General features: G+C 54.8%; 3 protein-coding genes across 6 annotated transcripts; 2 read left to right on the top strand and 1 right to left on the bottom strand.

Moving 5' to 3' along the window:
* The first annotated feature begins 11,039 nt into the window (after positions 1–11,039).
* UCKL1 (uridine-cytidine kinase 1 like 1) lies at positions 11,040–30,296 on the top strand. 4 transcript variants are annotated; one of them, XM_059827029.1, is made up of 15 exons: positions 11,040–11,130; positions 15,012–15,199; positions 15,836–15,942; positions 16,159–16,329; positions 16,581–16,652; positions 17,870–18,059; positions 19,454–19,515; positions 24,434–24,453; positions 26,893–26,991; positions 27,366–27,459; positions 27,786–27,848; positions 28,214–28,336; positions 28,699–28,806; positions 29,184–29,340; positions 29,917–30,296. In XM_059827029.1, the coding sequence occupies exons 1-15, from the start codon at positions 11,063–11,065 to the stop codon at positions 29,991–29,993; spliced, it is 1,599 nt and encodes a 532-aa protein (XP_059683012.1). In that variant the 5' UTR covers positions 11,040–11,062; the 3' UTR covers positions 29,994–30,296. The 4 variants fall into 4 exon arrangements, with proteins under 4 accessions (XP_059683012.1, XP_059683013.1, XP_059683010.1 ...); XM_059827030.1 differs by lacking the exon at positions 24,434–24,453 and adding an exon at positions 20,923–20,939; XM_059827027.1 differs by having other exon boundaries at positions 15,006–15,199.
* A 13,219-nt stretch (positions 30,297–43,515) lies between these two features.
* LOC132318803 (corticoliberin-like) lies at positions 43,516–45,408 on the top strand. Its single transcript, XM_059827403.1, is given in 3 exon segments — positions 43,516–43,649; positions 44,414–44,528; positions 44,992–45,408. Coding segments are annotated over 3 exon segments (666 nt in total).
* A 10,477-nt stretch (positions 45,409–55,885) lies between these two features.
* On the bottom strand, positions 55,886–67,866 carry DNAJC5 (DnaJ heat shock protein family (Hsp40) member C5). Its single transcript, XM_009810758.2, has 5 exons — positions 67,815–67,866; positions 62,545–62,680; positions 59,905–60,118; positions 58,039–58,210; positions 55,886–57,276 (listed from the first exon to the last, which is right to left on the bottom strand). Exons 2-5 carry the CDS (start codon positions 62,649–62,651, stop codon positions 57,173–57,175), a joined length of 597 nt encoding a protein of 198 aa, XP_009809060.1. The 5' UTR covers positions 62,652–62,680; positions 67,815–67,866; the 3' UTR covers positions 55,886–57,172.
* Between the last annotated feature and the right edge of the window lie 297 nt (positions 67,867–68,163).

Here is a 68,163-nt window from a genome sequence, read left to right as displayed (position 1 = left end):
CCGGCGGGACCCCGCTGCCTTCCCCCCCGCCCTGCCCGTGACTTCCCTTCTTACTCCCTGCGCCAAACTGGTGACGCTTGAGCGAAAGAAAAGTGCAATAGCAGCGAGGTCCCCTTGGACGGGGTCTCTCTGCAGCTGCGTGCCGGGGCAGGGGGCTGCCCGCGGCAGTGCTGCCTGCCTGTCTGGGCAGCCTCAAGCGGGCTTCAGCCTCCCGGTGCAGGCAGCGCCTGCATCCCTGCTCCCAGGACGATGTTTCCAAAGATGTTTGACCCGTGCAGGCGGCCGGGCAGGGGCCGAGGGATGGCAGGGTCCGGCAGGGGACGTGGACAGTGTGGGGGTCCTGGTCACGCTTTCCCTGCAGCCTCGGGCCAAGAGCGGACATGCTTTGGCAGGGACCAGCTCTGTGGTGTGTCGGCTTTGTGGTCAGCTCGGTGCAGGGGTTTGTCTCTGCGACACAAGGCACGGGCAGAGGAATGAGCAGGGAGCGTGGCACGGGGTCAGCAAAGCATCGTCCCGAGATGGCGGGGCTGCGAGAGGGGGTGCGGGAGGTGTGAGCACCCCTGGACGTTGATGGGAGAGGGGTTGCTGTAGGATGAATCAGGTCGGAGAGTTTAACCGAAAGTTGCGGGAATGCTGTGAGCACCGTGGAGTATCGCGGTGAGACTGTGGCGGCGTTGCGATGCGGGGAGCTGCACCCTGGTGCTCAAGTTGTCATTGCAAACGTAGCCGGACACGGAGCGCTGCAGCGGCAATGGCAACACCGCGATGGCAGCGCGGGGATCAGGGTGAGACGGCAGCCGTTGAGCTGCCTGACCGGTGCAGGCTGGTCCAGCTGGCGGAAAGGGCGACTCAGGGTCCCCATCGCGCCCCATCCCAAAGGTGCTGACTGCCCAGGAAGGAGGAATGGGGTTTCAGTCACCCAGCTGCGGCCGCGGGAGGTGTGTAACAGGGACAGGGGGGCAGCATCAAGTGACAATCATGGGTCCTGCTTTCAGGCATGTTGCACTTGCCTTGTCCCTCGGGGCTGGGACCCACCGTGGGGTGAGTCTCGGCTCCCCCAGGTTGCATCCAAGCTCCTGACCATCTTCCTCGGGGACAGGGAGTCCCTGTGCGGCGCGCCGTCCCTCGCTTGTTCTCTTTCCCAGGCTTTTCTTTGGGTCTGTACTAATACCGTCCTAACACCTCGCTCCGGCCTGGAGGGAACCATCCCTGGACCAGGATGCGTCTGTCTCCAGACAAAAACCAGGCTACCTCGGTCCTTGGGAAACGGGCACGTTTTCTCTCGGTAACAGAACAGAAAACCTTAATTCCATTTTTTTCCCCCATGCAGGAGCCGGGAAGGTGGCATCAGGGGGGAGGAGAGCTTCTGCTTTTACTTTAATCAATTAAAACCTCAACCTTCGGTTTCCTTCACTGCTCTTCACCGCCCGTCCTCCGCCCGCCGGAGGCTCAGTATCGTTTCCCTGCCCCGAGGAGCCGCTTCGTAATAATTAACGTCCTTCTCCACTGGCAGGTTATTACAGCCGTGGAGGGAGGGAGGGGATGGCGGTGTCTGAACCTGGGGTGGCTTCTCGGGGGAGCCGATGCTCCTGCTCCGGCTGTGGCTCCCGGCAGCTGGATGCCACCATCCGCATCGCCTGGCATGCTCAGCCACGAGCTGGGCACGTGCCTGCGGGCAACGGAACCCGCCTGAGCGCTGCTGGTTGCTCCGGGCTTCGAAGCAATTAGTGAGAAAGCTTAATTAGTCACTGCGGCTCAGCCTGTTTGCCGCTTGCGTTTCATCCGATCTTTGTTTTGATGGTGTCGCCGGTACAAGTCCTGCCTCCCTGGGGAAGGGAGGAGAGCTTCGGGAACTGCAGGACCCGCGCTCTCAGAGCCGCCTCGGTCTTTGTCATGACAGGGATGTGGGGACACGGTCCTGGGCGATGGCATTTTGCTGTGCTGAGCCCGAGGCATGGCACCGGCTGCCCGCAGAGCCCCGTGCCCACTCGCCAAAGCAATAGCCGCTGGAAGGGCCGGCGAGGAGGGACCCCCCCACCCGGGGAGGGTGCTCAGGCGGTGCTCGGGGGGCACGCTGTGGCTGTCGGGGGGTGTAGGCAGCGGAAGGAAGGGGAGAGCGGGCAGAGCTGGGGACCCGGCACGGGGTTTGGCACTGAAATCTCCACGAAGGGGCAGAGGGAGCTGCTGGATCCCGAAATCATGTCCTGCCATGGGGCAAAGCCCCCGGCAAAGCTCCGTGCCCTGGCCTGGGGAGGGGGGACCTGGGTGGCCCGGGCTGCTGGTTTGGATGTTCACCTTATAATCCCCACCACCCCCCCTTGGGGACAGCACGGGGCTCGATTCTCATTAACATGCAATTAATTGGCTTCTCATTGATTAAATTAACAGGCAGCACTGTGCTCCGTGCTGGGGGTGAGCCCCGGTGCGGGAGCTCGGCCGGGAGCTGCTTGGGGTGGGGGAGACCTGGGGAAGGGCCGGCTTGGGGGGTCGTTGTGGGGTCCAGCTCGAAACCCGTCCCGCTGCTTCAGTAACGAGAGTGTCTGCAAACGAGCGTCCAGGGAGGAGCGAGCGGCAGGAGTGGGGACAGCCACGGTGGCCTCGTGGGGGTGACACCGTTCCGGAGGGGATCCCAGGGACGGTCTGGGGTCTCAGGGCATGCGATGGGCTCAGGGCAGTGGGGACAGCGGTCCCGGTGCTGCGGCTGTCCCCTGTCACCCTCGGAGGTGGGAGACGCTCCTCACAGCCGCCAGCGAAAGCAGCGCCTTGGTCAAATGGGAATTTTTATGAGAAAGTGACATTTTCAGGGTTGTTTTTTTCCCCTTAAAAGGTATTTTTCCCCCAGTAGTCACCACTCAAGAGGAATCTGTTCTCCCACCACCGCCTTCTCCAGGAGACATCCTTTAGTCTCCTGCTTGTCCATGGAAGGCTCCAGAGCGATACCGGGAATACCGGCAGCTGCCTTGCCCCACGGCACGTGAGCTGGCAGGGACGAGCCGCGGTGGGATCGCGGGAGCCCGGCGGGTTGTGCCCGTTGGGGTGCTCCCGGCGCAGCGGTGGCCGGGGGGAGAAACTCGCCTTAACCCGGAGGGGCAGGCGGAGGCTGCGGGGTGAGACGGGGGACGAGCACATCCTCTCCCCTTCCGTCCCCTCACCCGCGGCGGTTTGGAGTCCCTCCGGTCCAGCAGCGCGGGACCCCCCGTGCCTGGCACCCCCCTGCCCGCTGCGCCCTGGCCAGGGGCCTGCGCCGCAGGCTCGTCCCCTGCGGCAGCGGGGAGTAACCTACAGTTAATGTAAAGCCCCGCGAAGGGGAGAGGGGTGCTGGGGAGCGGTGTCACCCCCGCCCTCCCCACCCGCTGCCCGGGGTGCTCCGGGCGTCGCTCACAGTGGGTGAATGGGAGCGCGGGGGCTCGGAGCACGGCGGGGGCTGCGGGACGGCTCCTCCAGCTGCCCCCGGCTGCAGCCCCACGCATCCCCGGGTGCCACCTGCCTCTGTAGCACCCTGGGGACAGTGACGCCGCAGCTCCACCGCTGCAGAGACCCGCTGTCCCACCGCCCACAGCCCCCAGGAAAGGGCTAAACCTCCGTGGGGTCGGGGACAGGCGGGCTGCGACCCCACGGGAAAACCTCACGGAGCCATCCCTGAAAGCTTCGATCGCGGGGGGCTGCCACGGGCAGGAAACCCTCGCCGTGACCACCGTGCGCCAGTGAGGTCGGCCGTGCCGCGCCGGCATGGTCATCGTCTGGGACAGGGAGCGAGCGCCGAGTCCGGCCACGGTGGAGCTGCCCTGACCCTGAGCATCGCTCGCACCCATGAACGTTGGGAGTGTTTTGTTCTTTTCTTTCTCTCCTGGTGACACCCATCCCACGGCATATCCGAATGTTTCTCGTCGATGCCAGTTATTAGTGCATAAGTGTATTTTGGGGAAAAAAAGAAAATGGAAAAAAAAAAAAAGAATTTTCAATTTATCACTTGTAACCATATATATAAATATATAAATATATATATTAAAAAGTGTTTATTTGCAAAAAATAAAATTGTTTTAACAGTAAACTATCTTCTAATAAACTCCCGATTTGTGACGATCTGTTCTTTTGTTAATCATTGACAAATCCTCAGTTGGAGAGTACTGTAACAGCAGCTCTGAACAGCCGCACCGCCGAGCACCGCGGAGGGGTAACTCGATGTACTGTATGTATTAAAAACAGCTGTATCGAATAAATGTTTATTGATTTTTTATTATCACTATTATCATCATTATTTCGCAGTTGGGTGGGAGGGTTTGATGTGGGACGGGATGGGTTTGTCCTTCCTCCGTGGTCGGCTGGTGGTGGCCGAGGAAACCCCGCAGGACGGCCCAGCCTCGTGCCGGGGACGGAGCTCGCGCCCCTCAGCCCAGTGGTACCCCCAGATCCGGGGTGCGGCAGCTGGGGAGCGCCGGGGCGAGGACCGGTGACGCTTCCCACGCCTGCGCTCGGCGCAGCCGCCAGGCCCCGGTGCCGGGAGGCCGCCGCCGTCCCCCCAGCCCAGTGTCCAGCTGCCCCCGCTCCCTTCCCTGCCCTTCCGTTAGCAGCACCCAGTGCCTCCCGGCCCCAGGGGCCGCATCCAGCACGGGACCTCTCCTCCCCGGGGAGCTCGGTGGGACCCGGGGCACCCCCCGGCCGCCCCAGCGTGGGAATAAATCCTCTTCCGCTTCCTAATGTCTTTTTTTGGCACCGAACCCAAATAAGCGCCGGATTTAGGCCGATCTCCCCGGCGCTGACCGTTAGCCCTGCGTTTCCCGCTGGACGGTCTCGGCTCCCCGAGGGCGTGATGGGGACTGCGGGGAGCGGTCCGTCCCCCGGACCCCCCAAACATGCAGCACCACAGCCCTCAGCCTGGGGGACCCTGAGTGTGAGAAGGGAGCACGATGCTGAGAAAAAACAGGTCCCCCCAAGTGCCGGGCTCCTCCCAGCCCCTCCGCTGCCCAGCACCCAGTTTCTGAGCCCGGGGCCACCCGAGTCCCCGCTGCCCCTGGCTCTGCTGGCAGCTGCAGGGTGGGGGGTGCTGTGTGTTGCACCCCTCAGCTGCTTGGGCATGGGTGCTCCTGTGCAGCTGCCCCAAAGCACCCACCCATGCCCCACAGCACCCACCTGCACCCCCCAGCACCCATCTGCACCCCACAAAACCCGCCCATGCTGACAGCACCCACCTGTGCCCACAGCACCCTCTGCATGCCACAGAACCCACTCATGCCCACAGCCCCCACCCATGTCTAAACCACCCACCCACACACCCCAGCACCCACCCATACCCACAGCACCCACCTGCACCCCACAGCACCCACCTGTACCCACACCACCCACCTATACCCCCAGCACCCACCTGTGCCCACACCACCCACCTGCACCCCACCCCACCCACCTATACCCACAGCACCCACCAGTGCCCACCCCACCCACCTGCACCCCACCCCACCCACCTGCACTCCACAGCACCCACCCAAGCCCCACACCACCCACCTATACCCCCAGCACCCACCCGTGCCCACCCACCCATACCCCCAGCACCCACCCACGCCCCACACCACCCACCTATACCCCCAGCACCCCCCCATGCCCCCCAGCACCCACCCACGCCCCACACCACCCAATTATACCCCCAGCACCCACCCATGCCCTCCAGCACCCCCCGTGCCCACCCACCCATGCCCCCCAGCACCCCCCCGTGCCCCCCAGCACCCACCCACGCCCCACACCACCCAATTATACCCCCAGCACCCACCCATGCCCTCCAGCACCCCCCCGTGCCCACCCACCCATGCCCCCCAGCACCCCCCCGTGCCCCCCAGCACCCACCCACGCCCCACACCACCCACCTATACCCATAGTACCCACCCATGCCCCCCAGCACCCACTGGTGCCCACCCACCCATGCCCCCCACCACCCACCCATGCCCCCCAGCACCCACTCGTGCCCACCCACCCATGCCCCCCACCACCCACCCATGCCCCCCAGCACCCCCCCGTGCCCCCCAGCACCCACCCACGCCCCACACCACCCAATTATACCCCCAGCACCCACCCATGCCCTCCAGCACCCCCCCGTGCCCACCCACCCATGCCCCCCAGCACCCCCCCGTGCCCCCCAGCACCCACCCACGCCCCACACCACCCACCTATACCCATAGTACCCACCCATGCCCCCCAGCACCCACTGGTGCCCACCCACCCATGCCCCCCAGCACCCACTCGTGCCCACCCACCCATGCCCCCCACCACCCACCCATGCCCCCCAGCACCCCCCCGTGCCCCCCAGCACCCACCCACGCCCCACACCACCCAATTATACCCCCAGCACCCACCCATGCCCTCCAGCACCCCCCCGTGCCCACCCACCCATGCCCCCCAGCACCCCCCCGTGCCCCCCAGCACCCACCCACGCCCCACACCACCCACCTATACCCATAGCACCCACCCATGCCCCCCAGCACCCACTGGTGCCCACCCACCCATGCCCCCCACCACCCACCCATGCCCCCCAGCACCCACTCGTGCCCACCCCCCCATGCCCCCCACCACCCCCCCATGCCCCCCAGCACCCCCCCATGCCCACCCCCCCATACCCCCCAGCACCCCCCCGTGTCCCCCAGCCCCCCCCACCCCCCCCAGCCCCCCCCCCCCCCCCGCCCCACGCCCTCCCCGGCCCCGCACTACAAGTCCCGGGGACCCACGCGGCAGCACCGCCCCTCCCCGGTCCCCGCCGCTTCCCCGCCCGCCCGCTCCTGCCTCTCCCCGGCAGCACCATGGCCGCGGCCCCGGTGGCCGAGGGGGCTCCGGCGGAGCCCGACGACAGGTAAGGACCCTCATCCCGCCACCAGCCCTCCCGGGACGGGACCGGGATCGCAACGCCCCGGAGCCGCCGGGAACCGGCGGCTCCGGGGCGTTGCGATCCCGGTCCCGTCCCACGCTGCCACTTCCGCGAGTGGGGCCTCCGCGCTCGCCTCGCTCCTTCCCCAGGAAACCCCCTTAGCCTTTTTCCCAAGCAACGCCAGGGATCCTTCCCATCGCCCAGCACCAGGGAACCATTTATCCCACCTTTTTCATCCAAACTGGGCTTATTTCTTCTTCCCTTTTTTTTTTTTCTTTCCCTCTTTTTTTTTTTCCTCCCTTTTTTTCCTTCTTTTTGCCCTTAAATTCCACAGCGGACAAACTGCAGCGCCCGTTCGCAAGCGAGCCGGCACATGCGGCGGCTGCGACGAACACGAGGCGCCGGCGGAGCGGGGAAAACTACAAGTTTGCTCCCAAAAAACCCACGCGGGGTGGGAATTTTATCCCCCCCTCTCCATGTTTTCCACTCCCTTTTTCACCCCAATCCTCAGGTGCGGAGGAGCGTGACCGCTCCCGAACACCAAATACCCGGGAATTGGCTCCGGAGCATCACCGGAACGTTGCTGATGCGACAAACCTGGTTATAGGGATGCGAGCATCCCTGGTTGTACGGTACCGGCACCCGGGCGTCCCCACGGCACCGATCAACCCCGGCTCTGCCAGAGTCGGTGCCAAACCAGCCGGCGTGTTTTGGCAGCTAAATCCAGAGCCGGCAGCTGGCTGTGATGGCGTTGCCGTTGCCCTTCCTGTGAGTCGGTGGCGGGTAGTGGGGAGGCTGAGGATGAGGCAGGGGAGGAAGGAGCCGGACGGGCGGGAGATGAGTAACCGGGTGTATAACCGAGCCCCTTCCACCGTGGAGCGAGCCGCCGGTTAGGCTGACCGCGCGGTTCCCGCGGCCCCGGCGCCATATGAGTAGCGGTGAGATAATTGGGTTTGGAGAGGGAAATGTTTGTCCTGTCGTCGTTAGGAATCGGAGTCCTTGATGGAGCTGGACGAGAGCGTGTGTGCGTGCGTGGAGCTGCCCGGGGATGCTCCGGCCTGTTCCGGGGAGGCTCTGGCCGGGGCAGGGCGGCGGCAGAGCTTGGTGCGAGGCTGGGGAAAGGCGGGCGCGATGCTCCGTGGGTTTGCAGGAGGAGCACGGCACGGGCATGGCACAGCGGGGCTGCCGGGCAGCATCTCGGCACCCCTGGAGCTGCTGACAGTGGGGTGGCGGGTGGGTCCCTCCATCCCATGGGCAGGTCCCTCGGGCAGGTCCCTCTGTTCTTTGGGCAGGTCCCTCCATCCCTCGGGCGGGTCCCTCCATCCCAACGCTTAGACCTTCCTGAAGCCTTTCCTTGTGCATTCCCTGAATGAAACTCATCCTCCGGCCTGGCTTGCTGGCAGGGTGGTGGGATCCGGCCCCGCCGCACCCTGCTCCCTGGACGGGGGGACCCTGGTGTGGGGCCGCCCCACGTGGCCCCGGGGTTTTGCACCAGGCTGCTGCGGGGAAACCGCTGTCGGCTTAAGTTGAAGATGCCGTAGGACACGGACGGCCCAGCTCAGGGCTGGCCCGCGCAGGTCAGCCCCAACAGAGACCACGCTCAAAGATGGAGGGAAGCAGGTTTGGCCCCCACGCACCCACGGGTGCTGCTCAGGGGTGGGAGCTGGGAGAGGGACCCTCTCCGGCGGGGCCAGGCATCCTTCCGCTTGGTGTGTCCTGAGTTTTTACACGGATCCGGTGACGGTATTTGGTTTACAGCGACCAAACCAGGAAAAGCCACGGGCAATTCGGCTTCCATCCTTAAATCCCAAGGAAAACCCGCCGAGCAGCTTTCCGTGCCTGGAAGGAAAAGGGGACCCCAGCCTTCGCAGGGTCTGCTATTTCTCCCAATTTTAAGTCCAGCTCCTGGAGGCTGCGAGTACAGAGGAGGGATTCGCACTTAAAAATCATCTAGAATTAAAAAAAGTCCAAAACCCAGGAGTTTCGGCCTGTGCAAGAACTTGGAAGCCGGGAAGGGAATTGGGAAGCAGAGGCAATTTGCGGAGGAGCGTGTGCCGGGAGGAAGGCTGGGTCACTGCTGGGGTTCAGAGCCGGTGCAGGCGATTCCCGTCCCACCTGGGAGCCCGGCTGGGATGTTGGGTGAGCCGCCGGGAGAGTTGGTCCCGTCGCTTGGATGTTTTAAACAAAGGCAGGAAAAATGCACCAGGGAGCGTGCGATAAGGAACAATGTCGCCCTGGCGAGGGCGAGGGCTCCTCAGCGCCAAGTTCCTCGTCCCTTTTCTTTTCTGCTCCTTTAATGAGAAAGAATAGAAATTGCTGCGGAAGAGAATTTTATTTTTAAACTTCTGAAAGAGCTTTTACAGAGAAAGGGGAGTCCGTGCTGAAATCACAGGATGGAAAAGGTTCCTTTGATCATCGCTCACTTCACTGCCGTTGTTGGGGCAGCGGCCGTGGCTGGAGCTGGGGACAGGTCACTTCTGAAACGCCCCTGTCCCATCCTGCTCCCCCGCAGCCTCTTCGGGGACCAGCCCCTTGTCCCTGGGCTCTAGCAGCGCTGCAGTCATTGAGGCGTGTTTCGGGGTGATGCTCTCCTCTGCGGGTCCCGTTGCTGGACCTGAGCAGGAGGGGGCTGCTGCGGCCGTGCCCGGTGACCCCCGTATCCAGTGGGGTTTTGCTGAGGACACCGGGACGCAGCGTGTGTCCCCCGCCTCTGGAATAGCCCTTGCTTTGGGGAGGAGGAGGAAGGGGTCTTCTCCCCGTCTCTGGCCCCATCCCCAGACGTTCAGCCCTGCTTGGTGCCAAGTGTGGGGGGAGCATCCTCCCCGTACCCCCTCGGAGGTGGGTGCGCTGAAGCCGAGCTCCTGTCTCGCCGTGCCGGGGTGGGCTGGGGGCTCGCTCGGTGACTGCAGGACCTCGTTGCGCCGCGTCGTGTCCCTGGCAGAGCCTGCCTGCTGCTGCCTGCCTGGCGTTTTGGTGTCACCTCCGCTCCCCCCCGCCTTTCTCAGCACCCAGGGGCTGCGTGGTGGGTGCTGCTCTGCCCCAGTCCCTGTGCTCCGGGGCTGGCCAGGACCCCTTCTCCCGTGGTCCCCAGCTGTCTCCCACCCCTTGCTGGGCGTCCTGCCCTTCAGCCGCTGCCCAGCCTCCCCCAAGGGCTGCTGGGCGCTGGGTGCCCGGGCTCCCTGCCCTCCCCGGCGAGGCTGGCGCTGGGAGAGGAGCCGAAATGGCCGGGGGGGCAGCGGGCAGCTGGCAGGGGGAAGGCTGAGAGAGCAGATTGCAAGGCCCGAGCAGCCAGCGGGACGTTATTCTTAGCCGCCCGCAGCCCCGGGGTGTTGAGTTTCACCCACTTGTTTACTCCGGGCCGAGGGGATGGCGAGGGGCAGCTCTCCCCTGGGGAGCTGAGCACCGGGGGGGTCGCAGCCGGACCTCCCGCCGCAGGGAGCAACGGGAAGGGGATGAGTCCCACACCGACAGCCCCGGCACAGCCAGCAGCACCCCGGCCACGAGCCCCAGCCCGCTCCATCGGCTGGAAGCGGGGTGCTGGCTGGGTACCCCCTCCATCCCTGCCCTGGGGCCGTCCTCTCCTGCCCCCCTGCAGCCCCCTCCCCACCGGTGCCGGGAGCTCGCCGGTGCTCACGGCCGCGCACTTACCGGGCGGGCGGCAGAGCTGCCCTCCCCGTTGCCCTGGCCAGCCCCCAAGGTAGGTCCCAGGCAGCTGAGCGAGCCCCGGTCCCGGGGAGCAGAGGCGCAGGGGGGGCCGATGTTTACTGCCTATGCAGGGGGGCGGTGAGGGGAGGTGTCACTTCGCCCCCCCGACCCCCCCGCTTTTTCTTTAATCAAGCCAGTGCTATTAATATCAGGTAATGAACGTAATCTCTAGGTTAAGCTATCCTCTTATGCGTGCTGACCGCTCCACAGCTCCCGGCAAAAGACGCTCCCCGGCAGCGCTCTTCTCTCCTTCCTCCATCTTCCATCCTGAGCCCCCCGGCTCTGCTGGGGGGTCCGGGTTGCCCCAGCCCCTGGGGAGCCCGCAGTCCCCGTGCCGGGGGAGGACGCTCCCGTGCATGGCTCCTTGCACCGGGGTTTGCCCGGGGAGCCCCGCTGGCACGGCCATCCTCTCGCCACGGTAGCACCGGGAGGTTGGGGGACAGGAGCTGAAGGGACGGGGGGTGAGCACCCTCTGCACGGCATCACCTCCCGCTCCGCGGCAGCGTGGAGATGAGCAGTCCTCCGGCCTTCTCCAGCGTCCGCATATCAGGCTGCTGGGCCCTCGGGCCGGACGGCGGGTGAGTTCCTCCTTTGCTTCGGTTTTGGGTGGGTTTTTACTTTTTTTCACCTCTTTGCTTTCAGTCCTTGCTTGCTGGAGCGAACCCTCGGCAGCCCCGGTTCCCATTCCCCGGTCCCGGTCCCCGGCTCCTGCCCAGCTGAGGGCTGCAAAAGCGCAGGCGGCAGCTGGGGGAAAGATCAGCTTCCCACGGGATGTGGGATGAAGCCAGCCCGGCGCCGTACGGCAAGCTGCGGGGGACTCGGCGGGTGGATTTGGAGGGCCGGGTGCTTGGTTGCTGTGTTGTTTATGGGGCGCGGGGCCAAGGACGAGCTCTCCTGTTTGCTTCCAAGTTCAGGTTTGGGGCTTTGCCATTTTTCCTTGCTGGCTGCGGGGGCCGTTGGGACCTGCTGCCTTTCCCCTCCCAGCCCAGCATGGATCCGGGATGGTCGGGGGGTCTCGGAGGGCAGCGGGATGCAAAGAACCTTAGCATGGAGGGCAGAGGGATGGGAGCGGCCATGGGGGAGGGAGAGGGGTGCCCCTCTCACCCCAGTAAATCCATGCTTTGGGGTAAGTGGGAGCAAAAGGCTTCCTCCGTTTGTGCCGGCACATCTGTGGGGCTGGAGAGCCCTTTTGGGGAGCAGACCCCACAGATGGGCATCCCTGTGGGGTCAAGCATCCTCCTGGCAGAGGGGCGCGGGCAGACTCCAGCGAGGCTGCACCGACTACAGGCAAGGCAAAGCGTCCCCGAAAGCTGGGGACCGTCTGCGGAGAGCTGGTGGCAGCCGAGTCCTCCAGGAAGGCTTTGCAGGAGAGGGGTTACCAAGCCCAGGGCGATGTTGCCTTTCATATTTGCCTTGCTGTGGCATCGTGCCGCTGAAACCCAGGGGGTACGCTGCGCTCGGGAAGGCTGGGGAGGGTCTGCGTGGGTCAAGGACTGTCCTTCACTTAGAGCAATGGCATTAACTTCAGCTATAACTAGAGAGTTCCCTTCCTCTGGGGGCTTTACCTTGCAGGTAGGGGCATCGCACGGGCTTTGTCGCTGCTGCAGGGAATTTTTAAAAAGCGGTAGGAAGAAATGGCCAAGGGAGATGGCAGCGAGATGGCTGGGATCAGCCGTTCCTTTGGAGAGGAGGAGAGTCCCTTCCTGGCAACGGCAGCCACGGAAAACATCTACAAAACTTGAAGTGTAACATTAGGAGAAAATGCATGACCTTTGCAGAACTCCAGGACAGTCCCCCGGCCCTCCCCATGGCTGTGCTTATCGGAGATAAATCACGGGAAACATTGATTTAAGAGGTGTAGAATATCTACCTCTTATATAGATACAGACAGAGAATTCTTTATCTATAGATATCTATAGGTACAGAATTCAGGGGAAAGTCCAAGAGTATTTGGATGAGAGGAGGCAAGGCAGGCCAGCTCTTGGAACAGGATTAGAATGCTGCATCCAAGAGCGGCCCCGGGCGTGCGGGTGGAGGATGGCTCCGCTTCTCGCCAAGGACCGTCCCTGCACCGTCCCGTCCCCACGCGTGTCCCTGCGTCCCGTGGCGGCGACGCCCCAGCGTGGAGCTGCGGGGTGGGTCCCCTCTGTGCCTCGGGGAGCGGAGGGCTGGGAAAGCGGGCTGTCAGCTGTGACCACAGCCTGTGATTCCGGGCACAGTCGGAGCCGTCGGGGTCCGAACCTCCTCATCCCTGCCAGGAGCTGGGTTATGTCGGTGCTAATCAAAGATGCTGGTAGCAGACTTTGCGGAGGTCAGCCTCTCGCTCGGGCTCTGCTCCAGCTCCAAAAATCAGAGTTTTGCTCAACTCGGAGTTGCTTTGGGAATCGTGGCTTCGGTCAGCGTCACAGAGTGCGGATCGTGGTCTCGGCCACAGCATCTGTGGGCTGAGGTTGGCACAGGAGAGCTCGGCGCTGCGTTACACCAAAGAGCAGAGCATCCCGACACGCTCGCCTGTCGCATGGAGACTGGCATGTATCCCTGGAGGAAAACCGGCTGAGCAGCCCTCTGCGGCAGCGCCGGCGGCACGGCTCTCGAGTAACCGCAGTCCCGGGAGAGGGGCTGGGACGCAGATGAAAGGGACCGTTTTATTTTCTGGTAAACAACTGTGTCTTTGTCATCTCTTGCTTTTATCAAGCCAAAATGACTTTGTTTATGCACCGGCATCGTCGGCTGATGTCAGCCCCGTTCTGGGAATAGCGCGCGGTGGCTAATTACTGCTGCAGCATCACTGGTGGGAGAAGAGACCGAAATACCCCATCTGGGTTTGCTTCTCCTGCCTCTCTGGTGGAAGGAGCCATCTTTACATGGAAAGAAGCCCCAGAAGGCTTTCCCGGTGGGTCTCCCCTCCTGACGTTGCTTTTTAAAAGCGATCCTTGGGATGTTCACGGCTCCCGAGCGAGCCGGAGGCTGGTGGTGCTGGGTGCTGGCCATGTGCACCGATGGGCTCGTGCATGGGACGGGGTGTTGGGGGCTTGAGGCTCTCGCGGGGGGACTCTGTAGGTGCACACGTGTAGGGTGGGCGTCAGTGTGAGATGTCCTGGCGCAGGGGCGGGAGCTGCAGCCTGCCTTTTGCTGGCAGGGTTCAGCAAAGCCAGGCAAATCGCTGTCTCTTTGCCCACTCCGCAGGGACGTGCCGGTGCGGGAGGTGGGGATGGCATGGCCGGGGGGCTCGCGCCACGCTCACGGGGTTTGCCAGGTGGCTTTACGCGCAGATGGCCGATCTCAAATTTTGATCTTTGTCTAAAATTGTTCTAAAAAGGGCTGGGGGAGGGAAGGGAATTAATCTTCATACCAAACCAGCTTAAAATCAAACCAAAATCTGTAAAGCCCTGCAGTTTAAGCCCTTTCAAGAGCAAAAAATAACAGAGAGGCAGCAAAGCCCCACCGGCTTGGCTGGGATGTACCAAACGGTGCCATGTTTGGCACATTCGGTGCCCAGGGCTCTCTGACCTTGCAGAGGTTTCGTTTCCAGCCCAGTCACAGCTGGGGAGAGGAGCAAGCGTGAGCAGGGAGAGCCCTTTGCACCTTCTCACAGGGAGGAGAAGGCGAAACTGCAAGTGGGGAGGAGCAGGAGCTGGTATAAATAATCCTCCCCATCCCGGTGCTTGCCGGGTGGCGGGGCTGCAGTTTATCTCCTGGCCAGAGGCCACTTATCGCCTCCCAGCCACTGTTCTCCCGCTGCCAAGCTTGAAAGGGCTGCAGAGGGTGGTTTGTTCCTCTCCCTCCCCAGGCCGCAGTGGGAGGGGAGATAAGAGAGAGGCATTTAGCAGCTCCAGGGCTCTGGCCGTGCTCGGTGCTCGCTCAGCCCGCATGGCAAAGCAGATGCGAACAGCTTGGCAGCCCCACTGCCCGGCTATGGCCAGCTCACAGGCTTGTCCCCAGGGGTTTCAGTCCTAAAGGGTGGGAGATGTAGAGGTTTGGGTGGGAGTGGAGTGCTCAAAGGCGGGAGAGGAAAGCCATTGTGCATGGGGGGACGAGGACGATTGAGCTCTAGCCCGTGCGTTTGGCTTCCATCCCCCAGAAAGCTCCCTTGGCACGTCAGGACAGGTTATTGCCCTCTGTGATAACACCCTTGGTGCTTTTGAGAGCTCACTGGAGTGTTTATTTAATGTAGACATGCCCAAGCCGTAAGGCTCTAGGAGGTGATGCTTGTGCTGCACCTTTTCCAGGTTAAAATGTCATCCTGTGTGAGGATCTCTTGATGTTGGCCATGGCTTGGGGTTGCAGAGGTGCTGGTAGTGCTGCAGTAGGCCTGGGGTTGCTTCTTCCTCTCTTCCATTGCATCCCTCACCCGTACAGCGTGAGATCTCCCAGAGATGCCGCTCCCACTCACCAGGAACGCGGGCCCTTCCCCACCACCCATAACTGAGCTCCTTCCTCTCCCTGTCCCCAGCAACAGCAGTGCCGAATCCTTAGACCGGCTGTACCCTGCGGTGGGCTCCACCAAGCCACCCCGAAAGCGGACCACTAGCCAGTGCAAGTCTGAGCCACCCCTGCTGCGGACCAGCAAGAGAACCATCTACACAGCCGGCCGACCGCCGTGGTACAACGAGCACGGGACGCAGTCCAAAGAGGCCTTCGTGATAGGTAGGCAGACGCAGCACGTGTCCGGGCTCTGTCCCACCTCTGCCTTTCAGCCGGTGCAGGCTAGCACGGGCAGCCTCGGTGCTGCCTGTGCAGTGGCTCTCCAGGAGATCTTAGGAGGATTCCTGCCCCACAGCCTCCTTGGAAACTTGAGGTTGGCTCCAGACTCCAGGCTGTGAGCTGCTCAGCCCGGACAGGAGCAGGGAGAGACCCCATGGTCAGTCCAGTGTTGACTGGGGCAGCTGTAGTATTGGGCAGAAGCTGAAAGCTTGCAGATGGGGGTGATGGATTATAGCAGGCACTGGGCAGACCAGTCTTTGCTTGTTGTTCCCTCAACTCGTGTTGCCTGGGTTGTCACGAGTTCCCAGGGATTTAATCTAGGCTGGTTCTCATGCCAGCTCTCCCCTTGTTCCACAACCATCTAACGAAGGGTTTCCCAGCTTTTCCTGTGCACGTTGCTGACAGTTATTGTCCGTGCCATTTGACATGTTCAAGAATAATCTCTCTCTTGTAGTGCCTATTGATCTCCCTTTTTGGAGGTTCCTCCAACTTAGTGCAACAGAGCAGGACCTGGGCTCTAGTCTGTGGTTGGAAAGGCAGATTGGGGGTTTGGTGGCTTCATCCCCTTTTCCCTGGCAGGCCTGGGAGGAGGCAGCGCCTCTGGGAAGACCACGGTGGCCACCATGATCATTGAGGCTCTTGATGTCCCTTGGGTCGTTCTGCTGTCCATGGACTCCTTCTACAAGGTGAGGCTGCGCGTCGTCCTGGCCAGGCTCCTTGGGCTGCCATGGCCCTTGGCATCACCCCCTGATGGGGAAACGCAATGTGGATTTAGTGACAGCCTGATGGTTTCCCCTTCAGATGGTTCTTGGGGCAGGGGGAGAGGTTGCTGGGCAGGGCGGTGGGGAGGGAAGGCTGCCGGTGGGGACAGCCACGTGCACTAACCTCTCCTCTGTGGGCAGGTGTTGACCAAGCAGCAGCAGGAGCAGGCAGCCAGCAATGACTTCAACTTTGACCATCCCGACGCCTTTGACTTTGACCTCATCATCGCCACCCTGAAGAAGCTGAAGCAAGGCAAGAGCGTGAAGATCCCCATCTACGACTTCACCACCCACAGCCGGAAGAAGGAATGGGTACGGGACACTGAGGGGGGTGGGAAAAGGTGGGGGCACTGCCAAGGCAGGAGAGGGGGGTGCCATTTGGACCCCTCCAGCCCCTGCCTTTTGCAGTCAGACTCATGCAGTCACCCTCTGCTCTGTGGCTGGCTCAGGGCGCATTTTTCGGGTGAGCTGTAGCAGTCAGTAACAACCCAGCGAGATTCCCCGGGATGGGGCGTCTCTGAACACATGTTCTGTGTCTAACCACATCAATTCTGACTCCACAGAAAACCCTATATGGCGCCAATGTGATTATCTTTGAAGGCATCATGGCATTTGCGGACAAGGAGCTCTTGAAGGTGAGGAAGGGTTTAGAATCGGTTCTGGGGAAGCCTGACAAGCGCAAGCGCTGCAGCCCCCTCTTCTGCAGCCTTATGTCGCAGCACAAAGAGAGTCCCAGGTGCCCTGGGGCTCCAGTGCACCGCTGGATGGGACCCTGTCCTCCCACAGTGCTTCAGCATCACCCCTACAAACCAGCCCTCCACCCCATAACCTGCTGGGGGGAGATGGTGGGAGCATGCTTTCTCCTGAGGGTCAGCAGCAGGGAGATGACCTTCTCTTCCAGGTTACACTGGCTGCTGCAGCACTTCACTGTGCAAGAGAAATAGCTTTGACTCTTGCAGCGACAAGGGAAGAGCCCCTGGCAGAGGTCAAGCGTTTCAGCAGAGACCTTGATCTCAGCCATCCGTTCCCAGGAACTGGAAGCCGAGTGGTGACCTGGTTCCTGGCAGTGGTGGTGTATAAATATGACTAGAAATAGCCCACCTCCGCGTGGCATGCAGCTTGCACAGCCAGAAGCAACATCTGCTGTACTTCTACTGCGCAAAGCCTCGTGTTCCTAGAGTGGACTCATCCAGCGCTTCAGACTTCCTTGGGAATTATTTGGATACATGAAAAATGCTGTAAGAGGGAGCGAGCCATGCTCAAACTTAGCCAAGCTCAGTCTAGAAAGTTTCCTTCCTTGCCAAGCGAGCGTTTGGGTTGCGCTTTCCTGGAGCAACGATGACCTCCAGTGGACAGCTGGGTAAATCCCCCAGGAGCTTCCTCTGAGCATCCCTGCTCTTGTCTCTCGCAATTAAGGGCAGTGTCATGAGCTGACCTGCTGCGCTTGGCTCCCCTCCGGCATTAAGGAGCCAGCGCTCCTGGGTTAAGCCTGTTGGTCTGTGTCGTGGGCATTAACTTCTCTTGTCTCCTCCTCGCTCTTAAATAACAGCCAGCCAAAGTGTTGGAGCTCCTGAGAAGTGGAGACAGGGTTTGGAGCAGGACAGGTCTCAGGGAGCATGAGAGTAAGGGGCAGGTGGCAGGAAAGGACTTGCTGCAGCACCTGCACTGCCAGGTTCAAGTTCAGGGGCTGCAGAGGCAAAGCTCCCTCCAGGCCAGAGAAGAGCTGAGCCGAGCTCTGTTAAACTGGCGTTGTGCCGTGCACAGGGCTCAGCCTTCTGGTTGTGGCTGGTGGAGGTCAGTTCGAGTTACACACCTAACCTGGTGGGGTTTGTTCCCTCCCCTCTCATTTCAGCTCCTTGATCTGAAGATATTTGTGGACACGGACTCGGACATCCGCTTGGTGCGTCGCCTGCGCAGGGACATCAGCGAGCGTGGCCGTGACATCGAAGGTGTCATCAAGCAGTACAACAAGTTTGTCAAGCCTGCCTTCGACCAGTACATCCAGCCCACCATGCGGCTGGCCGACATCGTCGTCCCCCGAGGTACCTGCCCAGGGCTGCCCCGAGGTGCCACGTGGCTCAATCCTGAGTGGGACCTGAGAAACCCTGTTCCTCTGCGCTCAGCTCTGCTGGCCCGTCCCACCGCCCTCTGGCTGGCAAGGACGGAAGAGTGGCTGTCCCGTGCCAAAGCAAAGGTCCCTCCAGTTAGAATCATAGGAGAAGACCCATCATCTTGGAAAAGACCTTTAAGATCATGAAGTCCAACTGTAAACCTAACTCTGCTAAGTCCACCACTAAACCATGTCCTTAAGTGCCTCATCCACATGGTTTTTAAATACCTCCAGGGCTGGTGACTCAACCACCTCCCTGGGCAGCCAATTCCAGAGTCTGACAACCGTTTCAGTGAAGAAGTTTTTTCCTAATACCCAGCCTAAACCTGCCCTGGTGCAACTTGAGGCCATTTCCTCTTGTCCTATCACTTGTCACTTGGGAGAAGAGACCAACACCCCCCTCCCCACAACCCCCTTTCAGGCAGTTGTAGAGAGCGATGAGGTCTCCCCTCAGCCTCCTCTTCTCCAGACTGAACACCCCCAGCTCCCTCAGCCGCTCCTCATCAGACTTGTGCTCCAGACCCCTCACCAGCTCCGTCGCCCTTCTCTGGACACGCTCCAGCACCTCAATGTCCTTCTTGTAGTGAGGGGCCCAAAACTAAACACAGCGTTCGAGGTGTGGCCTCACCAGTGCCGAGTACAGGGGCACGATCCCCTCCCTGCTCCTGCTGGCCACACTGTTTCTGACACAGGCCAGGATGCCATTGGCCTTCTTGGCCACCTGGGCACACTGCCGGCTCATCTTCAGCCGGCTGTTGATCAACACCCCCAGGTCCTTTTCTGCCACACAGCTTTCCAGCCACTCTTCCCCAAGCCTGTAGCGTTGCATGGGGTTGTTGTGACCCAAGTGCAGGACCCAGCACTTGGCCTTGTTGAACCTCATACAATTGGCCTCAGCCCATCGATCCAGCCTGTCCAGATCCCTCTGCAGAGCCTTCCCACCCTCCAGCAGATCAACACTCCCGCCCAACTTGGTGTCGTCTGCAAACTTACTGAGTTGAGTGTCTCCAAACACTGGCCGAAAGCAGATTCCTAGGGGCAAGTCTGCACCTTTCCCTCAACCAGTCTCCTGCCCTACCAGCTCCTGCAGCTTAGCGATTTGAAAGCCAGAGGTGACTTCTAAATATTCGATAATAGATTACTAAATAAGAATTTATTAACGGCAGGAATGTCTCCTGCTGGATGATGCTTTGCTAGGGAGGGGATGTTTGGGGTATGGTGTATTTTTGAACATAGTGGGGAGCTTGGGGAAGAAATGTGTTTCAGGCACTGCTAGCACTGCAGTCCTGACCAGGCTGTCTTGCTTTTGCTTTTGGTTCACTCCAGGGAGCGGAAACACAGTGGCTATCGACCTGATCGTTCAGCACGTCCACAGCCAGCTGGAAGAGGTAAGAGCTGCCTGGTCCCCCAGGTATCAGTGGTGGGGTCGACTTTGCCTGTGCAGTGGTGCCATTGCAGGAAGCAGTGCTCTGGGTGCCAAGGTGGGAATGGCCTGGCTTCCTTCCATGCTCCAGGCGTGTAAGCCACGGGGCTGTCCCCGTGAACTCCTCCTAGCCCTGCTCCCTCCAGTTCAGCGAAGGAGACTGCCTTGTCCCTGTGCTCTGGTTAGTGCAAGTCCAGCAGCAGCTTTCTTCCCTCCCTGGGAGAGCAAGTCATCTGAGGACAAACCAACCATCCTCCAGTGATCTGAGTGATGCGCTCTCCCTGCCTGCAGCCCTCCCAGGGCCAGCATTGCCCCAAACCCTGCAATACTTCAGCTCTCTGGCTCTGGCTTCTCCTCTTCACCCCCTTGCAGACACCGCTGCATGGTCTTTCCAGTCAAGAGCCCACTTCTACATTTCTACGTTGGGTGCAGCCCATGGGTTTCCAAACCCAAAGTCTTGTCATGTTTGACCCCCAGCCTGAGCCCCGACGCAGGCAAATGCTTCCATCTCCTTCCCCATCACTGGGTTTAACAAGTCTTCTTCTGTGTGTCCTGGGCCAGTCCTGACCAGTGGTTTGAGCCTGGCACCCTTCGATCAAATGACCCTGTTGTGTGTTGCTGTTCCCTGAGCAGCACAGCCTCCTCCCGCCCCACATCTGTAGCTTTGATGTTTAAGTTGTGGAGATGCTCAGACCGCTTTTCTGGGAGGTGGAAGAAGCGTGACCTGGAGACAGATGCACTTGAAAGTAAAGGGCTCGATTCCTGCAGGCCTTTCTGAGCTCCCAGGCGGCAGGAGCCACTCGTCCCCTGGAAGTGAGCTGGCCCGCGATAGCATCGTGCCTGCTCAGGAGGGACCGCTCTGATGCAAAGGCGTGTTGGCCGGTTCCCCCTCCCGGAGCACCCCCTTTCCACAGGGCTGCAGGCGGCAGTCGGGTTTTCTGACTGCCCGGATTTACAGCACTAAGCTCTGGCAGGTCGGGAAGTTGGTTTCTAAACCCTAGGTCACAGGAGCGAGGAGCAGAGCCCTTGTGTCGTCGCTAGCACCAGGCTGAGGAGGGCACACAGCCATGGGTGCAGGCCAGGAGCAGGGAAATGGCTGTTTCTCCCAACCCCTGGGATCTGGCCAGGAAAGCTCCCGGCTGGACGCTGCAGCGAGCAAACACCGCAGGTCCTCCCCAGAGTGCTGCTGCGAGCCAGGCGAGGGGTTGGCTTGGGGGTGGCTTTCATTTCCTTGGGGAGGGGAAGAAGGGGAAAAGGCTACATGTGAATGCAGGAAAATATTCCTATTTTTCCTTTTCTTTTATCTTGAAACGACCCTGGTGTTGACAATGCTTAATACCGGTTGCATTGTGTCTTTGTGTTGCTGCCGCAGCGTGAACTCAGTGTCAGGTAAGAGCCCCTAACTCTGTCCTGTCTGTGCAGCCCGAGGCATTTCCAATGCCAGGCACTGCTTGGCCTAACCCTGACCTGCAGTCGAGACCGACAGCTCGCATAACGCACGGCCTCGTCACGCTCGAAGCTGACGAAAGGCCGCCTTGTCATTGGCTTTGGGACTAGCGGGGACGGGGCTGCTCCCCAGGGATGTATTCGTCCTGCGAGGGTACCACCAGCTTGAGGGCCAGGTTTGTGAGCTGGGGACCCCCGTCTCTGCAAGAGGGGAAGAGTTGTGTCCTGGGATTCTCTTTTATTTCCCTTCATCCTCTAAGACGAACGGTTGTTCAGAGCCACTCTCCATCCCTGATGATTAAACATCATTAAACATCAATTATTAAATTAAACAAAGCGGCTCGAGGGTGGTGGGAGCCCTGGATCCTTCGCCGCCGCGGAGGCTCTCAGCTGCAAGGCTGATGGCACCCGGGAGGAGCGCAGCAGCTTTGGCGTGGCGAGAGGTACCCGCTTCCCCGCAGTGTCTAAAGACTACACAGCAACTACTTGGGGACTAAGAAAATACTTATGCCCTAATGCAGGAGGATTTCTAATTTCTCAGTGTCTGGAGGTGGATGCTATAAAGTATATGTTGATTTACTTAACCGCTTCAGCATGTGGATCCAGGTGGGACTTTAGCTCTCTCGCTTCCATTAAGCAGCCAGCTAAGTTTCCAGGTATTTTTGTAGGAAGCAGAGGGGATGCGTTACTGCAGATGGGTTTCCATTTAGATCTCCATCATTGTATGGAGGCACTTAACTAAGTAACCCCAAAATTTACATTTAGCATACAAAAAGCTTTTCAAATACCTAAGAGGAACAGGAGAAGACTCTGCTTTACTTATTTCTGCCATTCATTTCCTAGACCAGGCAACTGGATGTTTTATTTTATTTCTGTTTGCTTGTTTAACACCATGAGGCCTGACGTTGCCATACAGACAGCGTAAGCTTCCCTGTGTATCTGGAGATCCAGGCAGGAAGGTGCTCTTTAGCGTGGAGAGAAGTCTGTGCTTTAAAAAATTGCAGGACTAACATTAGAGAGTAGACTGATGTGTGTGTGCATATATGTATATATGCCCATATGTATGTGTGTCGATATACACATATAAAATTTCCTTTCTTTCCAGGGATTCTCCTCTTTAATCAAAGTGGCACTCAGTACAGGTCATCTTTTTGTGCACCTTAAAAATCAAGTATTTAATACCGTGTCAAGAAAGTATGATAGCAGGTTTGGAAAGGTAACTCTGACCTCCAAAAATAACTCTGTGATAACCACAGCTGCAGACATTTTTATGTTCTGTTTAAGGCTCGTGGTTTCCATTTATGCCTTTGCCAGAAAGTCTGGAAAAAATTTCCTGCAAAAAATCTGTTAACACTCCTGGAGTCCCAGTGCTTTCACTGCTGCTGTTGTTTCCCATCAGCTCCTCTGCGGCTCTGCGCTCGCAGGAGGAGCGAGGTGGATGGAGAGACGTGTGTCAAGCGAGGTGTGCTCGGCAAACAGGGGGCTTTTCATCTAAAACAATTCCCCGTCCTCCTGTCTTGAATGGCTTCATCTAAATGTCACGGTTGTTGTTCTGATGTCACTGCCTTTTGGCAGCCGTGGGGACACAGCGAGGCCTTTGTAGCCAGTAGAATAAAACCTGGATGCTTAGATCTGGCCCCAGTCCGAAGTACTTTGCTGGTCCTTGTGTGCCAGGCTGGCCCTGGGCTGCCTCTCCTGACCCGGAGGGTGGCTGGGACGGGCAGGGAGTGCCTCTTCCCGACGCTCAGCTGATCAAATGGGTGAATTCGGAGGAGTTTAAAGAAAGTGGTGCCATTCCCTGGGCCTGCAAGCCTTGTTTTCTTCCTGTAAATGCTGGCTGCTGAGGGGCATCATCGCCTTCCTCTGTGTTCCCTCAGAGCGCCGGTCAGACCTTAGCGTCCTTGCAGTTGGGGTATTTCTTGTCCAGCTTCCCGCATATTTACTGTGCATGTGCTGGAGATGCAATTACATACAGGCGCTCCCTTTCCATCCCTGCCCAGGTGAGTATTTCTCCTCGAGCCCAGCAGCAGGAGCCGGACCAGCGAGCCCATGCCTCGGTGCTCTCAGCCGAGCCTGTTTACCGTCCCTTCCGCCATGCTATTTCAGCAGCCAGCCCCGCTCTCAGAGCCGGTGCTCTTTTCAGCTGAATTCCCCTCGCCAATCAATATTCCCCACCCCCAAGGTCTCGATCAGCTTGGCATGCCCTTTGCCAATTGTGTCTTTAAATATCAACCCGTGGCGCAGTTTAATAGCCCTTGTTTGAAATGTCAGCCATGAAAGCCAGCCGCTGTACGTGTTTGAAATGCCTTGACTGCATTAGCTCCTTTGTAGCTGGATGTCTCTTGTCTGCTTCCTGCTTGATAGCATGCTCAACAAAGAGCTGAGGATGTTCCCTGAAGCCTTCCTGAGAGATGGTCACCCCTTTCTCTCTCTTTTTCTTTCTTTCTTCTTCTTCTTCCTTTTTTTTTTTTTTTCCCTTTAAAGCCTTTGTTCTGGGGGGAAAAAATAAGTTTCCAAAGTGAGACGTTTTCTTGACGTGCTCATGGCTGCCCGTCTGAATTTTCCGCCGCAGTCCTGCCTGGCAGGGGGAGGGACAGGAAGCATTGCTCTTGCAGGCAGGCTGCCTGCAGGTCGTGGTGGCAGAGACCTGCTCCCTCCGTCCCTCCTGCCAGGGCTGGGCAAGGGGCTTCACCGCAGGCGACACGGCTGTATCAGGACAGCTGCCGGAGAGGCTGAGCTCTTCCCTCTGCCTCAGCCTGCAGCCCCTCTCCAAGGGATGGCGATCCCAGGGCAGGTCCAGGTGAACTCGGGGGAAGGAAGGTCTTCCCAGTGGGCGGTGATGTTCAGTTCAGAGCTGGGTTTCTCCCCATGTTCCCAGCGCTCTCGGCTTTCCAGGCTGTCCCAGGCTTGAGCAGCGTGCTGGGAGATGGGCACCCCTGTGAGCCCATAAGCTGTTTGCATGGGGGCAGGGCAGGTTGGATGAAGGGGTTTTTTTTTTGCAAGCTTGGCTTGGAGCACCTGCGCTTGCTCTGGGACTGCAGCAGAGCCCCGGGCGAGGGCTGGGCATTGCCCTCTGGGCTCCGAGAGCTGCAGCTGGTCTTGCAGTGTGGTACCACTTGGGACAGAGATGTGACAGTGTCCCTGCCGTGACTCCAGGGCCGTGAGAGCAGATGGAGCTTTCCCTGCATAGAGACGGTGCTGCGGAGAGCAGCCGTGACATGACATGGTCATCAAGGGAGGAGTGCTGGGGTCTGTACAGCGATGGCCCAGGCACCGGGCAGATCCAAGAGCCATAGATCAGTTAGGGCTTTTTTTCCCCCCCTTTGACTAATGACAGTGCTTTTTCCTTTGTTTCATGTTGTGTTTGTCCCTCTCCCCTTAAACTCTCGTGTTTCCTGTCTCGTGTCCCCTGAACATCCCTCCCACCTGGTGACCAGAGGAAGCTGCGCTGGGATATGTGAGGAGACAAACGCTAATGGCAGTGTTCTGGTTGTGACACTAACGCCGGGGAATGGGGGCGAGGGCTGTGCAGTGTGAGCCGCGTTACTAACCCGGGCAGACAGCTCACAGGGTCCTGCTTTGCTGGGGCTGTGCAGAGCAAACCAGGGTGGGAGGACTTGAGAGACCATTTTTATCCTGACCCCAAAAATGGGACCTGCTGCTGTTCCCCCCAGAAAGCGCTGCGGGGACCCCCACAGCACTGAGTAGCTTCGCTGGGCTGTCAGGGACAGGGGCCCGAGCAGAGTTGCATCCAGACCTCCCCGTCCCCGCACTGAGCACCAGCCCCTGGGCGGGTGTCGCAGGAAGGTGCGGAAAGCTCGGTGACAAAATGCTGACAGCGTTTCCCCAGGGGCTGTTGACAGCTCGGGGTGCAGGGGAGGTGTTCCCAGGCATGTGGGGCTGCTCTCGGGGGTAGGAGCGCTCGCTGGCGCCTGCGGCAGGGAGCAGGAGCTGGGTCACCACACATCTGACCTGCAGCACCACAGAGACCAGGGCAGGAGAGGTGCTGCCCATCCCGCTGGCATGGCAGGATGCTGTGATGTGGACCTGGCAGTGACAGAGGGGAGAGGTCCCCGCAGCAAGCTCCAGCCTGTGTCCCTGGGTGGGCCGTGGTGGGTGAGAGACAGCCTTGTGGGCTACAACCCCTACAGCCCCTCTGGTCTGGGGACAGCAGTTTGTCACCTTAGCAAACCCAGCTGGGGCCATGAGTGGGTGTGTGGCTCTGCTTTGGGGGGCTGATCTCTGCCCCCCCCAGAAGCAGGCAAGCAGGCGGCCCCTGTGCAGGCAGCAGCGTCTGCCATAGGCAGTGGTCAGGTCCTCGCCCACCGTGTGGGACTGCACCCCTGGGGCCAGGAGGGGTTTAGGCAGGGCTGGATGGCAACTGTGCCCCCCTAGAATCTGTCCCCGGGCCAGGTCTGGCAGGAGGAAGGGGGTGGGGGCTGCGGGGGCAGAGCTGCTGGGTGCTGCCGGCAGCACAGCCCTGGCGTGGGAGCATCTCCGAAGGCAGCTAACCCGAGTTGTGGTGACTAACAGAGTGAGCTCGCTTCACTGACGGCAGGTCCGGGGCCTTGAGGGCTGCTTGTCCTAAAAAGGTTGTGGGGTCTGCAGGCAGCGGGAGCGGCCTGGGCTTGGCCCCAACCCAGCCGGGCTCTGCCGGCAGCGGGCAAGCCTGCGATGGGATCACAACCCATCCCACGTGCGCCGCACAGCCATGAGCTGTCTCGGCTCTCGGGAGCATTCCCTGCGTAGGGGCTCTTTGCTGCTACGTAGGACTGGAGCTGGCAAAAGCAAGAAGGAGCCCTTAAGTACCCACAGGCCTTGGGAATGTCTCATTTGGTGTTGGTCAGCCAAGACCAGGAGATGGCTATGTGGATGGAGGCCTCAAGTCATCTAGCCCTGCCCTCCTCCATTCCTACCCAGTCATCTTCTCTGTCTTCTTCTCCGCTTGTGTGCTTCTGTGCGTATGCAATTAATCCAGGTTTCTGCTTGATTTGAAATCTTAATCACCTGGTGCTTTCGTTTGTTTGCTCTCTTCTCCTCCTCCCCAACATCTCTCTGATCGGGATGCAGCCGCTGGCACGTGTGTGATCTGACGTGTGGCTTTCGGACCCCAGCCCTCCTCCCAGACAAAGTCGCTTGTCCATCCTGCCCAGCCTTGTGGAAGCCAAATAGATATGACCTTCATCTCATTACTGCCGCTCTCAAAGAGAGAGGTGACTAATGGGGCTCCATTGTGCGCTTCCCCGTGAATGGTGTTCCCTTGATCCAAGAATAGCTCCCAACCCTATTAGTTATGTGGAGATGAGTCACACAAACCCAGTCCTGTCCAGCCGTAAAGTCTTGAATCTATTCCTAATTTGGTGTCAATCCAACTAGCCTTGAATGGGCCAGGCGCTCTCTGAAATGGTCTTGTTGCAGCCTGGCTCCGCATTGAGCCGTGTGCCAGCACCACGGACCTGGCTGCCTGTCCCCTTTCTGGTGACATCTGGCACTTGTAGGACAGCTCCTCCTCACCCCATGAGTTCAGGATCCACCATCAGATAAGACTCCCGAGCAGGAGAGGGGTTTGATTTTACTTTCCACTTTCTTCCCAACCAGTGGAAACCAAGATGGGCCAACCATGGGTTAGCTGCCCAGCAGGAAGGGCAGCTCCTTGGGCTGCGAGGTCCCCCTGACTCCACCAACCACCCGCTCCCTGCCCCGTTTGTGGGAGCAGGTCCCTTTACCATCAGGGGGGACCGGCCAGGGCTGGCCGCTCGTTCAGCTCGGCTGGATGGCCTTGGTGTGTGTTTGCAGTGTGAAATGACATCTGGGAGGATGGCTCCGGCCGTGTGCTGTGCACCAGCCTTCAGGCAGCCTTGCCTGGAGACCTTCTGACCATGTGTTTGGTTTTCAGGGCCGCCCTGGCCTCTGCCCACCAGTGCCACCCCCTTCCTCAGACCCTCAGTGTGCTGAAGAGCACCCCTCAGGTGAGGGGCATGCACACCATCATCAGGTAAAGCCCCCGCAGCCTCCTGGGGCGGGATGGGGCTTAGGTGCCGGCTGGGGCGGGCTCGGCTTGCTTTGAGCTCCCAAATCCCACTTGTGCGCTGTCCTCACGACTTGGGGACATGGGACAGGATAGAGGGTGGTGCGCCCTGGGTACAGGAGCTGTGCTGTGAGTGCTCCATGGTCTTGCCAACAATTTTTCTGCCTTTTGCCTTAAAACTGTCACTGCAATTCTAGGCTCAGCCGGTGGACCCGGTGCAAACAAAACACTGACAGCCAAACAGGGGCAGGGGCTGCCCTCCACGCAGCCTCTGACCTCTGTCAGCATCTCCTGGGGCACTTTTTGGTCCACAGCTTACGTTGCCTTTCCCTCCCCTCTAGAAACAAGGAGACCAGCAGAGATGAGTTCATTTTCTACTCCAAGAGGCTGATGCGGTTGCTGATTGAGCATGCGCTCTCCTTGCTCCCGTTCCAGGTGGGTTCAAGGGTGTAGCTGGGACAGCGAGCAGCAGGCGCTGTGTTTCCTCTCCAATTCCTAACCTGTAACTGCCAGGGAGCCGGGACAGCCCTGGGGCTGCTCTTCCAGCCTTCCCCGTGTATCCGCCCTTTCCTTCTAGGTTAAAATGGGGCAGGGCTCCCCTAGGCCATGGAGCAATGGCGTGGCCCTGGGTGACAACTCTTTGTCCAGCCTCAGTTTCCAAGGGTCCAGACCAGCCCGCAGCTGGCTGGCTCGCTGGCACCAGGGCTCCTCTGAGAGCCACATCAGAGCCCTTACTAATGCTTCTCACATGGTTTTTGTAGAGTTGCACAGTCCAGACCCCTCAGGGACAGGACTACGAAGGGAGGACATACAGCGGGAAGCAAGTAAGTGGAAGGAAAAGGTACTATTCAACCCTGACCCATGGGGCTACACTGCAGGGGAAGGACACCCCTCCTTTCTCAGGGCTTCCATCAGGCCTGGGTTTGGTGCCTGCTGTGGTAGGTATGATACCCTGTATCATCGGGACAGGCAGCAGTTCGGTGGCTGGGGTGCCATCAGCAATATCACTGCCACTCCTGCCCTCCCTCTGAGGGAGGCAGCCTGAACTGGGAGCAGCACAACCCTCTTGGAAGGGATGTGCTTTGGGGGTGCCCATTAGAGTCTCCCACTGTCGAGGCTCAATGCCATACTGGGGTGCCATGCACCTCCTGCACTGTGCCTTCCCGTGCACCCTCGTTGTGTGCTGCAGATCACCGGGGTGTCTATCCTGCGGGCGGGCGAGACCATGGAGCCAGCGCTGCGAGCGGTGTGCAAGGATGTCCGCATCGGGACCATTCTCATCCAGACCAACTGCAACACGGGCGAGCCGGAGGTAAAGCCCGGGGCCTTGAGCTGCCGAGGGCATCTCCTGTTGTTAGCCTGCGTGCAGGGGGTGACTCAGGTATTTCCTGAGAGTTCTTCAGTGATCCGAGTGTTGATCTTGGCGGGAGGTGAGTGCTCAGAAAGCGAGTGGTTTGAAAGCTTCTGAAGTGGGCTTTGCCAGCGTGTTTGTGCACGCAGGCGCTGGTTTGCTGTCCAAGTGTTTGCACCAGCGCCTGGCTCCAAGCTGACAGCTGGGGTCTCAGAGATAGGGATGCAGGAAAGATCCTTCACCCCTCTAAGAGAAGGGCTCAGGTTGCTCCATTCGCCTTGAGCCTGCAGCCTCTAAGCTGATCTCTCTTCCCCCCTGCCCAGCTCCACTATCTGCGGCTGCCAAAGGACATCAGCGAAGACCACGTCATCCTGATGGACTGCACGGTCTCCACGGGCGCAGCAGCCATGATGGCAGTGCGGGTGCTGCTGGTACGGAGGATGTGGGGCACGCTGCAGAGGGCGGGTGGTTCGCCCCCCCCAAAGAACGTGCAAAACACCAGCCGCAGCCGTGCTGAGGGGCCTTGCACTGAAACTGTCTCCTTGTGAAGGAGGGTGTCATGGGAGCCAGGACAAGATGGAGTGGCTCTGTAACCAGGCGTTGACAAAGTCACTCCTTCCTTGTGTAGTAACAGCCTGGATTTAATTGGTTTCTTGGTCCTGTGCCCAGTAACCCCAGCTGGAGAGGGGAGGAGAGAAAGTGGCTCCAGGAAGGCCCTCGAGCGCTTCAAGTGCCGCTCGCTGGAGGCATGGGCCGTAACATGCCTTAGGTACCCTTACCCCGAGCTGTCTCCGTGCCTTTCCTGTAGGATCATGATGTCCCAGAAGACAAGATCTTCCTCCTCTCCCTGCTTATGGCGGAGATGGGTGTCCATTCAGTTGCCTATGCTTTCCCCCGGGTGAAGATCATCACCACAGCTGTGGACAAGAAGGTGAACGACCTTTTCCGGATAATCCCCGGCATCGGTGAGTATCTGGGTAGGAATGACCTGTTGCAGGGGGATTTTTGGTGCTTCTGGCCCACTCGCCAGAGGAGGTGAAGCCCTGGTTGTCAGCAGCAGCTTAGGTCTGGCCTTATTTAACCCGGGGACCCACTGCCTCTCCTGGGTCCTGCTGCCACGTGGGTGGTGGGATCGACATGCACACTCTGAGAGCTGTCAGGCAGCCATAACCTCGTTGGCAGAAGGAGCCATTCCACGTGCCATGAGCCTCCTCCGGCCCCAGGTGGAGAAGCTGGGGTGGGACAGCTGGAGCAGACCTGTGCCCACCTCATTCCCTAAGCTGCCGCCTTAAACAAGCTCATCCAAAACAAGCTCACTCTGTTCTTCTGTCCTCACCTCTGCTGTGCCAGGAAACACGCCTGCCACGGGGTGCTAAAACAGCCTCCAGGCTGCTCCAGTTTTGCTGCTACGCGAGTTTGAGAGCTGTTCAAGCTGTTGGAGAAACTTGCTTTTGTTTCCTTGCCTGCTGGAGCGAGGGCAGGCTGGAGGACAGGTCCCAGGGCTCCCTGCACCTTGACTGCATCTCTCTTTCTCCCCGCAGGGAACTTTGGGGATCGCTACTTTGGAACGGACGCTCCTCCAGACTGGAGCGATGATGAAGATGCTCTTAGCACTTAGCTGGATGTGGAGAGGCCACTGGCCCCAGACAGCTTCAGCACCGCACCTTAACCCCTTCTGTCCATTGCAGAGATTTCTCCTTCCTCCTCACCAAGCATAGATATTTTTTTCAAATCTTACATTGGAGATCTAGGGCATATTTTTTCAAAGAAACACAAATCCTAGTTTGACTTTGTGGACCGTCGTGTGTCCCAGCATAAAGCGGAGTTAATTTATTTTAATTTAAATAAATATTTGCCTATATAACTTATTGGAGATATTTTATAAAGAAAAGTAATAAATTTTTTCTCTGGTTTTCTTGAATGGAGCCATTCTTTGTCATGCCCCAGCAGTGCCCAGAAGGATTCGCAGCCCTTCGGGACTGCTGCCCTGGGAGGGGAGCTATCTCAAGCGGCGGCAGGAGGTTGAGACCCTGCTGCTGAGGAGCAGGCTGACCCTGCAGAGCGGTTCTTACAGCTCTGTGCTGGTTACAGGCAGCTGTTGTTGCTTCTCTTCGGTGAACACTGAAGCTCTTACACCCCAGGGAGAGCCTCCCCTATGGCATGCGCTCGCTCTGTCTGATGCTACCGAGGCAGGGAGGGAGCCTTCACCTCATGGGACAGAGAGCACCCTGCGGCCTCTCTGCAAGGATAGGATAACCCCCCTCAGACCAAGGTGTCCTGCTTGCAGCAGGGCTGTGAGCAGGAGAAAAAACCCACCGCTCCCATTCCCCAGATCCCTCCTCTTGCTGCCTTGCACCTGGGAGGAAATACCATGCTCTAGATCCAAGTGGTACCCAAGGAGAGGCAGTTCCTCATATCTGCACGAAAGCTGAAGTTCAGCTCGGATCACATCGCACTTCGGCTTAAGAAGCACCAAGCCCCTGTTTCAGTTCAGCAGCCAAAATGAAACACAGCTCACCCAAACACCAGCTTGCTCTTGCTGAATCAGAGCTGCTCACGATGTGGTGAGGAGCAGGTCTCATAACGGTCTCCGGGAAGCTGTTAGCAGGCCAGAGTAACCTCAGCGGAAGGGGAGCCGGCCAGCCCCACGAGTTGGATTTAGTCAGAGGAGGCTATGACCCCTGTGGCTGAACACAGAGTATTTTCCTTTCCTGCATGATTCAAAGTCCCAATGCAACATCCTTGTCCTGGAGATAAACGGGCCAAGAGGAGCAAACCTACCCCTTGGCTGGGCGTCCCTGGCTCCGAGCCGGCTCCTGAGGGGTTAGGCAAGGCAGGCAGGCGGTGCCGGCAGCGAGGAAAGCGAGGCCGGGAGGGGGATGTTCTGCCAGGCTCTTGCCAAAATGGAGAGTCGCCTGGTGATAACTCAGTGTGGGCTCAGGTGTGATGAGCCCAAAATAACTGCCACCGCTCTGCAGCATGTTGTATAAATTCTCAAGTGAATTTAAAAGAAAACACACGCCCGAGTTCCTGCAAGTGCTCGGCGAAAGCATGAGCCCTCAGCTTGAAAGCCACGCTCAGAGCCAGCACTGACACTTGATTAGTGTCTGCTAAAAATAGCTCCTTGCGTAGGTGGAAGGAGAGCTCATAAGCACAAACACAGGAGGATAGGCAGACACAGGGGGTTTTGGCTGGGGCACCAGGTGAGCAGCAGCGGGACAAGGGACAGCAGCATCACCAGGCCCATGGAGGAGCATGTCTGCACCTGGAGTCCTTCCTCTGGGCTGCAGCCGCCAGGGCAGGAGCTCAGTGCTGGAGTAGCCCGGTGTCTTCTTTCTAGACCATGATCAACCCCATGAATGAATGCCGCCATCATCCTTCAGGCATAAAGCTCCAGCAGACCTTGTCTGAGCAGTGCCATTGGCCTCCTTGAGGGAGACAAGGCCATGTGTGGGTGTTGAGCAGATTTGCCCCCAGGGTCCACCATGGGGGTGAAAATTCCACAACACTTCCTTGGGGAGGGGAGGGGTGGCAAAGCACCTCTTCTCCCCAGCATACTTCATCCCAATCCACACACCTAACCTCCTTGAAACATCATGGATGCAGCCTCTCTGTGCCCCTGATAACAGCCCTTGATGAGTAACATGTAGGAAGCGGCCCGGGGAGGTGTGTGGATGGAGAAGAACTGGGCACCATGGGGCTGCGACCCACCATGCAGAGCATCAGAGGGTGTCCTGCACCCATGGTCCATCCATGGCCCCGATGAGCCTGTGATGGGCATAGACAGCAGCTGTAGGATACTCAGCCATGGGAGGGGAAGACAAGAATTGGGGTGTGAAGGATGTGGGGACGAGGAGGCATCACCAGGGCCTCAGACTGCCACATCTTGTTTTGCAGCACTTCCAGGCTGCTGAATGCCACCCACGCACCCAGGCAGTCCCCAGCACCCATGGCCGGTGGCTGGCACACCCGTGATGGCGTGGTGGAGCACGGCATGGCCCCCTTTGCCAGCGCATTAAGGGCCAAGTGACCCACACCCTGTCCCTGGGCATGGCCACAGGGACCACACGGCCCAAAGATCCCAGAAATCTTTGCATGCAGGACCGTTCTTGCTTTTAACCCAGTTCATCCATAATTTTCCTCAGAACATCTGCATTTTTCCTCAGCAGGTCCACGCTTTTCCTCAGATCCACATTTTTCCTCAGCAGATCTGCATCTTTCCCCAGTAGATCCCTATTTTGGTTCAGAAGATCTGCACTTGCCCTCAGTAGATCCATGTTTTTCCTCAGTAGGTCCATGTTTTTCCTCAGATCTGTATTTTTCCCCAGTAGATCCCTATTTTGCACCTAGAAGAGCTGCACTTGCCCTCAGCAGATCCATGTTTTTCCTCAGTAGGTCCACATTTATCCTCAGATCTGTATTTTTCCCCAGTAGATCCCTATTTTGCCTCTAGATCTGCACTTGCCCTCAGTAGAGCCACGTTTTTCCTCAGTAGGTCCATGTTTTTCCTCAGATCTGTATTTTTCCCCAGTAGATCCCTATTTTGCCTCTAGATCTGCACTTGCTCTCAGCAGAGCCACGTTTTTTCCTCGGCAGATTCACGTTTTCCTCAGATCTGCACTTCTCCTCAGAAGATCCCCATTTTCCCTCAGCAGATTCACATTTTCCTCAGCAGATCCACCTTTTCCCTCAGCAGATCTGCATTTTCACTCAGCACATCCACACTGCACCCCGGCAAACCCGGGTTTTGCCGCTACACAGCCACATTTTACTTCAGCAAACCGGCTGTGCACCCACACCAGCGCTTCCCCCAGGGTGGGCTGCTCCTGCCACCCGAAAACATGGTGCCGTCCCCTCCCCTCCTTCTCTGCGCCCTGCTCGAGGTGGCGATGGCGAATTCACCAGCAAACGCTGTAGCTGACGGCCTCGGCCCCAGGTGGCCTCGTCGCTGCCGCCATCGCCCTCGTCCCCAGGCCACGGCGCCATCTTGGATCCCCTCAGCCTCCCATGGCCGTGGTCTGGAGGGCCCTCCAGGCCCCTCTCCCCTACCCCGCCATCACCAGCACTACAAAATTGAATTTCTTTTGTTTGTGACAAACCGCCGGTGGCAAACACGCCACATCGGAAACACTGTGTGGGAGGCAGGCGGCTTCCCTCCCCGCCTCTGCCTCTCTGTCCTCCCGGCCAGGACGCACGCGTGCTCCCCAGCGCCGGCCACGCTGGCCGCTCGCAGGCTGGGGCGGTGAGAGCGAGAACAAAAAAACCCACTCTTTTTTGCCAAGATACTGATCTAAGGCTCTCTTAGACAGCCCTGGCCGTGAGGATGTGTCACAGCCAGGCTACTGCTGCTGCCCGCGCTGCTGCTGCAGCCCTCGGCAGCGCCGCTCTCCTCGCCAGCCCAAAAAGCCCCACAAGGGTCACGCCATTTTTTTAAAGTGGAAAAATGAGCAAATGTAGTGGTTTGTTGAGCCGTAGCGCGGTGCCCGGCTGCCACGGCTGAGCGCAGCGCTCCCCAGACCCCGACCGGGAGAGACGCGCACCGCTCCAGCTCCAGCTTGCTGCCTCCGTTGACCAGCCCGGCCATGGCCATGCAGCACATGGGGATGCCTTGCAGGACAGCCGCCCTCCCCACGGCCTCCTCCCGAAACGTGGGGACACTGGAGAAAGGGGAGGAAACAAAAACCAATCCCTTTTTCTCGTCACGCACCCGGGCAGTGCCACACTTCCAGCTCTCCCATTAAAGCAGCCAAAAAACCTCTGGAAGGCATTTGATTTATTGCCGCCCTCTGCTATCGCAAGATGCCCGCGGGCCCGGCAGCACCCTCGTCGCCGGGGTCCCACCCCACCGCTGCAGGACCCCCGCTCTCGGCAGCGCCTGCAGACCCAGCACAGCGCCAGGACCGGCTTTGCTTGACTTCCTGCCCAGCATCCGGAACAACCCAAACCACAGCTGATCTGACCAGCAGCAGAGGCTCTTGAACACCATTCCCTCATCACTAAAAATAGATAGGAGCGGTTAAAAAAAAAACAACACAAAAAACCGAGAACAATATCTGCTTGACCATCAAAGAGGAAACACACTCATTTCGAGGCAGGAGCACCTGAGAACTTTTGGGTTGTATTTTCTCCTTCTGCAGCAGATGGGCTTGGTGTTCTTTGAAACAGATGAAATATCTCATTGCTGCCAGCCCCAGGTAACTGCCTGAGGCATCTCCAGTGCCGGGGGCTGCCCCGTTCGTGGGCTTGGTGGGGCTGGAAAGCAACCCAGTGATCAATCAGGTCAGAACAAACGACTCATTTTCCTTTCGAGCTTGCTACCCGCTTGTTTCCTATTTGTACAGAAAGAGGCAGAACTTGTGGGCTGAAACCCGCGTGCTTGCCCCACCGCTCATCTGAGCACTTGGCAATTCATTGCAGGAGTGGGCTGCACTGATGAGCACGAGCAGCAGCCTCGCTGCTACCTCCTGGCACCTGGGTCTGGGCAGAGCAGCGTGCCGCGGCTCTCTGGACCTGGCAGCTCCACCCCATAGCTCTCCAGGGTACAATCTTGGCCAACTGCAAAAAAAAAAAAACACCTTAATTTCTGTGTATAATAAACGAGGAAATTTGTTGCCAACAACCGCTGGCGGGGCTTGCATTAAAAACACTGCTCTGCTAACAGAGGCGGTTTTTCAGAAGTCGGTATCAAAACGGCAATGGAAAATGGGGTATTTTTAAGCTGTTGTACGAGGAGTATTTTAGACGGCGATCAGACAATACATCCGACACGTTACGCACTAACGTGTTTACCTGGTGCCACTGGAAACTTTTTCACCACCACCTTAAGTTAAATTCACGCTGTTTCTTGCTGAAAGCAATGCTTGATCAAGCTCACTCACTACAGAGGCATTTATAAAAATCAAAGACATTTAAAAGACTTTATTCAACCTCAACAAATGTACGCTGAAGATTCATTTGACCCCATTGGCTGTAGGCTGAATAATTGCAACAAGAAGAGAAAGGGTTGGGAAAGAGTTCAATAAAAGGATCCAAAGCACAGGAAAAACCTGGGGTCCTCCGCAGTGTCCGTGGCTGAAGCTTCCAGCATTTGGGATTTTACGGTGCGGCGCTTTGGGAAGCTTCTCCTTGTGCTGGGACTCCTTCACAAGCCCCATGGATACTGATGTCTCAGCCATGTCCCGAGCAGGGCTGTGCAATTGCCCTGCTGTGGAAAGCAATATCTGGTGACCGGAATGCTTTGTCCCAAATTTCTGCCGTGGCCAAGCCCGTACTGACCGCCGGCGCGGGGCCGCTCCACGTGTCGCACGTCTGGGGAGTCCGGTCGCGGCAGGCTGGGGGTGCAGGAGCTTGGTTAACGGCGGTCACAGCGTTTTGCACGCACGCGTCCAAGCTCATCTGGCTTTCTTTTCTAAACCTTATCCCTAGTGTTTTATACGGTTCGTTAGCCAGTAAAATTATAACGCGCCTTGAAACTCAGTACAACATCCCTGAAAAGCAGCAGCGAGGGCTTCAGGACTTTTTCAGACGCTGTTTCATTTCCCAGTGCCCAGCAAATAGGTTTGCAAAATTGTGCTATTTCATCCATCTTCCTTGCTGCCACAGTTGTTTTAATATTAACTAATGGGAAATAATACTGTTATGCTAACGACAACTTGCAGAGTCCTAGGTACAAAAGCAGCAGCACGCTTGCACACCGTAGCTGGGAAGACAGATGACTATTGAGAAAGTCACATTATTTAACTGACCAACATTTTTTCTCTGTAGCACCACAAGCTGTGCTGGGGAAGGGTAGGTTTAGCGTGGAGCACCCATGGGCGCAGGCTGCAAACAAGTGCCGAGTTCAGGCACCTCTGAGGGAGGTAGCTGTGCTCTGGGAAAAGCACGGGTGTTAAAACACACGCAGTCAGAGCAGAGGAGGAAATCTTGGATCCCAAGTATTCCTTCTCTGCTTTTAATAAACAGAAAGAAAAAACAAAGACCATGCAAGTGCCCCCCTCCCTTCCTTTCTCCTGCGAACAATAGCTGCAAGAAGAGAAAAGGAGGGTTTGAGCAGCGCAGCCTTTCCAAGCAGCTCTCTGAGCCACGCTAACGAGTTCGTTACAGGTACCGCTTAGTCCCTGAGCCGCCCCAGCTGGGGTAACTCTCTCATCCGACGTGAGCGGGGAGAGAAATGAAAGCCCCGAAAGGTGAGACTGCAAGGGCAGAGTGTGGAGGGAAGGAGATGGGCTCACAGCCTCCCTGCGGTGTCCGTCCCATGAGGACTGCAGACGAGCCCGGGCGGGGGGCGAGATGGAGATCTCCGCTCCCTACGGCAGGACCCTGAGCCTGCTGCACCCGGGAGCCGCTCCGACACCAGGACCTCCGCTCTGAGCTGTGTTTGAGGGAGGTGATGTGACTAAATATACCCTTCAAATGGCCAGCATCGACCACTGGTGCTGGTACTGTGGCGTTTCCTGCGCTCATCTCTGCCTTTGCAGGTGCGGAGGGACACGCGTGCTGTGTGCTGCAGCCGAGGAGGTTTTGTAGATGGTTCCCACCACAGGGGTCCCATGCAGATACGTACACCAAGACCACAGCAAACTCCCGGTGCTGCAGCTTTGCCAAGGGATAACACGGCATTTACACACAGAGCTCGGGAAGAGCTGGGCTGCAGCTCCACAAGCCCTCTGCCATCATGCAGGGTCCCCTGGAAAGGGGGGCGCTGGGGAAGCCATGTCCCATCCAAGGTAGCAAACCAAACACACGTCCTTGAGCCACCAGACTGCCTCCCTCCACCGTTACCACCGCTCACCCGTTCAGCCCCATTTCAGCTCAGAAAGCAGCACATGGGGTGTTTTACACCCTCTAAAGCAGGGCCCGGCACAGAGCCAGGATGAAACAGCGACAGCCTGGGGCACTGGTGGGGCCGAGAGAGAAACACGGGTTGGAGCAGACCAGGAGCTATCGGAGACTCTGCAATGGCCGATGGAAATCACCCTTTGCAGAGGCGGTGAGGAGCACAGCTTGTCCTGCAGCTGTGTGTCCCTGCTCTGTACACACACTGCTCCAGCCCCACAGGAATATGCTGTCCCCTCCGGACCAAGGGACGCTGCTTCACACGTGCCGAGACCCTTTGGTAGCATCCGTATTGTCATGGCAGGCAGTTTTCCACCTTTTCCTTTGTTTTCCTCTGTTCTATAGCCAAAACAGCTTTTCTGGGCCTGCCAAGGATTAACAAAGATCAAAATAAATCACTCCCCTCCAGATCTGCTTTCTTAGAGCCACAAGACATGGGAGCTGCTCTCTGCTCCGGGTTTGGCCTAGATGGAGGATCTACTGGCTGAGCTGGGCTGGCTTTAGGGTGAAGGGGGACGCAGGCACGTGCCACAGCCCTTGGTCAGGGCAGGATGGAGCTTTGCCTTGTGCTCTGGCTCCATTCAGAGAGGCAGCATTTAGGAAACACGCTTTTTTGGTGGGTGGGGTGGAAATGAGGGTGTTCTGCTTGTTGAACTGAGGAAGGGGACATCTCTATCCCCCCAGGGCCAGGGAACAGGGAACCCAGAGCAGCTTCGTGCCCAGGCTGGACACAGGCACTGGAGGATGCTCTGCAGGTCCCGCAGCCAGGGCATCCCTCCTCACCTCTCTCTATCTAACAGCAGCCGGGTGCTTTCTCATTTTCAAATGAGTTGAGAGAACCACTAAAACACAGAGTTGGGCTTGGTGTTTTTTTTTTTTCTTCACTTCTCTTTGCCGCCCTGTCTGTCCAGCGTGTAATGGAAATTTTACCACAGACGCTCGCGATGAACAAACAGGAAGCCAGCAGAAAGTGTGGCAATTCGCTGTAGCCCGGCTCAACTCAACTGAGTGACAAGAAAGGCCATAAAAGCCGGCGTGGGGGTGGCAGGGTGGAGGAGAGCAGGCGAGAGAGGCCGGGGCCGGGCAGCCGGCACAGGGGAGCCGGCCTCTGCCTCCCCTCCCCGGGCACGCCGAGGGTTTGCAGGTAAGGCAGGCGCTGCCCTGCACCTTCTTTTTTCTCCCTTCTGCAGAAGTGTTTCTAATTATTCTTGGAAGTCCTCGCCACGTTTCTGCTCGGCTCCTTCTCACAGTGGGGGAGGTTGGGAGGAGTCTGCCGCTACTTCATCGCTCTGTCTAAACTTACTAAAACTTAACCTTGCTCAGAGAAACTAATTCTATTTGGCTTTTTCTCTTTTTTTGGTCTTTGCAAGCCCATAATGCAAAGCTTAAAACCCCCTCAAAGCCAAACACAGGTTTTCAATAGAGGTATTCGATAGGAAAAAGCTGTGCTGTGGCTCTGCAATCCCCTTAGTTCCTGCCAGAAAGATTTTTCTTTCCTTTGCTCCCGGCCAAATCCCGAGCCGCTCCGTTGGAGTAAATTGTCTTGGCTGCGTATGGGGTACCTAGAGATGCATCTGGCTCAGTCCATACCACAGACATGGGAACATGTTAGGACCCAAACGAAGCAAGGAATCCAGAAAGGGGCTGAAAATGGATCACAGGTTCCTCTGTGCCTTTTCCTGACAGCTTTTCTAGGCCTGCTCATGTCTTGCATGGAGCTTGTCGGTGCTGAACTTGAAAAATCCTTCCCTTTGATTTTGTAGTTAGTTCACTCATTTTAACTGATGAGCTTTTAACATGCTTTTTTCCACACTTATGGCAAATCACTCTGCCATGAGGCTGCCAGAAATGGCAGTCAGAGATCCCCTTCCCCAGAGAAGCAATTTTCAGCATCCCAGAGCAGTAGGAAGCTGAATCGGGAGCCCCCCCCGGTACCTGCAGAGATGGGCAGAAGATTTTTGTGTTACCGAATTTCAAAATCCAGGGCAGCCCCCACAGAAAAGCGCACCGCCGCTCCTGCCGCTCGCATGGGTGCTGCCGCCTGCAACCACGGGAGCGGCTGCTGCAGAGGGGAAGGAGATCTGCTCTTCCCTGCCTCGGACGCTGATGGCCCAAGGAATCGCAGCAAGGGAAATGCATTAGACGTGATGACAATTTGAAGATAAGGAGGTGCTAGAGGATTTCCTGGGATGCAGGCAGACTCTCCATTAGTGGTGTTTCCAGGAACAGGCAGCTCTCAAAAATGGTTAAGGCAGCGTTAACCCCGCAGCCTGTGCCAACTGCAGACCCCTCCTGAGCCCAGCCCTTTTGGTCCCCTGCAGCCCCATACGCGGTTCCGCATACTCCCAGCCCGGGGCACTGCAGCCCTGAGCCCCAGTGTCCCCATTTAACAGGGGCACTGGGTGATTTCAGCCCCTCCAGGCTCATGGAGCCCAGCGCTCTGCCCCACACAGCCAGACACAGCCCTTTGCACCGGGGGAGCCGGGCTGCTCCACGTGCTCCCTCTCCGAGACTGTTCCCAACTCATTACGCGTGTTGAAATGAGCCGACGCCTGTTCGTGCTGGCGCGCAGCCTTCCCGCTCCGTACAGGCCCCATTGCGTGCTTACTCAGAAGCTATAACACGCCCAGGCGTGCACCTCCTTTCTTTTAAAACCAAAAAAACTCCACACAGGAGAGAAGCGGGGCCAGGATTTCAAAGGGCCCACACTCACGGTTACCCTCCTCCCTGCTCCCGTCAAGGTAAAGGGTGAAGTTTTCCTTCCCCCATCAAACCCAGGACCACGCGCAGCCCGGGCGGCTCAGGAGCACGGCACGGGGTGGGCAGAGCCCAGCCGCTGTGGGAGTCACAGCCCCCGCCACCCTGTGCCCATCCCTGCTTCTCCTACCCACCTTGCTAAGCCCATGCATACGGCTCGACCGGAGATGGCTCTCTCCAGGTCCCTCCCTGATGCAGCTCAGAGGCCCTGGGCACTGGAGAGGGACCAGTCTTGTGCGCGTGGCATGAGCCCTCCTCCCGCCGGCACTTTGCAGTTGCAAAACCTTCAGGGCCACGACCAGTTCCTTACAGGAGCAAAGCCCTTTGGCTCATCCCGTTTGAATTGGAAGGAGATGCCGATGTCCTGCAGCAGTTTGGCTTGAGCAGGAACTTCAATCAAGTGACTCAAAGCCCACATGGGAGTGTGCAGGGCCGGGACATTAGGAGGATCGGGTAGGTCCCACAGGCAACCCCACCAGATAACCAGAGTCCCACCTGATCAGACAGACAAAAATATCCACCACCGGCTGTTAAACCCAAGGACACGGCCATTCAGCTGGCCCATGGCTGCACATCTGGGGACGCATCCCTCCTCCTGCCCCTCTCAGCACCTGCTTCTGGATGCCGAGCCCAGAAACGGTCCCGGGTGCTGCCGTGCGCCACCCCAGCAATGTGCAATGGTGGAAACGAAGGGGAAGCATGGAGGGCGAGCTGCCAGCCCGGCGCAGGGGCTGTTCAGGCAGCGGTTCAGCCCTGCCAGACACCCCTTTCCCTCTGCAACAGCCTTGGCCCCGAGCATCAAGGCAGCCATAGGGGAAAACAGCCTCCCACCAGTGCTTTTTTGGGAAGGGGCTGTTCCATTCAGAGCCCAGGGGTCGAGCTGGGATGGAGAGGAGCTGAAGTGCCGCTGTGGGAAGGCAGAGCCAAGGGGCTGCTTCTCTGCTTTCTCTTCCAAATTCCTCAAAGGCTGGGGAGGTCTGGGTGAGCATGTGGCCTGGGGCACGGCACGTGGGGCACAGGGCATGGGGTGTGGGGCGCGGCGGCTGCCCACGCGAGGGGCATCTCGAGGACTGTCTAACCTGAGAATGGTGAAACATAAGGGTCAATCTCAGGTTCGTCAGCCCATGAGATGCCTTCTCCAGAGCGGGATGGGCAGCACCGGCCCCCACCAGCACCACGGCCGCCCCCTCCACCCGACACCTGGAGGATGCACGGGGGGGAGCAGAGGGGCACCGGCGCTTGGTCTGCAGCCTTTTACCGATACATGTGTGAACCCTGGCATGGCTGTTTGTGACGACGGGGAAGGACTGGGGCAGATGCCAGCCCCCGAGGAGCAAAGGGAGGAAAGTGGCCAGCAAATCTCACCCGTTCCTTGGGAGAAGCTGCTGGAAGCTCAGCCACGCTTTAGCGCCGAAGCTGTCACGGTCGGCGAAGCAGCGGCTGTCGCGTGCGACTCGCTGTTCACGAGACGGAAGACTCCAAGCGCTAAAAGCGCCTAATTAGGAGCCTCTCTGACTCCCACCAGCTGCAAGGCCACCGGATCCATGCCTCTGTGAGCCAATGAGCGCAGCCAAGGGGTGAATTTGGCATCCCTGAAAGCATCATTAACACGTCGCTCCTCGCACTCCTGACTAGAGGAAGAGACAGTGACATCCCTAAAAGTGACGATAATGAATCCCCAGGCAGCACACGGGGCCCTTCAGCGCTGAATGTGTCAGTAATTTATGAAGGGAGCAGAAAAATTACTTTTTTTAAAAATTTTCCAAGTTGAGCTTCCTAAATAAAACACAAGTACAAGACGCACTTGTCGGATTCACTGTCTTTCCTACAATTAAATGACTAATCCTAAAGCAAAATGATCTAAAGCATCACCAGCCCCAGCGCTGGCCATGGGGGTAACAGATGAAACGAGCTGTATCACCCCATGTCTGCTCCCAGCCATGAGGGTGTCAGTGTGGAAGCAGTTCTCCCTGCCCAGAGCCGCTGGCTCGCTGCTCCTGAGCCGGGGTGACCCCCAAAGCCCCACGGGTGATGCAGAGCAGCCCCAGGAGATGGGGCAAAAAGAGTTTTCCAAAGTGAGCCCAGCCCCACGTGCAGGGGAGCAAGCCAAAATCGGTGCCGCTGGGATGCCCGGGCACAGCCACTGCAGCCGGAGGGCAGAGCAGCCCCGAAATGTGGGCCGCCCCTGCAGTGAGGGGTCCCTGGCTGTCAGTGCCCTGCTCTGCCGCCTCAGCTCCCATGGGCCCAAGTCATCTGGGGTCACCCGTCCCCGTGCTTGGCCTATGTAAAAATAACCCCAGATTCACTTGCATGCGTTGCACCAATGCTGCCCCATGGCAGAGAGCGGCTGGGCAGGCAGGGGAGCGGTTGGGCAGGCAGGGGAGCAGCCAGGCAAGCAGGGGAGCACCAGCACCCACCAAGTCCCGATCCGACTTCAAGGAGACTTAAAACCATCCTGGGAGTCCCCATGAGCAGCAGACAGCACAGAGAAGGCAGCTCTGTTCCCCCACGCTGGGGCTCCCCAAGGCTGGGGCTCCAGTTGCTAGTGGAGCCGCTTCCTTCTCCTCTTGGGATTTTTGGGGGGGGTGTCACATTTGCCCTCAGCACCCACCAGGTCTGGGAGATGCCCTGGGAGCTGCAGGCAGGGCAGTGGCAGGAGGGCTCCTGCCAGCACGGCAGGGACGGGCTCAGCGCCCGGCACAGCCTCAGTGCAGGGTCAGGCTTTGGGGACAGAGGGAAAAGCAGGCTCAGGTGGAGCACTGGAAATTACAGCGGTTCTCAATGATTCAGTAAAGAAAAGGACTTACACAATGCACCGCACACAAAGCAAGTGGGAGGCGGATGCTCCCCCCTCCCTCCCGCCCGACGGCCGCCGTGCTTCTGCTAGGAGTTATTTTGCAGCTGAGGGGGCGCGGGGGAGCCCCCAGCTTGCTGCCCCCACAAATCCCCTCAGCCCTTCCTGGTGACCCTCCAGAAAGCAGCAGAGCCCTCATTTTTTGGGTGGCTCCTGACCTGGAGGAGGATGGGGGGCGTGGGGGGGGGGGGGGTGCAGTTTGCGATTCATTCAAGTTCTCTTTAATGTGGGTTCAGGTTTTTTTTTCCTTTCTCTTGAAATGTTTATTCCTCATGAAGGAATTTTAATTTTAGAGACAGCAGCACTTTTGCGAGATGAAGTGATTGCTGAGCTCCAAGTGCTGAATGATGGAAGCTCCAGCAGGGAGGGAGGAAAAGGCAAATGAATCACATGCGTGTATCCCTTGGACCCCGATTTGCATCCAGAGGTGTGTCGCTGTGCTGGGCCATCAAGCTGGGGAAAGAACGTGCCTTTTGTACTCCGCCAAAGGGGAAAAATTGCGCTCCAGAAGCTCATTTATGCTTCTGAAGTGAAGTTTTCATCTGCACAATACCAGGAGATGAATCACTCGGAGGAGCCGGGGAAGGTGCTGGGGCTGCCTTCGCTGGCCAACTTCCGAAGGAGCTGCTGGCACCGACGGGGAAAACTTTTCCTGTGAAATGAAGAGCTGCAGAGCTCAGGGCCGACCCCGCACATGCCTGTGCGCCCCGGCGTGTCCCTCTACCGCGGGCACACGCGGCCCGTGGGGACCACGCTGCGCCATGGGGGTTTCCAGGGGACCGAGCGTGGATTCGTGTGCGAGTGCCTGGAAGCATGTCCCGGTGTGACGTGGGTGCGGGGGGCTTGGCCGGCTGGTTCTGCTGCACCCCTGATCGCCCCCGTCACACATGGTGGCTCCGTCGTGCACACGCACGTACACACCCCACACACACACCCTCACACCCCCCTGGCTCCCCATCTCCTGGACACCCCCACCCCTCTGACACACACACACAGAAACACCCCTCAAACCATTTGTGCCCCCCCTGCACTCACCTCACACCCCCATGGGCCTCCCCATATATCCCCCAAAACACTCACTCCCACGTACCCCTGTGTACCCCCAGACTCTCACCCCCTTCCCCCCACGTACCCCCGTGTTCCCCCCTAGACTCTCACCCCTCTCACCCCCACGTACCCCCGTGTACCCCCATGTGCTCCCCCAGACTCTCAGCCCCACCTGTAACCCCATGTCCACCCCAGACTTGCACCCTCACGTACCCCCGTGTCCCCCCCCAGGCTCTCACCCCTCTCACCCCCACATGCCCCCGTGTACCCCCATGTGCTCCCCCAGACTCTCAGCCCCACATGTAACCCCATGTCCCCCCAGACTTGCACCCCCACGTACCCCCGTGTCCCCCCCCCGGCTCTCACCCCTCTCACCCCCACAATCCCCCGTGTCCCCCCAGACCCGCACCCCCACGATCCCCCGTGTCCCCCCCGGACTCCCGCCCCGCCCGCCCGCCGCGGCCCTTCAGCACCGCGGACAGCTCCCGCCGCCCCGGCCCCGCGTCACGTGGGGGGGGGGTCCGCCCCGCGCCGCCCGGCTATAGCGCGGTCACGTGGGTCCCGCCGCCGCCCCTATATAGCGCGGTGGCGGGCGGGCGGCGCGGTGCGGTGCGTCCTGCCGGGCGGAGCGGCGGCGAGCGGTGAGCGCGGCCGGGGCGGGCACCCGCCGGACAGCCACCTCCCCCCTCCCCGGGAGCCCCCGCCGGTCCCGGCCCGGGGAGGGGCGTCCGGTCCTGGGGGCGTGAGGGTCCCATGCCCGGGCGGGGGGTATCGCATCCCTGGGGGCGAGGAGGGTCCCATCCCAGATCCCGGGGGGTCCCAGGTCCCGGGGGGTCCCATCCCAGCAGCCAAGGGTCTCCCATGCCCAGGGGGGGACCCGGCCCGGGGAGGTGGGGGGAGTCCCTTCCCGGGAGCAGGGGTGTCCCATCCCCGGGTGGGGGGTTCCAGCCCCCGGGGGGGGTCCTGTCCTCAGGAGGGTCCTGTCCCAGGGACAAGGCGGGGGTGGGGGTCTCATCCCTGGGGCGGGGGTCCCCCCCCATGGTGTGAAGCCTCTCGGGTACCCCCTAACCGGAGCGGGGGGGGGGATGTGGGGGTGCGGGGTTTTTGGGGGGGGCTCTTGCAGGCGTCTGGCGCCGGAGCGGCTGCGATGCGGGTCAGGATGATTTCGGCTGCCTCCGTCCTCGTCCTGCTCTTCCTGCCCTCGGAGACCTGCTCGCCCCTGCAGTGGCCCCGGGGCCCGTCCCGCCGGCTGACCCTGGCCCCCCAACCCACCTGGGAGCCCTGGCCGGGAGCCCCGCGACCCCCGGCCCCCGCCGTCGGCCCCCTGCCCCAAAGACTGTGCCAGCCCCGTGGAGCAGAGCCCACCCCGGGACCCCGCAGCCCGCGGGCGCTGCAAACCGGCAAGAGGCGAGAGGGCAAACCCAACTCGCTGGATCTCACCTTCCATCTCCTGCGCGAGTTCCTGGAGATGTCCCGGGAGGAGAGACTGGCCCAGAAGGCGCTCAGCAATAAGCTCTTGCTGCAGAGTATAGGAAAATGAGGGGGGGTCTTGGGGGGGGGGAAGGAAATTAAGGAGACCGACCCCATAGCGAGCGGCCATGGCAGAGGGGAGAAGGCGGGGGGATGCTGCTGCCCAGCCGGGTGCTGGAGCCGTGCCCTGGGAGCCCCCCCTCCTTGCCCGGCGGGGTCCCTGTCGTTGCGTCCCCCGCGTGTCGCTCTCGCTGTTGTGCATTAAAGTCGCCCTCGCACCTGCCCCACTGCCGTGCTTTTGGGCTTCCTGCCCCCCCCAGCCCTACATGGGGCTGGCAAAGGTGACCCTTTCCTCCGCTCCCTCCGGAGGCGGGGGTAAATCCCTGATTTTGAGTCCTCTGAATCCATCCCCTTTGCAGACACGGGCTTTGGGAATACTTTGACATACCACTGTTGCAGCAACCATGGGTACCGAGCATCCTTTCCCCTCCCGGACCCAAACCAGGTCTTCCCCAAAAAACACCGGCACAATCCCAGATGCATCCCTGGGTGAAAGGCGCCGGCATAAAGCGCTCTGAGTTGTGTGGTTCGCGCCTCTCCCGCCCGAGGAACTTCGTTCCTCGGGCGGGAGAGGGGCAAACCACACCACTCAGCAGCCGTGGGAGTATGGGACACACACACGTGTGGACACACGTGCATGTGAAAAGCCACCATCAGCTGCGCAATAAGGAGTGAGGTGGCACAAACAGCCCCTGGCATGGGGATGGGGCAGCACGTGCTGCAGAGGGGCTCGCGGTCGGTCCTGGAAGAGGGTCTCGAGTTGGTTGGGATGTGGTGTTGGTGATCATGTCCTACCACAGCCCATCAGCAGGCTGTGAGGGATTGGCATCACCTGTGGGTGATTGTCATGACCCCATCGCTGCCACCCATGAGCTCATCGCCATCACCCAGGGCCATCACTCATCCAGCCAGACACCGGCATCCCACAGGGACCCGAAGGTCCCTCATCCTCCTTCCAGGGCTGCACTAGCAGCAGCTCTGGCACCGGCAACCAAAACTACCGTGGAGAGCAGTCTTGAGTCTCTCAAACCAAGTTTGATCTTCTCTGAAACTGGTGGTGACACGGGACAAAGCTTCTCCTCACGCTGCTAATGCACTGTGATCGCTTTGTGGGCTGGCTGGGTTTTTTCTCTAAAGGTACATTTTTCTCCCATTATGAAAAAAAGGTAAGGAATACATAAAAGCAGTAATTACTGCAAGGAAAGGGAGGAACAGTTTGTTAAACCAGAGGCAATTACGCACAGCCTGAGGCAGCCAGAGTGCCTCAGGAGCACTTTCAAACCTCTCCAGAAAGCTGGGGCCTCGCTGGGGCGGGAGGGGGGACTGGGACAGGCTGAGCCGAGGCCCCCAGACCCAGCGTGGGGAGGAGGAGGAGGAGGAGGAGAATTGCTGCTGCTTGCAGGGTGCTGGGTGCCAGCAGCAGCCTAAGGCAGGAGAAGCACTTGGGGGTGGCCTGGGACACGAGTGGGGGACAGTCGGCTGTAGGGGACGTTTCTCTCTTGAACACTGTGCTGGTGACAGCGGCGCTGGTGGCTCCTCTGACCCCGTGAGGGGCCCGGCAGGGTCCGTGGGTGCCCGCGAGCTCTGGCTGGAGCAGCCCCGTGTCCTCAGAGCCCTCCCGGGACAGACGTGGCTTTGACAACCGGGGTTTACTCCGAGCCCCAGGCTGGGACCTGCTCCCCAAGACCCGGCCACAGCTTTTCCTCCTCCAGCATCACTGCGAATGGCTCCAAAAGCCGCTGCTCCCCCGCCTCTCAGCAAGTCTGCGCCTTTTAGTGTCACAGCTGGCGGCTTGGGACAAGGTTTAATGAAACCTGAGCTTGGTGGCTCCCGGAGGAAGATGAGCATCCGTGTAAGAGCTTTCCCGACTGTGCATCAGCAGCAAGAGCATCACAGCCCCCCCAAGGGGTCCTGGACCCTCCCTCCTGACGCTGTGTCCTGCACTGGGGCACAGACCGCCCCATTGCCTCAATCCCCCTCCCACAAACACAGCCCCGTGCTCGGAGCAGCCGTTCCCACCGCGGGCTGCGCAGGGACCACTGCCAGCCATCCCCTGTCTGTGGGGCCGAGCTGCAGCACTGGGGTGAGACGGAGCTGAACTGGGTTTGGGGAAGGCTCCCAGGCACGGACCGTCGTGGCGGGAGGGTTTGCTCTGCTGCATCCCTGGGGGAAGGAGCAGAAGTGTCCCAGGGGCCATGCACAGAGCCCTCCGCAAACCGCCGGGTCCTCGATGTCCCTCCCCACAGCCGGCTCAGCCATCCCAGCCCGGGGTGACCGACTTGGGGTGGGCACGGGGACAGACAGGACCTCTGGCACCCCGGGGACATTAGAGAGGGGACAGTGAGGGAGCGGTGACTTGCGTGGTTAGGACAGAAATCAAGATAAAAGATCAGCCCCTGCCGAGCCAAGAGCGCAGGGAAGCGGGTGCCGCGGCGGAGGCACGGCCTGGAGGAACCCGTGCCCAGATTGAACAGCTTTGAGCTGGGTTTGTGAACCCCACCTAGCCTGGGCCGGCACCCCCAGCCCGGCTTTCCCTCGGGTCTTCTCTGCCCCAGCAGCTTTTTGCCTCTGCCCATCAGTGCCTTTTCCAAGCCAGGTTTCGGCAAGGGACACATTCCCGTGTCCTCTCCCCTGCCCGACCGCCCTGCAGCCCCCTCCTCACCCCACAGCGGTGCCGCGTCCCCCAGCTCGGAGGATGGCTCAGGGTGGTCCCTAGAGCATGGAGAGGGACCTGAGGCTCTGGATCTCCTCCTGCTCTGCATCATGCACTTCTCGGCCCCTCCAGGCCAGCGTACGTGGTGCTGAACTTCACTCCCACGGTCCCCAAGAGCGGAATTTCCAGCTTGTGCCAGCCGGGATGAGCCAAGGACACACTGCTGGCATGCAGACAGGCAGGGCAGCCTTCAGCAGTCACAGAATCACAGAATCACTAAGGTTGGAAAAGACCTGTAAGATCATCAGGTCCAACCACCACCCCAACCCCACCATGCCCACTAACCCATGTCCCGCAGTGCCACATCCACACGTCCCTTGAACATCTCCAGTGACGGTGACTCCACCACCTCCCTGGGCAGCCTCTTCCAGTGCTTCACCACTCTCTCAGGAAAGAAATTTTTCCTAATATCCAGCGTAAACCTCCCCTGGCGCAACTTGAGGCCATTTCCTCTTGTCCTGTCGGCACACAGGCAAAGCATCCTCCGGCCGTCAGCACATGGGCCACTGTATTCAGCATTTCAAAGCGAAGGGAAATGGAAGGTGCCGCGGGAGCAAAGAGCCCGGCTGCGGGGTGGGAGCCAGGAGCCTGCCAGGAGGAACGGCCGTGTGCGGGTGCCGGATTTCGTCCTGAGTTGGGCTGAAGAGGAAATTGTTACACACAAGTAGTCCATGATAGAAAACCCCAAAGCGACACGTAAAGAGGTTTAATTTGCTATGAGGGGGAAACAATCAATAAAAGAGAACCAAAAGTCTCCAATGGAAAAACGCCACTTTAGCTGAACAGCCAGACCCACCACGCTCCATCCCTCAGCGCCCTGGGGGCAGCACGGCCAGAAGGTGCCTGACAATGGGACACCTTTTCCCAGCAAAAGGCAGCCGAAATGGTCCCCGCTCAGCTCAGATGTGTCCAACCTCTGGCTGCCAGCGGGAGCGTTTTGCTCCCTGCGCCCTGCCTGCGCCGCTGCCAGGCAGCCCCAGCCGCCGACAGCCCTCACCGGGCCACGGTGTGATGGGAGCCCCTTCTCCATTCTCAGCGCAGCTGCCCAAAGCCACCGGCGTGCCCTGTTGCGGTGGCTCCGGGGCACAGCTCGGCTTTGGCACGGGGAGGGGAGGGCGGTCGGAGGCAGCTGTCCCCGGGGAACCGTCCCGCGAGGCGAGGGGCTGAGCGGGACCGGGCGCAGCCCCCGGCTATGCCGAGGCCGTACCCACGGTGAGTTCTGCCGGGGAGCACACGCAGAGTTGAAACAGCACGATTTTGTGCTTACCTCCTTCCAGCAGCTTTCCATCAAACGCGGAATTAACCTCTTCACAGTGCCTGATCCCAGGAGAGCCGCACGGGTAACAGCCGCCGGTGGCACCTTGCAGGAAGGGCGGCCTTTCAGCCGCCACGGGCCCAGGTGCGGGACTCAGGTTTACGCTGCCTCAGTCCCCATCTCGGCTGTGAAACAGGTCTCGTAGCAGCCTTTGGCACATCTTTTGCTCATCTTCGCTTCTGTCTCTCCACCAGCAACACCAGGAGCAAAACCAGTCTCCGACGACGTCAAGCTTCTTCAGAAAAGGTTATTTTTACTCCAGACAGACAGACCTGCACCAAGGTCGGAGCAGCCGGCCCCTTCCCCAGCACCCCGCAATCATTTCTCGCACAGCCTGGCAACTGTAACTTGAATTTACACCCCAAATACCTGCCGTGGTCCGGCATCGTACAAAGGTCTTTGGCCTTTAATGCTCAAAAAATGCCGGGGGCCCCAAGGCGGGTGCAAGGAAGAGGGGGCAGAAGGGAGCAGTTGCAGTCCCTGTGGCGGGGACTCTGCATCCATCCGCACGCAGAGCCGAGGAGCTGCCAGGCAGCGCGGTGTGCCCGTCCAGGGGATGGCAGGAGCCAGGAGCCTTCTCCCACGTGGCACAGGATCCCCCCAACCCAACCCTGGGGCCGCGCAGACCCTTCCCCTCGCGAGGAGTTCCAGCGCACAGGTAAGGAAAGAAAAAGCCGATGCGCATTTCTGCATTGAAAACATTTATTTTACAACAGTGGTTTCAGATAACTTAGCAATCTTTATTTTAGTTTATATTCAGACATACAAGACACAAATTACCATGCTAAAACATAAAATAATTCCTTCTGCCGTAACTGCGTGTATGTACAGGAGCTCAGTAGTATCGAGTGTTACAATCCACAAGGTTCAGACAGCCACGTCTACTTACATACATGGTCCTTTAGTAACATAACAAAATATATATATGTCTATATTATAATTGCTTTTCAGATGCATTTATACTTCGAGTGTGGTTTGGTTTTGGTTTTTGGTTTTTTTTTTTTTTACAATTTTTTTTTCTTTTTTAAAGATGGGCTCCCCCCGCCCGAGTCGAAGTGCAGTGCAAACGCAGAACGCCGCCTCGCCCGGCGTCCTCGGCTCCCTCAGGCTTCATCAAGAGGCCAACACAACCAACGCCCATGACAAAGGACTTAGTTCAGGGCCTTGCTCACATGCAAAATGAATACAGACCACCACCTCGGATGTCTGCGCTAACCCAAACCAAACCATCCGCACCCAGCCCCAGGGAAGCGGGCGAAGGTGGGGGCGAGCAGAAGGACGGAATGACAGCGACGGGCTCAGGCGGCACACGCATCCAGGCGAGGAAACACGGAGCGTTTGGAACCTGGCAAACCCCAGAGTTCATCTACCGTGACGGACACAAACAGAACTTCAAACGTGTAAGCGATAAAGGAATCCCCCCTCAATATTCCCCCGTTTCTGCCGCGAAGCAGAAACCCCCGGTGTTTTGTACGTCGGGCGACAGCCCCTGGAACGAAAGGCCTGAGGAGGGCCGGCTGCGGGCTCCAGCCGGTACGACCAGAAGCGATTTGGCGGTACTCACACATACGCTGGCCACCAGCGTTGTGCCTTTACACCCATTGCTGCCTAACTCCAGTTTTATGACTCGCAGTAAACTCCAAGTCCTTACGAATCCAAGCTGCAGACACTGTAAATTGAGTAACTGGACGGGACTGTGCAAACACGCCACATCGTTCAAGTGTAAACTCACTCGAGCACGCGGGACGACCTTGGGAGCAGAAGACGGCTTTTCCTTTTCAAACAGCACAGCTCTCCCACTTGTACTACCCGTTTATTCATACAACGGAATCCTTCCACCGTTTCCTTCCCCAGTCATCGCACCTGACAGCTCGTTTGGCTTTCTCCTGCAGCTGAAAGGAGAAAGCGCAGTTCTGGACACACACACAACTCACACCTTCCACCTGTCTGGCTGAGAGTTCAGAGCAGTACTTTGAGCCAAATTTCATGTTTTACCACCAAAGAAAAAAGAGCAGCAAGTACTGGGTGCACACCTGTTGTATAAGTATCTACATATGTGCATATATACATACATACACACACATGATGTTGCAATCCGAAGCCTACAGCGCGGGTTCCGACCTTGCTCTGCGAGCTCACCCAGTCCCACTCTGGAAAGCACGTGGTGAAAACCAGTATAAGGAAAAAAAAACCCAAATCAGCATGTTCTATCACACCTCTGGCAACGAGCGCATCGACCACATTCCAAACGCCCCGCGTACCAGCCCGCCCCAGTCCAAGTCATTCCAGAGATGGGCCCTTGCCCTCTCCTCGCGACCGCTGGGTTTCCCTTGCTCCCTCCGAAGGAAAGCTGGAGCAGGCGAAGCCCGGTGCTGGCCGGAGGGGCCAGGGACAAGGGGCAGCTGGCAGAATTCAAGTAGATCGTTAAAGTTTTGGAAGGGTACAAGCAACCGCTCAGACTGCAGGAGTACACCCACCTGGCTGGCCGTGGGGGACGGGGAGCAGAGAAGACAACAGCACTCGAGAATGAATGGCCATTTTATATAAGAGCTTCCTCTATACATATACATATATATATATAAAACCACCAGAAATTCCCAGCATCTATCCTTTTAACAACAAAATTAACTGTGCATGTGACATTGGCATCTGATTTCCAAATGAAGGTTTGTCTTCCAGATTTACGGCATTTGGCTTGTGCAAACGTCAAAGACAGACAGCTTCCCTCATGCCGTTTCTTCTTGTAAAGAAAGCATCTTCTTGGAAGGAAACGGGAATTTCAGTCTTGCCGAGTCCCAGACAGCACGTAAGCCTCCCAACGCAGGACGTGGAGCAGACCACGGGTCTTGCAGGACTTGAACACTGACAAATTTCCTGCCACCTTGTTAGCTATCGGTTACGTTTCTTTCAAAATATTTTAAGCAGTTGTTGGTGTAATGATACGCTACAAACTAGATGATTTCCACTATGATACGGAGAAGCGGCATCAAATAATGAAGCATGTTATGGTTATACCGACCTTACGCTATAAACACTTGTACTGGGGAGGTTATGTTTCAGTGCTCTAAGATTATTTATTTAAACAGCATCCAGAATCATTAACAGGAGGCGGGGGCTGCAAAAGCCTCCCTGACCGCCTTGCGAGAGTCTCCTGTTGAACATGATGCCAATATCCCGTTGCATCGGGTAGGAAAAACCTGCAGCACAAACGCCATTTCCTAAATTATCTGGGAATGTCAAGAACACCGAAGGGCACTGCACAGACGAAGGGCACAAACTAGATGAGAAAAGTGGGTACCTCTCTCCAGGAGTGCATACGGTACAAACACTCTGGTATAACCCCGCGAAAGCACACTGGTGTCCCCCTACACCGCACAACACAACCGCTTTATAGACAAGACAGGAATATCTTCCCAGTCAGGCTCCTGCCCTGGTTACACCTGCAGTGGTTATAGGCTGACACGAAGGGTTTTGAAAACCGTAGTCGCCCGACCGCAGCACTGCCGCGGGACTCGGTGTTTCTCAGCACCGTTCTCCAGCCTTCCTCCTCCGCAGGCGTTTCTGCACAGACTGCAGGCTGTGCTCACCCAAACCTCGAAGAGTATCACGTTTTAAGAACACCATGAGCACTAATATCTAAAGCAGTTTAAAAATATTACAAATCTAAAAATAAGACTAAAGGGGTAACATGGCTCTAAAACATCACCGTGTGGAATCAGCAGAAATCTACACCCTATCAGACGCCACTGAGGTTTACATAAACAAATTTATATACAGATAAATATTTAAGAATTTCCTGCAAACATCACTAACAAAATGAAACTGGCATTTAACGGGTGCAATGCCCCCTCGTTCACTTCAAGTGAAGCGTACAGTTCCTCGTACTGGAGTGTGCTGGGGATTCCCCCATCCCCAGGGAGGATGGGCACGGCAGGTCCAGCACCACCTCCTTCTCCAGCAGCTCTGCGGCGGCCAGGAGGGATGGTACCCGAGCACTCTGCAGCGAGGCAGTAGCTGTCCCTACTCACCCTAAGCTACGAGTGGCTCTCCACGCAACACAGCTCGGGAATAAAGTCAGTGGTCCTTAACAGCAGCCAGCGGAAGCTCTCCAGATCAGATTCACCCCGATACCCCTCCTTGTCAGGAGGAACTACAAGTGCTGAGAAAATTGGCGCTGAAGAGGTTTGATGAGCTAGGTGGAGGTGGCCCAACTACCGAAACGGAGGTCTCAGGCAACTTGTAAAAAGCAATGCAACTTTTTAAAAAAAAAAAAAAACAAAAAATAAATCAAAGCTCAAGTTTTAATTCTGGCAACACGCTGAACAGAGATCAACAGTGCTCAGGTTTAATTTTGGAAGGAAACATTCTGCATGTAAGCCAGGTAACAGGCTGCAACACCCGCAACGCCACACTACTGCAGTGCTGGCGGGGACACTGCAGCTCCCCCCGCTCAAGCCCAGAACTGCTGAGTGATCTTCTGCACCTGATTTTTAACCGTTATTTCCAATACAACTTTGCATTTACTAGTATTCAACTTGGCCATTTTGAAGTGCAACTCATGTTAGAGCCTGGGATACTCTTGTACCTTACCTACAAGAGCGGAAAAAAAGGGGGCATTAACCTACTTATCTTCCAATTACACAAGTTTTGTTTTAAAGAAGCAATGTTTAAATAGCTTTCTTACAGAGTTCAAGAAGAACTACATTAAGACACAATAATCTTAAATTCAGAGATTATAGAGTAACATGGGCAGACTTAAAACAGTTTCAAAACCCATGAATATTCATCTAAAAATGTGCTTCCCCTGTAACTGGCATCTCACAGCAGTTTCCCTTGGAGCATCTAACATCATTCTGGCATATAACAGCATATAGACTAATTTACTACTCACACACCACCCACAGACACAGCCGAAAGGAAAGGAGTCTCTCCCAAACCCAGGCCTTGCTAAGCGAAGAACTAAACCAGCAGATTTATCCTGGATGTTGTTTCTCCCAAGCAGAGCGAAGCCCGGGTAACGGCATCGCCTCTAACCCTCATTTGCTGCCCACATTCTGGTTCCGCTGTCAGGAGCCTGCGGAGAGGCTCCAGGTGCATCGCGCACCTCCCCGGAGCCACAACCTGCAGCCAGCCTTTCTAGTTCAGTGGAAGCAGCCCAGAGGGGTTAAGAAATAGAGTATTATTCCAAATTAACACCGACAAGCAGCCCCCGATGCCGGGGATCACAGCTGCTCCGCAGGGGAGCAACAACCGAAACGCTGGCTCTGTGTTACCCATCTAGACGAACACGGGGACACCGAGTACGACAAACTACAGTACAAGGGAAACAGCCTCTTCCTCATTCTACCGAGTCACTCTGATCAACTATGCTCATTTACAAAGCCAAAAAAACCCTAACGCTTTATTTTTTTTTTTACCAAGAACATGATTTGCACAGATAAGGGCAATTTTAACCAGTGATATTTTAGGGGACAAAGCCTGCAGATAATCAAGCATATTCCAGCGTGCAATTCAACATCAGGAACAGGCTTCGGGCAAAATCTACACGGACAGCCAATGTGACATTATTTTTTTAAGCCTAAAAATTGCTTTTCATTCCAAGGGGTCAAACAGAGACTTTAATTAAATAAGGACCTCAAGCCAAATCATACACGACTGTCCTCAAGACCACCCAAGAAAGTTTTCCAGACAGAAAAAGTTAAAGTAGCTTCCAGTAAACCACCAAGTTTCAGGTCAAAAAGGACTATGGACGAGGAGGAAATGACTTAACAAGTGTACTACTGAAATCTAGCCAGTTAATTAAAAGTAACATTTCTTTTTGTATTTTGGGACCTGACGTGGTATCACAAGCGTGCTTATTTGCAACAAGCTCACAGGCAGGCGACAAACACGTGCTTGTCCCAACAGCTACAGGGAAGTCTGATTTTGCAAACATCCCTCACTTAGCATTGAGACCGCGTTAAGAACATTTTCTTCTACCCAGCATGTTTAACATGGTTTCACGTCAGATTTTACGTGCTCCATCGTTTTCGGCTCATGCAAAGATAGCGTGAAGATATATTCAGAACGATTCTCTGGCAGGAGAGCCCCCCTCCTTTTCTGGTGGTTTTCTTACAGACCAACAGTGCTTTACCCCATTCGAAAGTAACGCCCGGATCTGGTAACAGAGCAGCATGAAACACCTCCAGAGCAAAGGCCGGGTAGAAGGCTGTAAATAGCCTCTTAACAGAAACCGGGTGAAAACTGAAAAGGGGAGATGGTGGATACAAAGGACAGTAGAGGCATTGTGACATAAAACCATAAAGATCAAAATCAGCAGTTAATTACAGCCTCTTTAAAAGTGCCACGTGTGGGTTCTCTAGTCGCTGTTCTAGATCCTGACTCTGCATCATCTAAAGCAAGATTATTAACAACAAAATATACCAGCAATTCAGCAGCTGCCTAAATTGCTTTTTAAACAGTTACATCTCAGTAAACCACAGTTTCTAGAGTGTTATTCAAACATGATTTGGTTTCAAAGTAGTACAGGAAAACTTTCAATGGTTTCCCCATAGTTGTTCTGAGGAAAAGAAAAACACTGGTGTAAACAAGTCTAAATGCAAGACAATGTGCAAATTATACAATATAAACACAAAGAAAGGTGTTTTGTTCTTAAAAAGCCATTTAAGTACCCCACAAAGATGTTCATGAGAAAATTAAAGGGCTAGTGTATTATACAAGCTTTAAAAAAAGACACATAATACCCCATTTGACTCAAATTATTAGAACAAATTTTTAAAAACCAAATTTTTTTAAACATTTATGCTGTTGCCTACTGTCTGCGTTTTACTCACTTGCTCAGTGAAAACCAATTAATCAGTTTCACTTTAAGATTCTCATGCATTCAAAAAAAGCTGCACTATTTGGTCTTTAGCATTTCAGGAAAATGACTGAACTCAAACCAAAACAGAATTGTGCTTGAAGTTAAAATCCCACCGCCACCACCAAATAAGCCCATTCACAGTTGGTTTTGTGGCAAACTAGAGTTTGCGGTTACACTGTCACCGAAGATCACCTTACACGTAAAGAGCTGTTCGTCAAATTACTGTTCAAAGATTGGAAACTCTCCCTTTTTATTTTTCAAGGCAGATTTATTTCAGCTGAAAACCAACATTAAAGAGAACTCCAGCTCTGCAGGACTGGCATGTTTTGGTTCTTGGCTTTCAGAACTTGCTTAGATAACAACGCAGGAATAGAAGGAGGAATAAAAGAATTGGTTTGTTGCACTCAAATGTAAATCATGAACTTTTAAAGGTCTTTGACAGCTCAGCTGTACGGAAGAATAGTGGCTTCTGTGAAACTTTTTAAATCTCATTTTTAGGCCAGTACCACTGCTTAAAATGCAGAATGTCTCCATCACACTTATATTGTGACAACTCAATACATTACACCACAGACATTTAACATAACTCCATACATGCTATAAAAAAAAACCAGGAAAAAAAAAGGAAACAAATAAGACCGTAGCTAAACTGCTTTAAATACTGCATGCTACAGCACTTCACGTATCATCAAGATACGACACTGAAAGGTGACAAAAGGCTGAAGGGATTACAAAATATTTTCGGCAGGTTGGAAAGCTGCCTTCTTAGTGTGGCAGAATTATTCCCCCTCCCCATTCTCTACTTCTAATGTTCATGATTCTAGTGTTGAGTTGGCCATGTATTTTTTTTTTTTTATCCATTCTAATTACAGTGTTTCCTTAACTTAATTAAATCCATCAGTGTGGTAGCTGGGGTGAGAGTCAGCTGTGAGCTGGGTCGTCTCTGTGGCTGATGCTGGCTGTATCACAATAGGTGCGTCTGAGGCCTCTGAAAAGCGAAGACAAAAGGCTTAGCACACCAAGGGGAAAAAACAGCATCATGTGTTTTGGTAAGCGTAAGTTACATCTCCCTACAACACTTCAAGAACACGATTTTACACTCCTTTAAGAGCATGATGTTAATTTACTGGTTTTCAGTCAGCACACAATACCATTCGACTCAAGTCTACACGTGGAACATTTATTATATTTCCTCCTTCATGTAAAAGCAGCTGATCCTCGCCCATCATTCAGCAATGCCCGTTAAAAACAAGATCAGAGCACACACGAGGCTCTACAATTTTTTAAATGATTGGTTTAATTCTACGGAAATACCATTGTATCTTCATGAACAGTATTAGATACAGCTAGTAGGGTAGCAGTCCCATTTCCTTCATGCCTGATGCAGTAAGCAAAGCTGCCTTGACACCCCCCATCCTTTGGGATAAAGAACCCCTTTCCGGAATCACACGTGTCTGGCTGGTACGTTACTCCAGCGATGTGGGAAGAAGCTAAACGATGGTGACCTACTGCTCTAAAGCTGAGCCCACCAAGCAATGAAGACCCTCCGGGAGTTTTCAGCAACTGTATCTCCAGCGTTAGCGTTACCCACGTAACTCTTGTGCCCCAAGCATTCCCTCACCGTCATCCGCAATCCGAGACCTGTGCCGATCTCTGCACAGCAAGCGCAGCTCCTCAACCAGCACGCTAAGCACTCGGGCAGGGACTGACGCCATGGTCATTCTGGATATCTGACAGTGTTTCTACCTACCCCTTTCATCTGACTGCAACTGTGCCTCCAAGTCCTCTGGAGAGACGTAGTATTCCTGCTCTTCACCTTCAGGAGGTTTAGGTTTACACTTCCCACAGCAACAATTACAGCAGCAGCACAGACAGCAACAGCAGTAGCAGCCCGTGATGAGCCCACAGAACACAAACAAGGCCTGCAGAGGACAGAAGACAAAGAAGTATTCATAACCTGCGCCTGCCATGCGTGACCACTGAGTTTCTGAGACTCGGATACAGAAACCAGAGCCCAAAAATACAGCAGTGTAGAGACAGAACTTACTAGCTACAGTTTTATACTTTATCACCAAGATGTATTTAAAAATATGTGCAAAACTGGCTACGGCTCTCAACATTTTACACTGAGATGAATACTGCCAACCTAGTTTACCTGAAGAAATTCCTACAATTTAGGTTTAAGTGGATTATTCTGCTACATCTGCAAGAAGATACAGGTCTAAGAAATGTATCTGTATTAAAATCCAGAGGTACAATTGTTTAAGACAGATTGCAGCTTGCATAAATAACCCTGGAAAAGATTCACGCTAGCTAGTTGACGCACAGGTCGCGACGTACCTACAAGCAGGGACTTTGAGCTACCCAAGGCTGTAGGCATGGCTGCAAAGCTCACCGGACTGAAGTTCAGGGTGCTGAAGTTAGATGCTACCAACACGTGAGCAAGGCAACTCAAAGCTAGCCGCGTCTGCCGGGTGCTTATCACAGTGACAATGGGCAAAAATCAAAATTTTCATATAGGTCACTGTGCAATTGTTTGAAAAAATCATTTTAAAGACAGCAAACCAGCACGGTGATATTCCTTTTCTCTTACTGCAGGGGAATCAAGAGATGGAGACGATGCTGGCAAAGGGTAGAAAAATGAACCCATGGAATGAAATGCCAAGATTAGGAAAAGGTTTTAATCAGCCATAAAGCACCATAAACAACTAAGTCATGTCACTAAATAAGTAAGTTGGTGCAGTTACGGTTTCATACTTCAGTTTCGTAGTCACACTGTCTTTTACTTACCACTTTCTGTGCAAGCAGACTGCAATCACATGAACTCCAAAATGTAAAAGCCTGGACAATTTTGGTATGAGAAATGTGTAATATGCAACGTACAGGTTTTTTGCACTTTTGAGTAAACGTGGTGATTTTAAAATGTATTACTTAAAAAGAAAGAAGCATATTACGCTTAAAAATAATTTGAGTCCAGTAAAATATAGTAAAGCCTTGCTACTGGCAGAAGACTCCTAGGAGGCATCTACACAATAACTGTTACGTCTTCGGCACGCATGCAGTACTTTCAAACAGCTTTTTGTACGCTTTTCTGAGGAAACATGAGCCTGCAGTGTAATTTCGGTACACTGGTGATACTCTTTCTGCCGCACAAGAAACAAGGATGGGCAAGTGAACAAATAACCTGGAGTCTCTCAAATCAGAGCAGGGCTGAAGAAGTGACATTTGTTCAGGGAAGCCTCTGAGTAAGTCTGAAAGCATACTTCTGAACAGGGTCTCCTGCATGAGCTCAAGTTCACAGTCAGGACTCGTTTTGCAAAATCATTTAGCAGACATCACCAAAGAGAATACCCCCCAAATCCTCATCACTTTTAAATCCACTAGAAGGGTCAAAGCTTCCGTTAGTAATCTAAGTCTTGCTTATTAGGCCTGTATCACTGAAAGATAATAGAAAAATACTTCTGACCTAGAGATTGCAACATGGTAAGAGAAGGTTAATTACCAGGTGTCAGAAATTCAGCAATTTCCAATATATAAACCAAACACAACTACCAAATGTCACTCTAAGAGTTTTAAATGACAACCCAGAACAACTTCTCTTTGCACTTTTATTTACCTTTGCCCACCAGCTGGACAGCACGAAGTACGTGTTCACATTTTCTTCACCAAACTGCTCTGCTACATACAGACCCAGAGAACCATACTTATCATAAATGTTTCGCTTTGTGGCATCGGTCAATATTGCATGAGCATTATTGATCTCTTTAAATTTTTCTGCTGCCTCTGGATTATCAGGGTTTTTATCAGGATGATATTTCAATGCAAGTTTCCTGCAGAAAGAAAAAAAAGAGATTGTTATAGATTAAAAAATAGGATTTGGGTTCCTGTTTTTTGATTTTTTTTTTTATTTTTTTTTTTTATTCCATAGCCTATCACTCAAGGGAGACTTTCAAGTTCCAGTTGGTTCCCTTCATCTCTGATTCAACTTCCCTGATGATTCTTCCTTAGATGATAACAAAAGGCTACAGCACTGTCTACCTTGGTTCACAGGATTGACTTCAGACTGCTGGATCTGGCCTACAGAAATCCAATGGAAAAAAAAAAAGGGACATTGAAGGAAAGAAGTACTCTTTTCTTTTTCCTCCCTCAGCTCCAGCAATTTCCACCAGTAAGTTTTGCTCCTGCTAAAGCAAAGACCAAGCTAACAGAAAAAAGACACACCACAAGTCTATGATATAGCACCAAAGACTAAATAAAAGCAAGCTGCCACAGCTAACCTGCAGTGTCTGAACACAGAAATAGAACAGACAATTACTTGTGGTTAATTCACCAATTCCTGTGCAGGAACAAAGGACTTTTCAGTTCAAGGCTTGCTAGAATAGAAAAAGCTTCAGAGTTTCGAGATGTCAGGAAATCACAACGTACCTCCCCTAATCATACTGGATCTCTTACAACTACATGACAGCAGTTTACAGTCCCCAGAGGTCTCTGAACACAGCACAAAAAAAGTCAGATTAAGCGCTGATAAATTTGCTAGTTCTGACATGGCCCAGGCTATTTATAGAAACCAGTAGGGATAACTGGCCAAACACCTCCTTATGAACAGAAAAAATGTGCTCCCAAGCAGAAAAATGATACAGAACTGTATGCTAACAGTTCTCCTCCACCAAAAAAGGTACTTGTCCTCCTACAGAAAATTACCACAGAGTCCCATATTTGAGAAATACACTAAAGAAGCCCGCAGACATTTACACGTCAACTCTGCAGTGGGAAAATGTTTAGACAAACATAAAATAAAGATTTGTGCAAGCACACATTCGGATGTGCCTACAAATATATCACAGCGTTCAAACAATAAATTGAGCATCCATTTGAAACACTGAGACTGTAAACGGTGCTGTGTGGGTAAATAACATCCAGGGCTGCCACTAATGCCATAGCCTCATCGTGAGGACTGAAACAATCACAGTTTTTATAATTCGAGGGAAGTTAGATAAACCTGGAAAGGGCTTAGCTACTATCAGCCTGCAACAGGTAAGTATTTTTCATTTCCCATTTCCTACACATACACAAACCCCATAGCCCACCAGCCAGCAAAGGATGTTCAAATGGAATGCAAACGAGGTGTCAGTCCTCCTTTGGAAAGGAGCAGTAGAGGAAACAAGATTAGACAAAGGTTCGGGTAAGTACGAAGCAGCTGCATTTTACCCTAGGATCTAGTTGGGTCATTCCTCCAAAGTAAAAACTGTTGCAGTTCCTCCCCCAAGAAGGTAAAATTATGTTCTATTTGCTGAGTCTGGAAGATTACCAATTCAAACTTCCACTTCAAGGTTTTAGGAAGACACAGCTAATTTTTGAGAATCTGGGGACCCAGTTTATTCAGGGATTTCATCATGTAGCTGCCTTCAGTAGTAAAATGTGACTTTGAAAGGGAAAAATTTTGGTAAATGTTAAAGCTAAAAGAAAACTTCAAAAAAAGAGTATCCTCATGTAAAGATTACTGCTGACCCCTAGTGTAATGTTAAACACATTGCCAGCTGTCAAACAGTCTACAAGACTGCAGCTCACGCTTCAGTTGAAGAAGCAACTGCATTTAAGCAGATTTGGGGGGAATGTGAAAGGGGAGGATGTTACAGGACTCTTTTTCGTTTGTTTGATTTTATTTGGTCAATATGAAGCCATTTCATGTGTCTAACTCTAAGAAACGAAATAAAGTAAAAAATCCTCTTTCAAAAACAGTAACACCACATGGAATCAGAATTTTTGAATGGATTTTTTAGAAAAAAGTCATTGTTGATACACAGTTTTTATCCTTATTTGCACCTTTAATCTATACCTCACTGTGCCAGAATTGGAAATGATGTACAAAAGGGCAATACTGCACACCTGTGGTCTCCGTAAGCCAGACACAAGGCTAGGTAACATGAAGAATTTAACTCTGATCACACTGTCTTAAAATTCTATTCAAGTTTAGGTAAAGACCTTTCAGAATGATACTGCATACTTGAGAATCTAACTCACTAGAGATGAGACGTAAAAATTTAATGGCAATTAACAAATTTAACAAAGCCTAGGCATGTTTTCACACCAATTTTCGCAAGAAGCAACGATGTTTTCACCTGGTTTTCTTACGTGTTTTTCTTGTAAAAGGTTTAAATAAACCAACTGGAGCCTATACATAAATATGCCATCTGTTGAACACTTCATTAAAGCTATTTGTGCTATTGCGCAACACGCGTAAAACTCGAAACTTTACCTGTAAGACTTTTTGATATCATCCGAAGTGGCATTCTTGTCCAACCCTAGCACGTGGTATAACGATTCTCCAGAGGTAGAGAGCGAACGTTGCCTCTGGTCTGCCATCTTGAACTAACCCGAAGAAAGAACCGGCCCTTGCCAAAAAAGAGATTAAGAGATGCTTAAACAAAGAACTACGCAGACCGCAGTAATCAAATCAGCCTTGAAAACTGAGCTTGTGCGTGAAAAATTCATTTTTCGTAAGGTTTAAGTGTGCTTTGAAAAGAAAAGGCTCTTAGCATATGTGGAAGTTTAAAGGTTACAAAACTCAGTTAATTATCAGTGAAAACAACTATTACATTTTCAGCACAACACCAGGCACCCTAGAATCACTACTGTATCTACTCAACTCTTCTTCCCAAAAACCCCAAATCAACAGTTGAGGTCTAACTACAGATATGTACTACATACATATCCCTAAAGCTACCTCATCTTCTTTCTTAGTCTTAATATTAGGATAATTTATTTGTGATAATACCTATAAAAACAACTTGACAACAGATAGGTTGCTACTACGTTGAAGCCGCCTTTTTGCACCACACTTGCATAGGGGTAAGTGATTTCATTCGTATTTTCAATTGCATTAATTCTGTTACATTTAAAAAAAAAAAAAAAAAAAACAAAAAAAAAGCCCTCCACGCACCCTCCAAAACCCCAGCCTCCCACCCTATCCCTGACACCAGGTCGAGCGGAATCCTTTAGACAAATCCAGTTTGTCTAGGCCTGTGCATCCCACTACGAAAGAGGGAATGCCTGCTCACTTAGAGAAGAAGAAAACTCCCCTCTCATAATGTAAAGTCGTGGCTCAAACATTTAACATGTATTCTAATTAAAATCACGCTACTTGAACACGAATTAACCTCCAAATTCAAATGTGAAAGACCCTAGAGGTCTCCCCCCTGCCATGCCGCAGGCAGATACGGTTACGTCCTCCGACATCCTGAGGAGATTAGCATTTGCCGTTCTTTAGCTGCAGAACTGCAGCAAGGATGAGCATCGAAGAGGAGACTATTGGCTATTTTTGGATTATGTCATTACAGTTAGCCTACACCAGATTATGTAGTCTTTGAAAAAGATATTTAAAGCACCAGACTTTTCTAATTTAACCCTTTATCTTATGTAACAAAGTTAATAACTTCAGCTTTTAAAAGGCTACCTGAAAGAAATACTCTCAGACGTGCTGGTTCTTGGTATGACCTCACAGTGTTGATACGCTTCACAAAAGACACCGTTCTGTTTGCACCAACACATGGGTATTGTCATGCCTGTACAAGCGTGACTAGGTGGGTACGGATATAGACATCACAGCTTTCTTGTTCATCTCAGAGCCCACTGTTAACCACCCTTCCACATCTGGCCTCTCCGACTTTAGACAAGTTTAACGCGGGGCACTATGTCCCATTTCTTTGACTGGAATACACCAGCTAAACCAGGAAACTCTCCTCTAATTTCCTTCAAGTCGCCCTTGGCAGCTCTGGTAAATTTAATTAAAGGCTACCTCATAAGGAAGCTATAAATTATTATTAATCATAATAAAAGATCTAAACCCTAATGCTTTGGTTAAGGATTCAAAATACACTCCAAATCTGGAAGGTGAATGTGTGCGCAGGGAGAGAAAATCTTTTATTTTCTTTTAAAGGACACTGTTCAGCTACCAAAAGGTTTCTGTATGAGAGGGAAATTACTGAGTGCTGCAAGATACAATACAACCGATCCATTTCTTTGGGCACAATCTGATTCAGTGAAAGGGAAAAAAAAAAAAATATTTCAGGAAAGAAATCCCACATCCAGGAATACACCAGGCACAATCCTCCGCGACAGCCTTTTCCCATCCGCAGCTATGGGTCAGCCTGGCCGGAGCCTCCCAGCCCCCTCCGCCCAAGCGGACCCAGCGCCGAGGTCAAAGACTGATGATCCTGACGTCTATCTGGTAATCTAGCTAATCGCACAGGCCTGCTCCCGCCGCTGCCCTGGCTCCCCCGCGCAGCTTCTCCTGCTCTCCAGCCACAACCACCTTGCAGCCTCCCTAGGACGCTCTCCTGCAGCTCTATCATGCCGGTCACCCGTTAGCAGCGTCCAGCCAAGGGCAGTGTGTCTATCGCTACTGCTCTTTGCCAGGGACGTGTGAGATTAATCTGAAGTCAGGGGGAGGAAAAAAAAATAAAATAAAAAAGCATTCTGGTTGAGACCGTACATGTTAATTTAACTCTTCCAAAGGTATTGCTTCAAACTGGAGCTTCGAGGGCATTATGAATGTTTGTGGTGTTTAAAAGTCTGGAGCTCTAAGCACAACAAGCTTCCTTTAACATCACTCCAATGTGCCCTTGGTGCACAGATGCTGCAGATCACAGGTAGACACTGTGTTCTGCTTAGTAAGATCTCCACTGTTAAATTAGGGCCAATTTGTTTAATAAAAACGAATTCAGTTTGATCCAGGCAATGTCTATCAGCCTGCAGGCTGCCTGTCAAGAATAAAGACTGTCACAGGAATAAAATTCCACAGTGCTGCAATCTTTAATCGCTTCAATCTGAACAGTCCAGGGTATCTGGAGTTCAGTGAAATGGGGTGTTTGAATTTACTTTTTGAAACTGGTACGAAATGGACATGTTGGCCTTGGCGGATGAGTGGAGGACAAGGTGGTAATGGGAATTCATCTGGGAAGGGAATTATTTAAGGGAGCAGAAGAGTCTTATTACTAGGAACGCAACCTTTGGCTTTTCAAACGTGAAACAGACAATAAAGGTGCAAGTTATTTAAGTTCAGAGTACTTCATAAACCAGGATATTATCTATCCTACTGTTTTCACAAGTGGCTCTAATTCACAATACTGAAAGCTGCTCTGTATTTTTAAAAAGTGTTGTATTCCGCAGCAACAAGCCATCTGCTATATATTCTACTCCAGCAGGATGCCCCGAAGAGGTTTCTGTCAGAAGGCTCTGAAGAAAGGTAATCCCCTGGATTAAACAGCACAGTTTTTAACTAGCTGTGTACCAGAAGATCCCGCATTAGTCTGCTTTACCAGAAAATGCAACTGTTTTCAGCATGACCAGGTAAGTATAATTGGTATCACCTTGCTGAAAAGGCTTAGACTAAACCTGATAGGTTATATATGGAAGCCAGCCTTAACATTTTAAATGCATCAATGTAAACTGAACCTTAGAAAGACTAATTTTCTTTTTACCCTCCCAAAAGAATCCTATCAAGTTTCATGAAACTGGTGATATCTTAGTTTCTGCCAGGTCTGCTGACCCTTTTATAAGTTGTATTTAACTCATTAAAATGGCAAGAAAAATGAGTAGTTCTCTGCCAGTTTAGGGAATTAAATACGCACAGAACATCCCAATGAATGCCAGCACGAACAAGGGTGACAGCAGATCCAGTGGCCAGAAGCAGGGAGGGAGGAGTAAAACTTCATCTGGCCCCGCCACAAGGTCCTGCAAAGGATTTAGCTGGAAGGGGGCAGCGAGCAGGGATCAAATTTTCCAAGAAAACACGCTCAGCTGCCTGGCAGGACGGAGGGTGGAGGTTACCAACACTGCTCACACAGGGAGCAGATGCTTGTAACAATGCTGAACCACAGCTGTCAGATCCCTGCTAGAAAGAACCGCCTTGCACCAGTGAAGCAATGGAGGCCTAATTCGATGGACGGTATCAACGGTATTTCAGCGTCATTAGCGTCCGAAAGCAGGCTAACAGCAGTACTTTTCATTTCACTTCAGGGAAGAAGCAATACGTATTTATTCATGAACAAACCACTGGAAACTGTAACGTACCAATTGCCTAAAAAATCACTTTTCACATTTCCAGTTAATTCTGTACGTTTTCCCACGTAAGGTACAAAGGCACAGCCGCTCACCTGAACTTCCCCACTGGAGGAAAGGCTGCTTTTGAAAGGAGTTGTGGCTGTTCAGCTCCACTGATAAAAATCAGAAGGGGCAGAGGAAACCAAACAATGTTAACTTTAAAAATACTACTACAGCAGGACATTGAGGTAGAATCTTCACCAGAATTTTAATTTTCTTAATACCTGTATATTCATAAGTTTAAGTTACTGAAAAAGAAAAAAAAAGAAAAAAAAAAAATCACACCATGAATGCATGCGCCAATGCACAGACCTTTAAATACGTGCTGTTCACAGCAATTTTAGTGAAGTGTCTGTCTTCAATGTAGGAAATCTGACTGTCAACAGTTGTTCCAAAAAGTTAAATCCTGCTGTAATGGACAAAATCCACCACGTCCTGACATGGTAAATGATACTCACCCACTAGACATAGGACAATGGAAGGTCATTAACCTTAATGGATACTCTCTATCCAAATTGCACGTTTGCAAACGAATTTGGTTGAAACCAGAAGAACAAAAGAGCTTCCCAGTCTTTCCATAGGTCACCAGTAACACAGAGAACAGAGAAATCCCCAAAAGGGACATATCAGAAACAACAGGAATGAGAAAGACAAACCCAAAGCCATGCTGGAAGCGCTGGACAGGAGAAGAGGCAGGCTGCTGTCCCAGCACAGCCCAACACCACCGAGGCACCAACCCCGCAAGTGGCTTTAATACAAACTATCTGTAAGGCTGTCAAGCCCTCTGCAACGACAGTTTTAAGAGCATATTAGCAGACGATTGAAGAGTCTAGCTTGGAAATGATGTTTTGCCAGCTCTTACAAAAATTATGTCTAGTCGATGCTTTATTATACAACTTTAGGAAGCACTAGAGTATTTTAGGAAACATTTGTATTCCACAAAGCACTTCTGGTTACTAACTACGTGGTAAAATATACTGTCAGTTGAATTTAAGATTACTAGCTTTTCAAAGATTTCCAGTGCAGAAAACTAACTACAGGTGATAAACTAAATTATTCTATCTCAACCAGTATTTACTAGTAAAAGTCTAAATAAAAACACCAAGCCAGAAAACACTTCAGTAAATACTGATTTATCACAAAAACGAAATAGCACCACTGGCCTCTACATCCTGTCAATCTGTTTCAAATTCATTTAGTCATTCTCACAATTCGGTATTTTTCGAGGGTGGAAAAAACCCATTTTTAAAGGAGAGAGGAGAGAAACATATACAAGATCGTATTATCAAGAAAAATATGAGGTGTTTTAAGCTTGGCTTCGTGAGGTATTGGAGATTTCTATAAGAAACTTTGAACTTTGTTTCCTCGGCAGTATTTTGCATTTAAATGAGTAGCTACAAGAAATCAAAAAAATACAGTACTTACCTGCTGTCTAGTTCCAATATCCTAAGGTAAGTGGTAACCGCCTCCACACACCTCTAAAATGGAATCTCCTAAAGACAAAACAAAAGCAAATCAATTGTTCGCTCACTCTTACATTGAGGGCTCATTGCAAAATTATCATCACATTATTTTACCATAACAATCCTTCGTAATATGCTAAAGACAAGATGGAAGTGAAACAACAAAAACGTAACCTATACTTCTACAGAATTTTCACTTGAAGCAAGTAAGTACTGAAGCCACCGGGAACGTGGAGGCATGCTGCGGTCTGGATGCACTTAACAGGCACACACCTTCCTATAGCACGGTCAGCTGGCATCACAGAATACAT

Source organism: Gavia stellata, chromosome 20 (genome assembly GCF_030936135.1).
Source record: "Gavia stellata isolate bGavSte3 chromosome 20, bGavSte3.hap2, whole genome shotgun sequence".
Classification (NCBI taxonomy): domain Eukaryota; kingdom Metazoa; phylum Chordata; class Aves; order Gaviiformes; family Gaviidae; genus Gavia; species Gavia stellata.
The sequence above is the reverse complement of the archived record's forward strand: the minus strand, read 5'-3'. Positions and strand labels throughout refer to the sequence as shown.

What these genes read in the sequence shown, in the direction of transcription:
- DNAJC5 (XM_009810758.2), bottom strand. Translation starts at nt 62,651, where the DNA reads ATGGCAGACCAGAGGCAACGTTCGCTCTCTACCTCTGGAGAATCGTTA. An exon ending in GATATCAAAAAGTCTTACAG is followed by an intron (nt 60,119 to 62,544) that starts GTAAAGTTTCGA and finishes TTCTTTCTGCAG; the next exon opens with GAAACTTGCATTGAAATATC. An exon ending in GTTGCAGTCAGATGAAAGGG is followed by an intron (nt 57,277 to 58,038) that starts GTAGGTAGAAAC and finishes TTCGCTTTTCAG; the next exon opens with AGGCCTCAGACGCACCTATT.
- UCKL1 (XM_059827027.1), top strand. Translation starts at nt 11,063, where the DNA reads ATGAGCAGTCCTCCGGCCTTCTCCAGCGTCCGCATATCAGGCTGCTGG. An exon ending in ACAGCCGGAAGAAGGAATGG is followed by an intron (nt 16,330 to 16,580) that starts GTACGGGACACT and finishes CTGACTCCACAG; the next exon opens with AAAACCCTATATGGCGCCAA. An exon ending in AGGAAGCTGCGCTGGGATAT is followed by an intron (nt 24,454 to 26,892) that starts GTGAGGAGACAA and finishes TTTGGTTTTCAG; the next exon opens with GGCCGCCCTGGCCTCTGCCC.